At 36.3% G+C, this 72,089-nt stretch overlaps 1 protein-coding gene and 1 long non-coding RNA gene across 2 annotated transcripts; one reads left to right on the forward strand and one right to left on the reverse strand.

Annotated features, from left to right (window-relative positions):
- The first annotated feature begins 23,411 nt into the window (after nt 1-23,411).
- LOC108486590 (non-classical arabinogalactan protein 31) lies at nt 23,412-25,318 on the forward strand. Its single transcript, XM_017790720.2, has 2 exons — nt 23,412-24,338; nt 24,868-25,318. Exons 1-2 carry the CDS (start codon nt 23,666-23,668, stop codon nt 25,161-25,163), a joined length of 969 nt encoding a protein of 322 aa, XP_017646209.2. The 5' UTR covers nt 23,412-23,665; the 3' UTR covers nt 25,164-25,318.
- LOC128294031 (uncharacterized) lies at nt 23,625-24,953 on the reverse strand. Its single transcript, XR_008284206.1, has 2 exons — nt 24,836-24,953; nt 23,625-24,742 (listed from the first exon to the last, which is right to left on the reverse strand). It is a non-coding gene; the product is annotated as an uncharacterized LOC128294031 (long non-coding RNA).
- Nucleotides 25,319-72,089: the final 46,771 nt, after the last annotated feature.

Genomic DNA, 72,089 nt, shown 5'->3' on the forward strand with positions numbered 1-72,089 from the left:
TAACTGACTAAGTGGAGTTATTTTGGCTAAAGGAAAGTTCTTGGGTAATCGTGGTTCTTGGTTTAATGGCATTAACGAAGGGTCTTCTTGGAGGTAGGTCAAGCTAATACTATTAACGATTGTTAAGACCTGTGAATTAAACTACTAATTGGTTTTGAATGACCTTTAATAGGTACTAATCAGTTTTGAATGACCCTTGATAAGTATTCGGGCTTAGGGAGTTTTCGACATCGAATTCGTGACAGGTGTGTAAACACAACCCTGTAAATTGAAAAGGTGGGAATCGTCAATGCCACACGGGCGTGCGACTGCCCGTGTGGTAGGTTATGTGACGAATATAGGCGTATGATCGATGAGGCTAGTCATGTACGATTCATGGGCCAGGCCAAATTCTGCATCTGGGCCTCACACGGATGAACCACACGGGCGTGTGAGATTATTAGGCCAGGCCGTGTGATCTACATGGCTAAGAACATTTTAGGCTTTGTAGGTCATACGAGCGTGTGGGCCTATATGGGATAGTTACATGGGTTTAAGGGCCCATTTTCACTATTTGGCTACTAAGGTTGCATGAGTTGCCTGAGTCCACTGTGGACCTACTATGGGGTTGGTGAGCTTTACCTAGATCCTTAACTGACTGTGTGCTATTAGAATATGTATGACTGTATACTAAGCATAATATTTATATTGTTCTGATTATATGCATGTTTTCATGAGATGGCATGTCATGTCATGATTGTATGATGTACTGCATGGGGTTGGGATAATATGGTTGGAGGAAGTGTACTGTACTGGCAACTTTGCTACAAATCAATGATGGCTCTAAGCCTAATATACTGGAAATTCTGCTGCAAATACTATTTAGTGCCGCAACCGATGCTAATTTGTAAGTGTAAGGATGGGTGGGCGATTTATTCTCCACAAGAATGCAATGTTGGACAGGAGATGGTGTATAGCGGATGGTTGGGTAGGACTTGCATATTGTACACCGTATTACTGTTACTGCATACTGATTCTGTGATGGGCTGTAGCCCAACTAATTACTGAGATGTGATGGGCTAAGGCCAAAAATGATGTTGTTACTATGAAGGGCTTAGGCTCAGTCTGTTACTGTTTTCATTTCGACTGTATAACTACATGGGGATTACGCACTGAGTTTTAGTAAACTCACCCCTTATGTTTTACTGTGCAGGTAATCCTCGGTCATAGGTGGACCGGTACAGCGAGGGACTCGGAGGTGGCCGCACAACCGCATAAATTTTTGTATTTGATTATGGTTTTAAGTATTATTATTTGGGGTGTTTTTATTGTAATAAGACCTTTATGGATTTTTATTTATTGTTGCTTATGATTTGTAATCACTAGTGGTAGGAAAACATAGGTTTTCAAAAGTTACAAATGTTTTCTTTCAAAACACTCACCAATATGTAAACCGTTTTAAAAACTTCCGCAAATTACAAAGACTTGTAAATAAATGGAAAATGTTTTAGAACCAAATAACTTGATAATATAAGATAACAAAAATTGTTTAGAAAGAGAAATGGTTTATCTAATGACTTAGTTTTCAAAAGCTTTTTCCTGTGACATCACCAGATCCAGCCATAACGTTTAGGCCGGGTCTGGGGTGTTACAATTCGCCATTTGAAAACATATTCCCAAAAGTATCCTTTTGTATGCATAATATCGCACTATGATTAACCACCTTGGCACATTCTTGAGTTGGTCCCTTCTGGTAAACTGGTTCAACTCAAAAACCTGCATTACAAATAAACACTCATAAGTTTAATGGAACTTAATGAGTCTCAACCAATTTTACCTTTTAACACCACTGAAGAAATCATCGACTTTAAGATATTGGACTTTCTTTCAAACCTTGGCCGAAACTTTTCTGATTTCTGGTTGGCAGATAACTATACGCCAATCTCTACACTTGAACACTTTATAGACAATTTAATTGACTGGCGGATCACAGACTTCACACCATAGTTCGAATCCTATTACACAATCTTTTTGAAGATAGTTGTTGGATATACACTCCTCATAATGATATTTATATGGATACTACTCTTAACTGAATCTCCTATTAACTTTGGCAACTGTAAAAACGCTGTTCACAGCAAATCTTCAAATTAATCCAAACAAATGTACTTACTCGGATGAATGTATTATTTTAGATCATCCCATAGAATTCCAAATAACTTTGATACATAACATGAAAATGTCCAGGTTCAGCAAACTTTTACCCCACTGTACCTCCGGATACACCAAATTCTCTGTCCTGGTGGATTACTAAAGGAGATTCCTCGATTAGATACACTACTAAGAATTTATTCAGAAAATTATTCAAATGCATACCCAGATTTCACTGCAAAGGTGGTCTAACCAATTATTCAAATGCATACCCAGATTTCACTGCAAAGGTGGTCTAACCACTCGCCACTTAGGTGTTACAAAATCCGTTATACAGGCTTTCCATACAATACACCACAAAGACTTTTTAGATAATTCGCCACAAAGGCTTTTTAGATAACTCACCACAAAGGCTTTTTAGATAACTTACCACAAAGGCTTTTCAGATAATTCACTATAAAGGCTTTACAGATAACTCACCACAAAGGCTTTTCAGATAATTCGCCACAAAGGTTTGGTTTCGTTTGCCACCAAAGCACCACATAAACTTTTGTGTTTGACGATATAGATTTTCCTAAACTTAACATCACCTGAAGTTTGCCCATCATCACCCCCGAGATACGCAGAAACCTTAGTAGACAAATGTGGCTTATCTGTCATTCCCAAAATGTGTCATGGCCATAGTCTTTTCACATATCTGCTATATTGAAATTTTATCATTTTTACTGTCCTAACGGGCCTTGTGTTTACGGCCCCGATAGACTACATTTCTTTATACTGACCTTTATGTTTAATGTCCTGGCAGACATCATCAAAGCACCACTGTGAGGTTTATTATCCTATCATATACTTTTCTGACACTCCACCAAAGCCCATTATTACCAACCATACTTGGTCATGCATCACTCAAATAACATAATGAACACGTTTACACAAATTTTGCTCATATTCTTAACATATTCATATTTTATAACGCATAATTTCTCATGCATGCTTACCACATATTGTCATATTCATGCACTATACACTTCAGTACATACATACAAGTGTTTCACAGAAAATACACAAAATACATGCATACTGCAACTTAAAGAAGGTATGCTTATCTATATAGACGTCAATCATGTAAAGAATCATTGTAATATAACGTGTAGGTGACGAGCCTAGAGACTCACCTTTACCTCAGTCTAAAACTTCTATTTCGATTGTTTGTCCCGATCCAATAGCAACAATTACTTTAAAAATCATGGAATTTATATTAGAATCTTCATTTACAAATAGTTTACTAATGTGTCCACTACATGCGACCCCAAACAATGCCTTTCACTCACATCCTACTGTTCTTACATCCTTATTCTGTAACATTCGTAACATTCAGAACTATAAGACTTATCAGAAGGTCGAATCATCCATTGATTAAATGAAATCTTAGCTCTACCTTAACGAAGAAGAAGAAGAAAACATTTAGGTTTGAAGGAAGAACTAGAATGTAGGGCAAAAAGAAAAGCCATATAGTACTGCATCCTTAATTACCTTACAAAATAGGGATACAATGACCCTTTTAAATAGGTTAAGCTTAGAGTTCTAATCATACTAAAATAGCCCTAGAGTATTCAAAGTTTGACTCGAAAAAGACAGCAGAGTTTAAATAGGAGAAGAAACTCAGTGTTTATAAGAAACACGTCGCAAAGTCCTCATTTCCGTCATTACGATGTTGTCTGTCATCATAACGTTAGGAAGCATTTCCTTGTAACACCGTCTGTTGACTTTGATAAGTGCCTGCAAACTATCCAATAAATGCGAGGCACACCTTACAAATCTTTACATTGACTCGTATTTACCACACCTTATTATTCAGGCCCTGTCAAGGGCCAAACTCAATCTTTGCAGAATGTCAACCAAGCCCAAATCGTTCTCAAACTTGGAAACCAAAAAACTCATAATCTTCAAATGAAGGCTGTATAATGCAATAAGGGTCAGTGATACATAAACTGACATCTACTTTACAATAAGAGAGAAAACATTGAGTAAATCAACTTCCTTCACTTGAATGTCACCCTTTGCGGCCGGCCTTGCTTTAAACACTCTGTTTTATCCAAATCTGCTACAATCTAAAATCAGTGATTCCATTGAACTTTTCAATATCGAAATTCATTGTTGCCATCTCTGAATGGGTCAATTGTAGAAACGTAGCTTTGTTTCGATACCAATTTATTAGGGATCAACCTGTATAAACAATGAACATAAAAAGTGAAAAAGATTAAACACACAAATTTTAAGTAAAAAACTCCTCCGAAGAGGATAAAAACCACAGGCAAATGAAGCTTCGGCTTTTCATGAATTGAGTAAACCACGTAGAAACCCAAACACCGAAAATCAAGCGTTAACTCCCATAGAGTTCTCTCAAAAGGGGTATAAAAATTCGCTGCATAATTACCATGAAAACTCTCACCAAAAGTCATCTGCAATTACATCTTGTTGCCCCCAAAAGAAAAACCCTGTAATACTACATCATTAATTGCCTTCTTAATTTCCCTCGCTTCTGAGCTCTCTTACGCGGCGCATGTAGCTACATCTTAATTGGTACATCAAATTAGGGTTACATTGGCCCTTTAAATAGGCTCAAAACTAAAGGAAAAATGTCTTAAATAACCTTGAAGTAATTAAAGTTTGATTGGAAGAAGAAGTCCTATTTGGAGTAAAAAAACATGGCTACTTACGTGGAGAATACGTTGCATCGCCGTGACGTCCCATACATGCTTGTCACGCTGTTGTCATTGACTTAAGTTAGAAGTTTGTCGCATCGTCATGATGTCCACACTTCCCTCGTCATGACGTCGCTCCTCTTCATGAAGTCGATGTTCTCCTCGTCGTGACGTTGTGCTTGCTTTGGCTCTTCCTAGGTCAATAATCGACTGTCTTCTTAAGTACCTGCAAAGTGTCTAGTAATACGAGACACACTCCACAATTTTTGATTGTCAATGTTTGATTCTACACTTTGTTCTAGTTCTTAATTTGTGCTATAATAGTTTAGTTCTACACTTTGTGATTGCTCTAACGTATAATTATACATAATTTGATTGATTTTGTAATCTTTAAAAAAATCTTCTCATTTACTTCCATTTCCATGTGTAGATTCCTTTCATGCATAGTTGGCGCTTTATTTATAGCTAACATTTTTACAAATAAAGTTATAAAAATATAGATTCAACTTCTCAAAATTAAAATAAGAGAATTAAAATTTTAAAAAGTATAAAGACCTCTAATATCTTTTGGTTCAATCAAAACTTATTTTACATTATAATTTGGAATAAATTTCAAAATTATACATGAATTCGATTCAATGTGCAATTTGATAATGAACTTTGATTTGGCTATGATTCAAATGTATACATGAAACTGTAAATTTTATTCAATCATACACATTTAAAGAAATAAATACATCAATTTATTTATATATTGGATATAGAAACATAAAAGGCTAAATTATTGATATATGCTGAAAAAGAAAAAAAATTAAGTAGATGTGCTTTAAAAAAAATTACTGATCTATGTTGTTTTTGGAGAGAGAGAAACGCATTTTCACTCATATCATTGAAAATGCATCTTAAAGGGTGCGCTTTCAGCCACGTCAGCTGAAAACATGTCCTACAAGATATGTTTCCACTGAAAACTAATAACTTAGCTTTTTTGATTAGATGGTTAAATGTTAATGCTTTTGTCCTTAAGTCTTAGGTTCGATTCATCTCCAACTCACATTTGTATTTTTTATTTCATATTGTTTTAAGCTTTTTTTTAATTAATATTTTTGACACATTAGCTTCTTTGGTTAGATGGTTAGATAGTTGTGATTTCATCCTTGAGTTCTACGTTCAATTTCTCTTATAAGCATTTTAATATGTATTTTTATTTCATGTTGTTTCAAGCTTTTATTATTATTATTATTTAATGTTTATAATTAATAAATATATTGTTTTCAATTTTTTAATTTTTAATTAATATCTTTTTATCTATAAAATTAAATAATAAATATGTAATTATTTTTTAAAAATAGTAACTAATTATTTAGATATATATTTTTATATATAATATTTATATGTCAAATATTTATTTTCTCCATGTATATTATGGGGTATGGTGATTTCTAGTATTATAAAATCAAATAATTATTTCAAATATCATTGTTTTTCATCTATATTGTGGGTATGATATTTAAAATATTTTTATAAGTGAAAAATTTCAAATAATTATTTCAAATACACATATAAAAATATATAATATGTCAATTTACTACACTCGGGATATGGATTAAAAGATAAATATTACAAATATAAAATATATATTTACTAAAAGTAATGGTATTTACAATAATTATTTGATTTTATAAACAAAAGAGTTATTAATTAAAAGATGAATTAAAATAAAAACCTTAAAAATATATATTTATTAATTATAAACATTAATTACAAATAATAAAAAGTTGAAACAACATGAAATAAAAAATACATATTAAAATGCTTATAAGAGGAATTGAACTTTAGATTCAAAGACTAATTCACAATTATCTAACCATCTAACCAAAATAGCTAATGTGTAAAAATATTAATTAAAAAAAAACTTAAAACAACATGAAGTAAAAAATACAAATGTGAGTAGGAGAAAAATTAAACTCATAACTTAATGACAAAAGCACTAACATTTAACCATCTGACCAAAAGAACCGAGTTGTCAACTTTCAGTGAAAACGCATTCAAGTTGCGTTTTCAGTTGACGTGGTTGATAGCGTGTCTTGTAGGATGCATTTTACTTTTTCTCTCCAAAAACAATATAGATCAGTAAATTAAAAAAAACACATTTACTTAATTTTTTTTTGTTTTTCAACATATATTGATAATTCAATCAACATAAATGATGCTATATCAATAATTATGCTAATAATTAGTGAGAATTGAATCAAACCAAAATTTTATTTATAAAATTGCACATTAGACTAAAGTCCATGTATAGTTTTGAGATTTATAACTTATAATTTAAGGAAAGGGTAAACTACACCACATGTCACCTAATTATGGGTCATTTTCTTTTTTGGTCACCTAACTATAATTTTTTTTAATTGGTGTAACACCTTAAACCCAGTCTAGAAGTTATAATCGAATCTGGAGAAATTACATTGACTCACTTGGAAAACTGATTTCAGTAAGTGTTAAGCAAATATGACTTTCACAAATAGTCATTAGAAAACTATTTATTCGCTTTCAAAAACCACTTAAGAAATTACTTAATTTGCAGCGAAAAACCCTTTTTGGAGTTTTAGTTTTGAAAATCAAAATCTGTTTTATCGACTTAAGTGATTTTGCAGTCTCGCATTAGAAAATATCAATTACTGACGAATCAAGCAAAATCCAAAACGAGTTCAGAAAAAATTACAAACCCAAAAGATCAAAACAAATAATTACTAAATTCACCATATTTACATTAAATACAAAAATAATCCGAGCTCCCACACGCCGTCTAGTCCTAAGTCATAGGTTTACCTGAACAGACAAAGATAAAACAAAGGAGTGAGCTATGAAGCTTAGTGTATAACTAAACTTAAACAATGATCAAATAAAACATCATACACAAATCAGAGTAACGTAGATAATTTCATAACGATCATATAACTAGAGCAGAACAAATCAGATGTCACAAAGATTTTCATAACGATAGTATAATGGAACAAAGAATGTATGATTATGTCAATGCGGTGTTTTTCAGAAAATCGGAATGCAGATTTATCAGAAAATATTCTACCTAACTCCGCTACACACAAAAATAGAATTTCTCCAGAACTTATCCAACCAAATCACACCAATAGATAATTGGAGACAGTGCCACCAGAATTGTAGTTAAAACTGCCAAATCAGATATATGTGGTCAAGCCACTATGTTGCAGCCAAGTTGCTAGAATAGATGTATGTGGTCAAGCCACTATAGTTGAAGACAAGCTGCCAAATAGAATTGTGGATAAACCACCAAATAATGCAGATTATTGAACTACAAGAAACTTCTTCCTTTCACATCATCCTGGACCCATGGAATGTGTCATGACATGAATACAAAATTAGAATGATAAGCATGTTGGACATGGTGTTGTATAATAACAGAAATAGAAGGCATAGAAATCCATGCTTTGCAGAATAGATTGATCAAATCTTAATGAATCATAACATAATTCCCATGAAGTCACATGCATGGTACATATCAAAATCAATATCAAACACAAAAAGTTATTCAGATATCACACATTCACAACCAGCAAGGTAAGATAGAAACGAACCATCAAAATTAACAGAGTACAAATCATACTAGAATAAATAACATACCTTAAACACATCCCAAACTAAAACACATTATACGTTAACAGATCATGTATACTTAGCTTATATCATATCAGACATATGTACAGATAATGAATTATTCATCAACAAATCCTCAAAAATTAAGTTTTATAGCTTGTTTCAAATCATACGGACCCCATGGAAGGCTTACGTTTGAGTCGAACGACGTTTATGGCTATAGGGAAAAAAATTGATTTTTGGCCCTGTAACACCCCGTACCCGAGACCGTTACCGGAGTTGAACACGAGGTGCTAACCGACTAATTCATTTACTCTCGCAGTCCAATTAAAAATTTTTCCAGACGACTGGCTAACTGCGTCACTGTCACCTTAAAAATCATAACTTGAGTTCCACAACTCGAAAATCAGATTCGTAATTTTTCCCTGAAACTAGACTCATATGTCCATCTACATATTTTTTTCTAGAATTTTTGGTCAAGCCAATTAGTACAGTTTATTAGTTAAAGTCTCCCTTGTTGCAGGGATCGACTACACTGACCTTTGTACGTTACGAATTGGATATCTCCCTGTACAGGGCTTCAATACTGATGCCGATTGTTTCTAATGAAACTAAACTCAGAGAGGAATCTATACATGTATGGCATGACTCCTAATTATCTCTGGTTAATTTACAATGAATTTCCAAAGTCGGAACAGGGGATCCAGAAACTGTTCTGGCCCTATTTCACGAGAACTTTAATATCTCTTAACATACAACTCATATGACCGTTTCGTTTCTTCCATATGAAAGTAGATTCATCAAGGTTCATTTACATAATTTATTCACTATTTAATTCCATTCCTACAAATTTTAATGATTTTTCAAATCTACACCACTGCTGCTGCCAGCATCTGTTTTCAAGTTAAACTTTACCTATCTCTTAGTTTCCATGGACCAACTAGAGTTTTGTCATACATAGGTCCACATATAATCATATTTAGCCATTCCAATGGCTAATCATTTGCCCAACACTTCCATTCAGTCCGTAGTCACATCATGAAACCATACATAAACACATAAACACAAATGGTCTAATGCCATACTCCACTTTTACGAGCCATTTTCGCATGGTCGTACATACATACATCACAAAACGTACTTGAAAAACAGCAAAGGGTAGTCCTATACATTAACCATGATATCCTCTCACTACTAGTCTAATCTATACATGCCATAAGATATTCCAAAACGTAGCAGTACCAAACAAAGGATAGCGATAGTGTGACTAGTTCTTGACGATCCCCGAGCCTGTAGCCAAGCAATGAGACCTATAAGGCGAGAGAAACAGAGTAAGCGGAGTAAGCATTACAATGCTGAGTAAGTTTTAAGCAGTGTCAACAGATAACAATCAAATTATAACATAGTTGTTCGTATTTTATTTCACTCTTCCTTCGGGCATACCATCCCTTTTTCCGAATATGCACATCTCATCATAATCATGGGAGTAGCCTCATAGATTTCTCTCGTATACATCACATAACTACCTTATGGTTTAGTTTAAATCAAGCTCACATGTAAACTTGGAGTACATACTGTTTAACCTTTCGCATTGCGTATATTTATAAGCAATTCTTATTACGAAGTCTTACCGGACATAATCTCCACACGTAGTCATCGGGTCTCACCGGAACATATTTCAAGTTTCATGTACACTTAATCACATGTTACAACATTCACATTAGCCATTCGGCTTTACCACATATATATATACACTTTCACATTCATCACATTGGCCATTAGGCCTTATCACATATACATACACTTTCACATTCACCACATCGGCCATTAGGCCTTATCACATATACATATACTTTCACATTCACCACATCGGCCATTAGGCCTTATCACATATACATATACTTTCACATTCATCCCATCGGCCATTAGGCCTCATCACATATACATACATTTTCGCATTCATCGCATCGGCCATTAGGCCTCATCACATATATATACATTTTCACATTCATCACATCGGTCATTAGGCCTTATCACATATACATACATTTTCACATTCATCACATCGGCCATTAGGCCTCATCACATATATATACATTTTCACGAATCTTGATATCAGAGATCCATCTAACACTCATGTATCATTTTACAATATCACACTTTAGAATTCAATATGGGATCAATCAATAGCTTATGAGCAACTAAAACAAAATCACAACAAAATCACATATTCGCTACGAGCTGTTTTCCTGAGCAATGGTCACTAAATTATTTATACCTGGAGCTACAAGACTCCAAATCACTTGCCGTTAATTTTCTCAGAATATAGACTCACATATCTTCCATCCATGAAATTTTCAGAATTTTTGGTTTGGCCAATCAATACAAGATTTTTCTTAAAGTTTCCCCTGTTTCACTGTTTGACGAACCTGACCAGTCTTCACTATAAATCAAAATTCTCATCGTACAGAATTCAAAGTATGTTATACTTGATTTCATTTGAAACTAGACTCATTAAGGAGTCTAAGCATATAAATCTTATCTCATAACCATTTTTGTACAAATTATAATGATTTTCCAAATACAGAACAGGGGATTTCGGAGTCATTCTGACACTGTCCCGCACAACTTTAGATATCTCTTCATAGGAATTTTCTTTGCTTCCACGGTCTCTTTTATAAGAAACTAGACCAACTAAGCTTTGATTACATGTTTTATTCAGCCTATAATTCCACACCAACAATTTATAGTGATTTCCTAAAATCACATTACTGCTGCTGTCCAAGCAATTTATTACAATTTGCTCTTAACTTTCCAAGTCCAAACACTTATGAACTTACCATTTGGGCTTAAGACATATCATAGCCACATCATATCTTATCAAATCAACTCATTATGTCCTATTATGATTGAATTTACTCAACGATTAATCGCTTAAAACTTACCTCGGATGTGGTCGACGATTAGATGTCCACGGCTATTCGTTTACTTTCTCTTTTTCCCCATCCGACTTCGATCCTCTTTGCTCTTAAGCTTAAGTAAAACAATAGATTTTCTTAAGTACTTAACTAATATTATTCACTTAACAATCACATTTGGCACTCACATATCATTTAATCTTTGATTGACCAGTTTAACACATACCAAAATCCAATCATACATCTAACCTTTATCTCAATACCAAACTGAGTTATAAGATCATACATTATACTAAGCATATCATTAAACATACCTATTCAATTTAGCTAATTTCATAGCCGATTAATCACCTTGAAACTTACCTTAATACACATTTTATCCCATTTCCGAATACATATATATATATTCAACCCAAATCCCTTTCTTAACTCGTGATTCACTAACTTGGGAGTTATTTTCTAACAAATTTTAACTTACTCTAATACCGAATGCTACTCAAGCTTTAAGCTCATGTCCTTTCATTATTAAAAAAATGTTATAACATAACTAACATCCCTTTTTCAATTTGAGCATCAACACATAAAGAAATTAAACACAAAGATTCATAGTCGAAACTTATACATAACATCATTCAAGGTTAAATCCCCCAAATTCATGCACAAAGCCGGACCTATTGAGAGATGTATATACAACAATATCTAGTTAGTACATTCAAGCACCTATGGCATTCCCTTCAATTTAATACTAAGACAAACCAAAAGATTTATTCATGTAAATTCAAAAATTTCAAGTTCATCTCTTTCTCATATAAATACCAAAAATTAAGTATTTACTAGCTTAAACTCTATTAAACCTTAAAACATCAATCCACCATCACATGCATCATTACAAAGCTTCATTTTTAGCATGTAAATGACATCAACACCAAGCAAGAATGATGCATCCATGGCCGAGTGTCATTTCCATCACCTAGCAAGATTTAGACCATGGGCTAGGTAGAACTCAAGCTACCAACTAAAACATGCATGCATCTCATGGACAACATCACACATACCTTTGTCTAGCAAATCACCATAGCCTATTTTCTCAAGCTCCTCCCCTTCCTTTCTTTCCTCTATTTGGCCAAGGATGTTCAAGGATGAACAAAACATTTTTTCTTTGTTTTCTTTCTTCCATTCACGGCAAAAGGGGGCATGGATGAGACCATTTTTTTTCATCACTCCTCCCTTTCATTATTTAATTCTTCCTTACATACATCACTAACCCAACATGTTTGTGACATGTTTCCACCCATAGCATGGCCGCCACTATGCTTCAATTTGGCTAATTTGACATGCAAGGACAAACACTTTCCCACATGTATTGATAGGCCATTTTACATTTGCCTAGCACATTTCTATATTTTCTCACATAAGTCCTATGTACTCCATTCACATGCAATTAACTAAATCGAAGCTTAAAAATTTTTTTTTGCACATTCATATTCACATATTTTAGACCATAAATATCACATCCAAATAATTTGGTGACTCGGTTTAGCGGTCCCGAAACCGCTTCCGACTAGGGTCACTTTAGGGCTGTCACAACTCTCCCCCACTTAAGAAATTTTCGTCCCCGAAAATTTCTACCGATGCATAGTTTAGAATAACGTCCTCTTATTGAATTATATTCATATAAACATTAGCTCATCGATAGCAATTGTAATTCATTATTGATTTCACATCGATCTATAAAATCATTTTCTTATCTCAAAACAAATACATAAACATTTCTACAAGTATGCACATATATCTCATTCTCTTGATTTCATAAGCAATAATCACTTAATTTAATTCACAAATGCATTTCAAACACATATCAAGCACATACTAACATGTATAATTCACATCATCAACCCACATATTTGTAACCCATATTTTCATCCATGTATAAGTCAGAACTTGGCGAAATTACACATATACTCAAACATCCCAATAAATATCCTTTATAACTCCATCGTATCTCAATATTCAATTCCACACACCAACATTTAATTCATTCAAAGACATACTGAACATACCTCATTGCTGGAATTTTTCAAGCGTATTAACTAAAATTTTTACAGCAAGATTGCTCATCTCCGAATCACGTACCTTGGATTTAACGGATATAGCGACTCGCTCGATTGTCTTGGGACATAGTCCGGTTATAGCGATTCGCACAATTGCCTTCGGGAATTAGCCCGGATTTAGTCACTTAGCACAAAAGCCTTCGGGACTTAGCCCGGATACCATTCAAATAACCAAGCACATATATCAACAAATCAATACACATTCTTATTACATTCTCATTACCAAAGCTCAAACACAAGACATTTATCATATTTACAATTTCGGCTGAATAGCCACACACCAAGAGCATGATTTCGATTTGCTTAAAACATGATCTAATCAAATCATAATTTAAGCTCTATTTACTCAAAACTTACTTCACATTACCAACCCTTATGTTCATACACAAAGATCAACTTAGCCAAGGGCCTAGAGCTCGTTTATCAACTGAAATGACTACTTACTTGTAAGGGCTCAACTAATTCAAGCACATACAGCTCTTACAATGCCATATCCTAGATATGGTCTTACATATTCTCATATATCGAGCCGATGCCATGTCCTGCATGGTCTTACACATTATCTCAAATCAATGCCTTCGTCCCAGCACGAGGTCTTACATGAATTCCACTTCACACACTTAGTGCCCACTGACCGATCTCGCACTCATAGTGCTCGGTTAAAGGGATTTACACACACACAGTGCCTCTAATCATTCACACACATAGTGCTCTTATTCATTCGTTATTACACATTGAAATGACTTACCCAAGTCTATAAACATCACGTATGTACACTTTTAAACATATCGTCTCATATAAATTTGAATTCGTATAGTAATGAACACATAAACTTTGCTCAATTTACCGACACGAAGCCTACTAGGCACGGCGTCCGAATACACGTCACCAGCATGATTGCTCTTCGGGACCTAGCCCGGATGCATCACTAGCACGAATGCTCTTCGGAACTTAGTCCGGATACATCACTAGCACGAATGCTCCTCGGAACTTAGTCCGGATACATCACTAGCACGAATGCTCTTCGGAACTTAGTCCGGATACATCACTAGCACGAATGCTCTTCGGAACTTAGCCGGATATAACCACAAGCACAATTGCCTTCGGGTCTTAACCCGGGTATAACAACTCACACAAATGCCTTGGTCTTAGCAGGATATATTCACTAGCATAAATGCCTTGGGACTTAGCCCGGTATCATTCAAATGCTCATGTACACATATATCAATAATCACGTCACATCCATATTTCATTCTCAATTCTCATGTACATATACACATATAGCAATACACATTAGTATATCATTTACATTACTTGAATACAAACACAACATGCTTATCGACCATTCAACTTCCACTCCATAGCCACATACAAAATCACATATACCCTTAATTCAATCCGAATCGAAATTCAAATACGAGTACATGATACGTGCACTGATCAACTTAATAGTTTAGGCATATCTAAGTGAAGTTATATCGCTAATTCTCATAGTCGAAGCTTGCTACACTCGATCGGGATCAAGATTCATTACAATACAACAACCACCTTTTACTAGTCAAAATCATCACACTATCATTTTATCACTTTATGGCATGTATAAATAGACTCACGCGTGCTACGTTAGTCCTAGAATCGACTAAACCGTAGCTCTGATACCAATAAAGTTGTAACACCCCGTACCCGAGACCGTTACCGGAGTCGAACACGAGGTGCTAACCGACTAATTCGTTTACTCTCGCAGTCCAATTAAAAATTTTTCCAGACGACTGGCTAACTGATCACTGTCACCTTAAAAATCATAACTTGAGTTCCACAACTCGAAAATCAGATTTGTAATTTTTCCCTAAAACTATACTCATATTTCCATCTACAAATTTTTTTCTAGAATTTTTGGTCGAGCCAATTAGTACAGTTTATTAGTTAAAGTCTCCCCTGTTGCAGGGATCAACTACACTGACCTTCGTACGTTACGAATTGGATATCTCCCTGTACAGGGCTTCAATACTGATGCCGTTTGTTTCTATAGAAACTAGACTCATAGAGGAATCTATACATGTATGGTATGACTCCTAATTATCTCTGGTTAATCTACAATGAATTTCCAAAGTCGGAACAGGGGATCCAGAAACCGTTCTGGCCCTGTTTCACGAGAACTTTAATATCTCTTAACATACAACTCATATGACCGTTTCGTTTCTTCCATATGAAAGTAGATTCATCAAGGTTCATTTACATAATTTATTCACTATTAATTCCATTCCTACAAATTTTAATGATTTTTCAAATCCACACCACTGCTGCTGCTAGCATCTGTTTTCAAGGTAAACTTTACCTATCTCTTAGTTTCCATGGACCATCTAGAGTTTTGTCATACATAGGTCCACATATAATCATATTTAGCCATTCCAATGGCTAATCATTTGCCCAACACTTCCATTCAGTCCGTAGTCACATCATGAAACCATACATATATACATAAACACAAATGGTCTAATGCCATACTCCACTTTTACGAGCCATTTTCGCATGGTCGTACATACATACATCACAAAACGTACTTGAAAAACAGCAAAGGGTAGTCCTATACATTAACCATGATATCCTCTCACTACTAGTCTAATCTATACATGCCATAAGATATTCCAAAATGTAGCAGATACCAAACAAAGGATAGCGATAGTGTGACTAGTTCTTGACGATTCCCGAGCCTCAGTAGCTTCAAGAATGAGACCTATAAGCGCGAGGAAACAGAGTAAACGGAGTAAGCATTACAATGCTTAGTAAGTTTTAAGCAGTGTCAACAGATAACAATCAAATTATAACATAGTTGTTCGTATTTTTATTTCACTCTTCCTTCGGGCATACCATCCCTTTTTCCGAATATGCACATCTCATCATAATCATGGGAGTAGCCTCATAGATTTCTCTCGTATACATCACATAACTACCTTATGGTTTAGTTTAAATCAAGCTCACATGTAAACTTGGAGTACATACCTGTTTAACCTTTCGCATTGCGTATATTTATAAGCAATTCTTATTACGAAGTCTTACCCGGACATAATCTCCACACGTAGTCATCGGGTCTCACCCTAACATATTTCCAAGTTTCATGTACACTTAATCACATGTTACAACATTCACATTAGCCATTCGGCTTTACCACATATATATATACACTTTCACATTCATCACATCGGCCATTAGGCCTATCACATATACATACACTTTCACATTCACCACATCGGCCATTAGGCCTTATCACATATACATATACTTTCACATTCACCACATCAGCCATTAGGCCTTATCACATATACATATACTTTCACATTCATCCCATCGGCCATTAGGCCTCATCACATATACATACATTTTCGCATTCATCGCATCGGCCATTAGGCCTCATCACATATATATACATTTTCACATTCATCACATCGGCCATTAGGCCTTATCACATATACATACATTTTCACATTCATCACATCGGCCATTAGGCCTCATCACATATATATACATTTTCACGAATCTTGATATCAGAGATCCATCTAACACTCATGTATCATTTTACAATATCACACTTTAGAGTTCAATATGGGATCAATCAATAGCTTATGAGCAACTAAAACAAAATCACAACAAAATCACATATTCGCTACGAGCTGTTTTCCTGAGCAATAGTCACTAAATTATTTATACCTGGAGCTACAAGACTCCAAATCACTTGCCGTTAATTTTCTCAGAATATAGACTCACATATATTCCATCCATGAAATTTTCAGAATTTTTGGTTTGGCCAATCAATACAAGAGTTTTCTTAAAGTTTCCCCTATTTCACTGTTTGACGAACCTGACCAGTCTTCACTACAAATCAAAATTCTCATTGTACAGAATTCAAAGTATGTTCTACTTGATTTCATTTGAAACTAGACTCATTAAGGAGTCTAAGCATATAAATCTTATCTCATAACCATTTTTGTACAAATTATAATGATTTTCCAAAAACTGAACAGGGGATTTCGGAGTCATTCCGACACTGTCCCGCACAACTTTAGATATCTCTTCATAGGAATTTTCTTTGCTTCCACGGTCTCTTTTATAAGAAACTAGACCAACTAAGCTTTGATTACATGTTTTATTTAGCCTATAATTCCACACCAACAATTTATAGTGATTTCCTAAAATCACATTACTGCTGCTGTCCAAGCAATTTATTACAATTTGCTCTTAACTTTCCAAGTCCAAACACTTATGAACTTACCATTTGGGCTTAAGACATATCATAGCCACATCATATCTTATCAAATCAACTCATTATGTCCTATTATGATTGAATTTACTCAACGATTAATCGCTTAAAACTTACCTCGGATGTGGTCGACGATTAGATGTCCACGGCTATTCGCTTACTTTCTCTTTTCCCCATCCGACTTGATCCTCTTTGCTCTTAAGCTTAAGTAAAACAGAGATTTGCTTAAGTACTTAACTAATATTATTCACTTAACAATCACATTTGGCACTCACATATCATTTAATCTTTGATTGACCAGTTTAACACATACCAAAATCCAATCATACATCTAACCTTTATCTCAATACCAAACCGAGTTATAAGATCATACATTATACTAAGCATATCATTAAACATACCTATTCAATTTAGCTAATTTCATAGCCGATTAATCACCTTGAAACTTACCTTAATACACATTTTATCCCATTGCCGAATACATATATATATATTCAACCCAAATCCCTTTCTTAACTCGTGATTCACTAACTTGGGAGTTATTTTCTAACAAATTTTAACTTACTCTAATACCGAATGCTACTCAAGCTTTAAGCTCATGTCCTTTCATTATTAAACAAATGTTATAACATAACTAACATCCCTTTTTCAATTTGATCATCAACACATAAAGAAATTAAACACAAAGATTCATAGTCGAAACTTATACATAACATCATTCAAGGTTTAATCCCCCAAATTCATGCACAAAGCCGAACCTATTGAGAGATGTATATACAACAATATCTAGTTAGTACATTCAAGCACCTATGGCATTCACTTCAATTTAATACTAAGACAAACCAAAAGATTTAGTCATGTAAATTCAAAAATTTCAAGTTCATCTCTTTCTCATATAAATACCAAAAATTAAGTATTTACTAGCTTAAACTCTATTAAACCTTAAAACATCAATCCACCATCACATGCATCATTACAAAGCTTCATTTTTAGCATGTAAATGACATCAACACCAAGCAAGAATGATGCATCCATGGCCAAGTGTCATTTCCATCACCTAGCAAGATTTAGACCATGGGCTAGGTAGAACTCAAGCTACCAACTAAAACATGCATGCATCTCATGGGCAACATCACACATACCTTTGTCTAGCAAATCACCATAGCCGATTTTCTCAAGCTCCTCCCCTTCCTTTCTTTCCTCTATTTGGCCAAGGATGTTCAAGGATGAACAAAACATTTTTTCTTTGTTTTCTTTCTTCCATTCACGGCAAAAGGGGGCATGGATGAGACCATTTTTTTCATCACTCCTCCATTTCATTATTTAATTCTTCCTTACATACATCACTAACCCAACATGTTTGTGACATGTTTCCACCCATAGCATGGCCGCCACTATGCTTCAATTTGGCTAATTTGACATGCAAGGACAAACACTTTCCCACATGTATTGATAGGCCATTTTACATTTGCCTAGCACATTTCTAAATTTTTTCACATAAGTCCTATGTACTCCATTCACATGCACTTAACTAAATCGAAGCTTAAAATTTTTTTTTTGCACATTCATATTCACATATTTTAGACCATAAATATCACATCCAAATAATTTGGTGACTCGGTTTAGCGGTCCCGAAACCGCTTTCCGACTAGGGTCACTTTAGGGCTGTCACAGGCCCACACAGCTGTGTGGATCCACACAACCTACATGGCTGGCCCACACGGCTTAACACATGCCCGTGTGGCCCACACGGCTTAGCACATGCTTGTGTGGAACAAGTCAGAGAGTCAGAAGGTCTAGACACACGCTCGTATCATTTGCCCGTATGACTCAAAATCAAAATAGTCCTTTACACGGTCTGGACACACATTCGTGTGACCCAAGTTATAAAGTTACATGGCCTACCACATGGCCTGGCACACGGTTATGTGGCGTTGGCAATCGCGAATTTTAGCTTTCATCGTTTGTAAAATTCTCAGCTTTCAGTACATACCTGGTTTGATTTTGACGTAGAAGCAACAAAGATGAATTTTGAACCCTAAAAACAATAATCAAACCTTGATCAAACGATTTTCATAACTAATTCAATAACTAACATATTTACTACAAAAGTTTTGTCGAAAAATTTCAACCCAAAAACCCCAAATCGAACTTCAGCGCTTACCCTCGCTCGTATCCTGTAACACAAATACTTAAATCGATGGAGGATCTTGATATGCAACCCATTCACTTAAGAAAGAGAACCAATTGAATCCTCAAAAACCGAAATTGGACAAAACGAGCAAAAAAATTTAGTTTCGACAAATAACAAATGAGAAAAACATTAATAGAGCTTTGACAACAAAACTTACGCAATTAACCTTTCAATAAAAAATGGTGAAATATGCAATTCCCTCGATAGAACAACAACAAAATTAGCGGAAGGAAATAAAAAGGAAAAAAAGAACAGAAAGGAAGAAGAAAGTAACAGTAGAATGTTGGAAGAACAAAACGTGAAAAGAAATATTTTAGAAAGAAGACTCTTGGTTAGTTAAAAAAAAAAAAACTAACTCTCAAAGGCAACGTGATTTTTGTTTTTTCTTCTTATTGCTTTCACATAGACTTGAACATAAAACTAAAAGATGTACAAGAACTTAATCACTAAACCACTAGGCTCATCTTGACATTAGTTGCACACAAATAACTTATAAACCAAATGTTCAAAAATAAGGGTTTAGGCAAAGTAACAAAAATTCAAGAAATATGATTCAAACCTAGAACCTAGCACATACAAACACAACACTTAGCCACTAAACCAAATTAATTCACTTATCATAATTTCACAACCTTAACTCAAACTCGGGACGTAACCACTCTTCGTTCCACTAACTCAATATCTTCTAACCCGATTTTTGGGATGTTACAATTGGTCCTAACTAATCGAGATTGTTTTTTTTTGTCTATTCCTGTCAATGGCACTAACGAGAGAGTGGCGTGGTAATTGAAAAATTAGTATAAATTTAACCCTCAAATGTTACATATCATATCGATTTAGTCACAAATTTAAGAAATTAACCCTTAAAATTTACAAATGGTCTCAATTTATTCTAATTGTAAAAAATTCAAAGAAATATATAAAATGTGTAACAATTTTTAAAAATAAATAATAAAATTTAAAAATATATAAAAATAAATAATTATTTTCAAAAAAATATAGTAAAACTAAAATTTATACGCGTAAAAACAAGTCAAACTAAGAGCCTCTTGGCTCTTCATTGAATTCTTCGTCCTAGGTTTGCGGGGAAGCTTTTGCTTATGTTAGACAACTTGAGTTCTTTGTTAGAGAGGCACCAGATCGAATGAAATCCATGAGCACAGGGCTTTTCCTTACCACCATTTCAATGGGGTTCTTTGTGGGCAGTTTATTTGTGTATATCGTGGATCATGCGACTAAAAAGAGCTGGCTAAGGACCAATCTGAATAAATGAAAGTTAAATAACATTTACTGGTTATTTGCAGTGTTGGGATTTATAAATTTATTGGTCTTTCTTATCCTTGCATCAAGACATCAGTACAGAACGCATCTGCCTATTAAACCTGAGTCAAGAGAGGAGCTTAAAAGCTTGAACAATGAAATGATAGAAGACGTGGAGAAGAAGACAAGCATCCAATCATTGGAAAATATAGAGCCATAGAATTGGTGGAGGGAGGGTTCTTTTAAATTTAATATTAATATTAATATTAATATAAAATATAAAATTATTATTATATTTTAAAATATTTATATATATTTAAATTTAATATTATATAAATTTAAAATATATATGTATTTTAAAAAAATTAGAATTAGAATGAATTAAAATCATTTGTAAAGTTTGAGTATTAATTTTTAAAACTAAAACTAAATTATATAATACCTAAAAGTTGGAAAATTAAATTTATTATTATATTAGTTTTTCAGTAGTCACATCATTCTCCTGTTAATACAATTAATAAAAATTGATAAAAATAATCTCGATGAAATACTTAATTGGATGATAAATTGATAAAAAAATACCCATAATTAAAAAACGTGTGATGTAGAACAAAATGGTTGTTTAATTAATAGAACCTCTAATCTATTTAAATCTTGTCCTTATAAAAAGTGAGAAGAAAGAACCGTTGGGCCCAATATTTTGTTTGCATTCCCATGTCTATTTTTATCGTCACAAGAGTTTCCTTATTAGAGATAGCAACGTGGCGAAGGTGCAGTGGTTTTTTTTTTCTTCTTTTCCCCACACTGACTCCGCTCCCTTAATTTAATATATGAAACAATATTATAATAACCTATCCATTTGTCGAATGAGCCAAGAATTCTTAATTTAATTGGTTCGATTGTTATTCTAATAATAATAAAATAAATAATTAAAAATTTATAAAATAAAAATAAATTATTTAAAAATATAAAAATCAATTAAATTAGTAAAAAATTTTATTTTAACTTTTAATTTTTACTAGTTTCAAGTAATTCACTTAAAGATCGGTTCAATTCTTATTTTTGGGTTAATATACAAATAAGTTTCAGCCTATTTCAAATAACACTGAATATGAAAATATTAATTTCAATTGTAATAAAATTATAAAATAAATTGTTATATAAAATATAAATTTTAATATTTTAAGTAATTAATATAAATTGTTTATAAAATTTAATATTAATATATAAAACATATTTTAAATACTAAAAATATAACAATTACGCTTTCAAATGTATAATTGAAATTAATTTAAAAATAAATAAATGTATACCCAAAATAAATCTTAAAAAAAAACTATACCAAGGTTAAAAATGTGACTTGGAAAATCTTTACAAAAGCAAAAGTGAGCACACTTTCAATTGATCTGTTTTGTTTTATATAATATTTTTGATACAACTTTGAAACTTTTAAATCAGAGGAAACTCTCTTTTTTTTTTTATAATTACAACAATAGCAGTTGATTTAAGGTTGAACAAGCTTGTTGCAGGAAGAATTATAAAATTTTTTAGGAGCTAAAATTAAATTGTAACTTATGTAATAGTAAAAATATAAATTTTAAAAATTAAATTAAAATTTTATTATTTTTAAAGAGTTAAAATATAATTTTATTAATTTAAAATTTTAAAAACTTGAATAAAATTTTTTCATGAAATTCGGTACTGCCAGCCCAGCACCTGGCTTGCTGTATATAATATTATAAATATAGTTTAAAATAATAAACATTTATTTCTAGAAAATGAAAATGATATTGAACCATTATTGTGTTAGAAAAAGTTAAAAAAAAAAAAACCTTGAAAAGGACAATATTCTCATCCAAGGCAGCTCGGATTCCTATCATTTTACCCTAAAGACATCAACTTTATCTTCCTTTTATGTTCAACGTTCAAGCCTACTCTATGATTGCCCTAACCAAAGGAACAAGCTTCATAATTTTAGAGGCCTAATCTTTTATTTAATGGAATAAATCTAATTTTATAAAAGGGTCCACTACACGAAGTCCTTGGAAACTTCTACATTTTCTTGCACCGTATGTATGTATGGGTAGAATTTCCATTTTTCTTCTGCATGCATGTGCCATGCCCAAGTACTTGGCTACAAAATTAAAGCTAAATTGAATCAATCACTCAATATAATAATGTCCTGCTGAAAAACCATTCTAAATTGGTTTATGCATTTAAGGTCATGAACCCTATTTTCATAAGTGTAAATTTTATGGATTCTGATTAACCCGTACATTGAATAGATTTTTAATTACTATTAGGGCCCTAACCCCACTCCCTCACTCTATTGTAAAACAAGATTTTCATGATTAAAAACCGCAGAGAATCACGGCTTAACCCCTATAAATGCAGTTCTTAGAAGGACTTAACTTCACCACCTCTCTTCAAGTCTCTTACAGCTAAGCTTTAAGCAAAATATGGGGTTTGCAGTAGCAACTAAAGCTGCCTTGCTCCTGCATCTTTCCCTTTTCGTACTGAGTAGCTTCACGGTGTCTTCTCAGATCTTGCCTGAGGCTTTGCCTCCTCATTACCATGGAATTTCGCCTGTAGTGCCACCTGCTCACCCACCAAGCCACCACCACCACCATCACCATCCCCATCCGCATCCGCATCCGCATCCCCACCAGCCAACCCCTTCCCCTACTAAGCCCCCAACTCACCCACCTGTTTACCCCCCACCCAAAGCACCCAAGATTGCTCCAGTTTATCCACCACCCAAGTCACCAAGCAAGCCGCCAACTTACGCTCCTCCTCCCAAGTCACCCAGCAAGCCGCCAACTTACGCTCCTCCACCCAAGTCACCCAGCAAGCCGCCAACTTACGCTCCTCCGCCCAAGCCACCGACCAAGCCACCAACTTACGCCCCTCCACCCAAGCCACCAGTTTATCCTCCAACTAAGCCGCCAACTGCGCCCCCGACTAAGCCACCAGTGCATCCGCCGACATATCCTCCACCATCGCCTTCTCCAGCTAAGCCGCCTACTTATCCTAAACCACAAAGGAGCCTAGTGGCTGTTCAGGGCGTTGTTTTTTGCAAGTCATGCAAATACGCTGGATCCAACACCCTGTTGGGAGCAAAACCTATTTTGGGTCAGTTTGAAACCTATCATTATACTTAAAAAAAGAGAATAAAATTAACATCTTTTTCACTAAACAAAACCTTTAAGTGCAATGCTTGGTTATATTCATTTGCATCGAGAATCATTAGCCCTAGTACGTCTTTCTTTTTAATGGTATAATCATTTTGATTTAGGCATGCATGTGACTTTCATGTTTGTTTGAATGGGAAACTTGCATTTTAAATTTGAGTTCAGAGAGAGAGAGAGAGAGAGAGAAATGGTTTCTTGGATTTTAACTTACTCTGTGAGGTAACATCAATAGCTTGGCGTTTTATGAGTTAAAGCAGCAAACTTTACCTTTTTTCAACGTTAGAGCTCATACTTCTAGGTTTCTACAACATCAATGACTGGCATGCATTGCATTGTCATGGAACCCTATGTTGAAACAAAAGGAAAAAACCCATTAGCTTCTTTTTCTTTTCCCGTTGCAGAGTTAATTAATTTAAAACTAACTCGAGTAGTACTGACTAGACTGAGCACATTGGTTTCGATTTTTACAGGTGCCACTGTAAAGCTGACATGCAAGAACACCAAATACAAGCAAGAGGCCACTGCGAAAACTGACAAGAATGGCTATTTCTTCCTGCAAGCACCAAAGACCGTCACCAGCTTTGGAGCCCACAAATGCACAGTGTCTCTAGTATCATCGCCAATGGCTAAATGCAGCAAACCATCTAATCTCCATGGTGGATTGAAGGGAGCTACCTTGAGGCCCGAGAAGCCATTTACTGCGAATAAGCTTCCGTTTATTCTATACACCGTTGGGCCATTTGCTTTCGAACCCAAATGCTACTAGAAACTTAGATTCCACTCTTTTCCTTTGTTGTTGCTCTTAATGTGTTACCAGTACTTACGAGTTCCCTAGCTTATTGTAATCGCATTTTGTTCAGTGTATTGCTTTGTGTGAAAATAGATTACAGACGAATAATCAATCGATTTCTACTTTGACTACATTATTTCTAGGAATCGTAATGATATCCATTAATTACGACGACCAGAACAAAGAAAAATAAGTGACCATGGGAAGGAGTGTGTTGTCTACCTAGTGGCAGACATATATGACTTTTTAAGATTTATAAATTGATTATTTATTGAAAAATGGAAGTACTCGTCAGCAGAACTAGGTTTGGCCTTTTGCTATATCCTTTCGGCCTATTGAGATTGATTGCTAATGTTACGAGAGTCATGTAAGTGTCCGTTTGTCAAGAAATCTTATGCAATGATGGGCTTTGGATATGGTGTGTCCCCATATTTTTGCTTTCGATTCGATGACGCCAAGTGAAAATTGCAGTATAATAATGCCCGTCTTAACAGGGTCAAATGTATTTAGGCAAAATTGTCTATTAGTTTCTTTTCACTGATGAAAGGCAACTCTGATCATGTTTGAAAAGGTTTTAGAGTATCAAAAGTAACATTATAATCCCATGACACATCTTAGAAAGGATTGTGGGAAACTAAAGATTCAGCTCTAGTTCATCCAAAAAGAAAAAAAGAGATTGTTCCAATTCCTGGGTTCTACAAAGACCAGCAGCAAAAGCTCCTGCCCCAGTCTCTCAATGTTTTAAAGAGAAATGCTATGTTGTGTTATTATTATTATTATTACTACTACCATGTCATCTGTGTTGAACTTGTTGGTTATAGAAAACTCAGGACAGTCATGGGCTCATCGTGATATGGTTTATTGCAGTAAAATCGCATTAAATATGGATGGGAAATATGCTATTCACATAAAAACTTGTACTAAGAGCTAACCTTACAGGTTTACACCCATGTGACCCTTCAACCTCCTATGATTGTTAAACATTAAATCATTAATTTCTTTTATACAATTCATGCACTAGTAACGATAACAAATCACTTTCAACACATACACTAAGAATAGAAACTCAAACCCATGTTGTAAGTAAGTTAGTTGTAAGATGAACGCTCATGGCTAATACACCATCAAATACAATAAGTTCATTAAATATTAATGGAAGATAGAAGTTTATCATTAATTGAAGATGGAAATTTATAGATTTCACTAAGATAAGTTATATAAATAGTAACTAAATTATCTTTGAAAATTTCTCACTTAACTATAAATGTTATATTTTAATCATTAATGTTATTAGTTATAACATTTTAGTTACATATTTATTAACAATTATTACACCCTTAATAGAAAGGTGAGGTGGCATGTAATAGCCTATTTTCACTAAAATCGGAACAATGGTTTCGGGACTATAAGTCCGAGCAAGAAAGAAAATTTATTCTAATATTATTGCATGATCCGTATTATGATAGGAATCTTATAAGAAAATTCTGATAAGAAAGTTTTACCGATTATGTGTTTAATTATGGAAAGGACCAAATTGCATAGAATGCAAAAGTTGAATTCTAATAGCTAAAAGGATCAAATAGTTATGGAATTCAAAATAAGAGGTCCTTATATGGTAATTAGACCATTAAAGAAAAGTTAATAGATATTTTTGATGAATCATCCATGGAAAAATTAGGAAAGTGTAAGGACCAAATTAGAAACTAAAATAATTAAAAGATAATAATAGAAAATATCATCTTATTTTCATCATCTTCCCCAAATTAAAACATGGAAACCTTAGGAAAGAGAAAAGTGTTCAAGCAAGCTTTCTTGTCTTAATTGGATCCAAGAAAGACCAAATACGAAATTGGATCAAGGAAAACAAAAAGTGTCGGATTAGTAGATTTTCTTATATAAATGAATATCAAGGTAAGTTCGTGTAACCAAATTGTGTTTATTTTCATGCTTGAATTGAATGTGATATGTGATTGTATGAATTATATAAATGTTATAAATAAATGAAATAATCACATATTCAATCAAGTCCGAAAAATGTTAAGTTCCGTTTGAATAATGAAATTCGATGGATATATGATTTCCTATATTGAATGTGGTCCTACATATGTTGCGGACAGAATATAGCTCGGATGAGCATCCTGATAAAAGCCCTCTCGAGCATCTTGTTATATAGTTCCTACGAGCATCTTGATCGGTAGTGATCCTGCATGTGTTGCGCACTACCGCAGCTCTTTGTGAGCGTCCTGTTACATGATTCGATCGGTTGTGATCAAGCATATATTGCGGACACAAACGCAGCTCTACGTGAGTGTCCTGATATAGGCTCTATTGAGCTTCCTGACATGGCTTGCTTGAAGTCCTTGTTACCTTATCCGGTGCTCCCTGATAATAACTCTTCGGAGTTACCTGTTAAGCTCTATGAGCTCCCTGATTAAAACTTTTATGAGTTTCCTGTTTAGCCCGGATAAACGTCCTGTTATATGGTTCATCTGAGCATCCTGATATGTGGCTCGAGAGTGTGCTCCCTGATTAAGTGCCCTAATGGGTACCCCTGATTATGAGTTGATGGATTACAGTTTTGTACACCTTGTGTGTACTATCTGAGTTGTAACAGTCTAATTTTCAGTGAAATTGGAATAGTGGTTTCGGGACCACAAATCTGATCCGAAAATAAAATTTATTTTATTTTATTACATGGTCCGTAATATGTTAGAAATATCTTCTGAAAATTTTGATAAGAAAATTTTATTGATTATGTGCTTAATTACAAGAAGGACTAAATTGCATAAAATGAAAAAGTTGAATTCTAGTAGCTAGAATGATTAAATAGCTATGGAATTCAAAACTTGAGGTCCTTATATGGTAATTAGACCATTAAAGAAAAGTATGTAGATATTTTGGTGACTCATCCATAGAAATTTAGAAAAAAGGGTAAGGACTAAATTGGAATTTAAAATAGTTTAATTAATTAAAAGATGAAAAAAAGAAAATATCATCTTATTGACTCATCTTCTACCCCAAAAATACATGGAAACCCTAAGAGAGAGAGAAGAAACTTTCATGGCTTAATTGGGTAAGTTTCCTTGTCCCGTTTTTAGTAATTTTGATATTTTTGAAACCAGGATAGCTTAATCTATCTATTTGAAGGATCAATTTGAAAAGTTATCAAGGTATGAAAATTAGGTCATGGATGAATATGATGAAAATTTAAAATTTATGGTAGAAAATGGAAGGCTGTTGATAGATAAACAACTTTTACAAAGTGTTTTTTGATGAAAACACAATTTAGAGACTAAAATGTAAAGTTGTGAAAATTGATAAAAAATTTTGAAATTTATAGAAAATATGTGCTGTAAATTCTATATTGAAATTTCAGTTAGGCTTGGATTAGGGAGTAAATTGCATAAATTTCATTTTTTGAGCCTAGGGATAAAATTGGAATTTATGGAAAAGTTAGGGGAAAATGGTAATTTTGCTTAAGACGTAAATTGAGTCTAAATAAATATGAAATGTGTGAAATTAATGATTAAATTTATTTATATAGATCCAGACAACACAAATTCGAGGTTAGATCGAGGAAAAGAAAAGGTGTAACAGCCCATTTTTCGTTAAATCGAAACTGTGGTTTCAGAACCACAAATTCGAGGTTGAAAAATTATTTTAATATTATTTTATGTGTTTTCAGCATGATAGCATATATGTGTGAAAATTTCGTGAGCTAATTTTATCGTTTAATTGCTCAATTTGAGAAAAAGGACTTAATCGCGTAAAATGCAAAAGTTGCATTCTACTTGTTAAAAGTGTCTAATTACTATGATTTATTAAATGAAAGGTCCTTATGATGTTATTATACCATTTATAGTTGAATTTGACATAGATGGCCTTATATTAAGTGATTTTAAATGTTTATTAATAAGGTTAATAATGCAATTAGTTAATAAATGATATAATAAATAAAACCAAAACCAAAATTATGTTTTATCATCATCTTTTAGCTGAATTTTGAAGAGAAAAAGAAAGCTTCCATGACCATCTAGGATTCAACACATTCTTGGTTTGATTAAGGTACGGTTTTTACTCGATTTTTGATGATTCTATATTTTTGTAATCGTTGCTTCGTATTCTAGCTAGCCCGTGCCTTAATTTTTGAATTCATTAATGATTGTGTAAAGTGCCATTGATTAATACTTGAGCTTTTGAATGTTTGATAATGGAAAATGATTATTTGTTGATAGATTTAATAGTTTTGTAAAGTGATTTTTGACAAAAATGTCAAAAATGGATTAAATTATGAAATGTGTAAATTGAGGGGTTGAAATGTGAAATAAATGAAAGTTTAGGGCTTCTAAGGACCCTATAGAAATTCGAAACTCATGAATTTAGAAGGAAATTGTGTAATTTTTGTTTTTATGTGTTAAGGACTAAATTGTAAAAATGTGGAACTTTAAGGGTTAATGTGTAAAAATGCCCAAATGTAAATTTTCGGACTAAATTGAATGAGTAGATGCATAAATAAGTTAATTTTTAATTCATATAGATCAAGAAAGAAAGAATTCGGATTTAGATCGGGGGAAAAACAAGGTTGTCGAATAGTTAATTTGATAGTCAATTCCGGAAACGAGGTAAGCTCGTATAATTGAACTTAAAAGTATATATATTTATTGAATAGATGAAATTGAGATAGTATTTATTCTATTGGACAAATTTTGAGATATTATATAAAATGTACGAGTTGAGTAAGGCAAGTTACCGAATAAGATCATGGTTGGGCTATGGCAAATCGAATAAAAAGACCATAACCGGGTTATGGCATGTGAACAAAAAACCACGGTAAGGCCTTGGAAATGTATGTGTAAGACCATAGTAGGACTATGGCATCGGAATATCGATAAATTTGTATCGTGAGCACTTATAAACCGGATAAGTTTGATAAGAGTATTGATAAGAAATAGAAAAGTATCAGTACAGGTATGTACGGAAAACTTTTCAAGTATCGAGTTAGATGAAGTGGAGAACTCATGAATGATGATATGAATTAAGTTGATGTTAGCTCATGAATTGATGCTTTAAATGTTAATGATATTATTTATTTTGAATTGCAAATGAATGTTGTAATTATTTTATATTCACGTACGAACTTACTAAGCTTTATAGCTGACTCTGTTTAATTTTCAATGTTCTATAGATTTACGAAGCTAGCTCGAATCCTGGAATTTTCAGAGACTTCATTGCACTATTGATCATCTATTTGGTACTTTTGAAGTTATGTATATATGGTATATGGCATGTATAGGCTTGAGTCACTTTGGTATGTTTGAGGTATATGTACTTTGGCCATTTGAGTTGGCATAATATGATGAACTTGATGATGCTTATGAATGTGCAAATGGATATACTTATAATATTTGGTAATAGATCTATAATGAATGAATGAGATTAAATTGGTATGAATGTTTGGATTAGTTTTGTCTAATGAATTATACATGTGAATTATGCTTAGAAAAGCAAGTTAAATAGCTTGATATTTGAATAGGTAAATAATATGGATTTGAGTATTGAAATGGTTGATATGGATTTGGTATGTTTGTGTATTGGTTGATGAACTTTGGCTGCATATTTGTGACTTAAAATGATACCATAGGAGCTTGTGTAGGTTTGTGTAAAATGGGTGGCAAATTGGCTTTGCAAATAGCCTATTTTTGTCCACACGGGCAGAGACACGGGTGTGTGTCTCAGCCGTGTGCAACGCACGGTCATGCTACACAGTCATGTGTGTCCTCTGGTGTTGAAATTAAATTGAAGTCTGCATGCTCCACATGGTCTCACACATGGGCATGTGGCTGGCCGTGTGGTATAAGTTAGTATACCCCCTAAATGGTACACGACCTATCACATGGGGGTGTGTGGCCATTTCATAGGGCACATGGGCTGGACACACGGGCGTGTGGTTGGCCGTGTGACCTGAGTCAGTATACCCTCTAGCTTTCAAACGGCCTGGTACACGGGCATGTCATCGGCCATGTGATACAAGTCAGTATGTATGCCCTGTTTCCACACGGCCTAAGACACGGGCATGTCTACTAGCTGTGTAAGGCACACGGCCAATTCACACGGGCGTGTGACCCTTATATGATTGAAAAATTTCTAAGTTTTCAATGTGACCTGAGTCAGTATACCCTCTAGCTTTCAAACGGCCTGGTACACGGGCATGTCGTCGGCCATGTGATACAAGTCAGTATGTATGCCCTGTTTCCACATGGCCTAAGACACGAGCATGTCTACTAGCTGTGTAAGGCACACGGCCAATTCACACGGGCGTGTGACCCTTATATGATTGAAAAATTTCTAAGTTTTCCAAAATTTTCGTAGGTTATTGGTTTAATCCAGAACCATTTCTAAAGCATGTTTAAGGCCTCGTTGGCCTTCATAAGAGACAATGTGATTGTATTGAATGATGTATGAGAATGATTACTTGAGTTTGATAAATGTAAGCTATGTGTTATGTTTTGATCGGTAACACTTCGAAAACCCTATTTCGGCGATGGATACGTGTTAGGGTGTTACAAAAGGTTTAAGATTAGTAGATTTTATACGTGAACCAGCGTCGAGGTAAGTTTGTGTAACTTAATCGAGGATGTAAATATGTTAAATTGAATGTTGTGTTTGTATGGAATGTGACTTATATTGATGTGAATTGTTTGATTTCTATGATGAAAAATTGAGTACATGTTTGAAACGGTGAAAAAGGGTTAAGCTCCGTTTGAATATTGAATTTTAATGAATATATGTGTGACAGCCTTAAAACGACCCTAGTCGAAATGTGGTTTCGGGACCACAAAACCAAGGCATAAAAATAATTTAATATTTATTTTATTGCCTATAATGTGTGTTAACTCATGTGTGATATTTTTTATGCTTTGATTTAGAATTATAGATGTGAATTTCACTAGAAAGGACCTAGTAATAAACTTTGAAAGCATGAGGGGAAAATGTGTGATGACTAATTAAAGGATGCATGCAAAACAATGGACTTGCATGTCAAATTTCCCCATAGCTAGTGGCCGCCATGACAAGGATTTATGGGCAAAAATCATGTCATGAAACATGTTTGGTAAATGGGTTATGATGGAAAGAATAAAATAAGGGGTATGGAATAAACAATTAATGTTAGTAGATGAGAAACAAAAAAAAAAAGTGTCCATCTTCTTCCTCCATAGCTTGGCCGAATGTCCTAAAGGAAGAAAGAAAAAAATTTGTTCATCTCTTTTCACTCTCTTGTTGGCCGAAAATACTAAGGATAAGGAAGGAGTTTTGCTTCATACTTGGTTTGGAAGAGGATTAGGAAGAGGTTGGCTAAACTTGCATCAAGATTAAGGTATGTTTGAGGTTCATGCATGTTTTTAGTTGTTAGCTTAATGTTCTTGTTAGCCCATGGTTCAAATCCTTGTTATGTCATGGGAATGAAATTCGGCCAAAGTGAATGTGGTGTTAATGCCATTGCATGTTAAATAACAAGCTTGAAAGTGATACATGTGATGGAGGATTGAAGATTCTTAGATTTTCTTTTAGCATTCTTTTTTTTGAATGAGATACTAAGTTCTTTGTTTCACCATGACCAAATTGAAATGGTGTGGTGTTGTGGTATTCGGCCATGATATATCCAAAGTATAATTCATGCATGTTGCATGGTGAGTAAGATTTAAGCTTTGGAAATGTGTATATATTTGGATATAAGCCACTTGAGAATTCGGCCCTTGCACTTACATGAATATATGTTTGCACATGATGGATTGGTATGACATATATACTAATTCAAAGTGTATATTTGCTTGTGATGATGTGTTGATTATGAAGTAAATAAGAGATGTGCAATGAATTATGATATGTAATGTGTTAGTAGTAAAATGTATGCTGTTTTTTTTGTGATATTAAGTGTATATTCGGCCACATGAGGGGTAATTAGTGTACATGCATTCGGTTTGAGGCAAGCATATTGATGCCTATTCTTGGCTTAGAAAATTCGGCTAAGAGGAATATTAACTAATGTGTTGAGTTCGATTTATGATTTCGTACATATGCAACTTTGATGCCTAATGTATATAAGGGCCAAGTACTTTGAACTTCACGTTGATGTTTGAATGTATTGAATTGCTTGTTGTGATGTAAAATGTGCATGACCATTGTGTATTTGAGCTAAAGGATGGCCATATGACCATTTACACTCCTTGTCATATTCGCCATAAGCTATCATGATGAGATTTTAATAAGTTAAATTTGTGTGAATTAGCTCAAGAGCAAAGGGAGCTAAATCCGATAAAGGGAAGGAAAAAGTAGTTGAATAGCCGTCGAGATCGCTCGACAACATCCGAGGTAAGTCTTGAGTGATGACCCTACTTGAATTATATCAAAATTATGCTCCTTGTTTGTGTGGCCATTGAGCCAAATAGTAAAGGTTGATAGATATTTTGTGTTAGAGCTTTAGTAACGAAAATGAACTATGGACATGTCTTGAATATTGATATATATATGTAAGTGAACATTGGAAATATATCCGGCTAAGACCAAGGCATTCGTGCGAGTTGATATATCCGGCTAAGACCAAGGCATTCGTGCGAGTTGATATATCCGGGCTAAGACCAAAGGCATTCGTATGCGAGTTGATATATCCGGCTAAGACCGAAGGCATTCGTGCGAGTTGATATATCCGGGCTAAGACCAAGGCATTCGTGCGAGTTGATATATCCGGCTAAGACCAAGGCCTTTGTGCAAGTCACCAAATCCGGATTATGACCAAGGAAATCGTATGAAGTCGCTATATCCGGTTAAATCCGAAGGTATGTGATTCGAAGTGAGCAATCTTGCTGTGAAAATTTCAGCTTATACACTTGTGAAAATTCCAGCAATGAGGTATGTTTGTATGTGCTTGTACTAATTGAATTCTTACAAGTAAGTATCGCCAAGTTGATAAGCGAGCTACCGCCTTGGGCCAAGTTGTTCCTTTGTGTATGAACATAAGGGTCGGTGATGTGAAATAAGTATGAGTATGGGAATGTGAATTAGTAAAGTGGTTTAATTAGCCATGTGAATAAAATACCTTAGTCAAAGCTGATTTCATTGCTTGAGACTTACTAAGCATTAAAATGCTTACCCGTTGCTTTGGCTCTCTGTTTTATAGGTTTCGCTCGTTAGCTGTCGGATTCGGGATCAAAGAAGTCAAGTCATCCACACTATCGAAGCCCCATTTTGGTACAAATTTTGGTTGAACTTTGAAATGGCATGTATAGGACCATCCTTTGTTGAAGGTCATGTACCTTCCGGTTGGTGTAAACTTGGATAGCCATGCGAAAATGGCTTATATCGCTTTTAGCATAGAACTATAATCGTTTGTATGTTGACCCTTATGAGGTATGGAATTATTTTGAAACGATTAGCCATTGGAATGGTTAATCATGATCACGCTTTGTGCTATGTATGTAAAAAGGGCCAATTGAATCATGGAAAGTATGAAATAGGTAAAGCCTACTAAAGGCAGATGCTGACAGCAGCAGTGACGTGGATGTGAAAAATCACTAAAAATAGTAGGAATGGAATTAAATAGCAAATAAATTATGTAAGTGTACCTTGATGAATCTACTTTCATATGGAAGAAACGAAATGGTCATATGAGTTATAAGTTAACAGATTTTAAAGTTCTTGTGGAATAGGGCCAGAACGGTTTCTGGATCCCCTGTTCCAACTTTGGAAAATCATTGTAAATTAACCAGAGATAATTAGGAGTCATTCCATATATGTGTAGATTCCTCTCTGAGTCTAGTTTCTACAGAAACAAACGGCATTAGTATTGAAGCCCTGTACAGGGAGATATCCAATTCGTAACGCACAAAGGTCAGTGTAGTCGATCCCTACAACAGGCGAGACTTTAACTAATAAACTGTACTAATTGGCTCGACCAAAATTCTAGAAAAAATATGTAGATGGACATATGAGTCTAGTTTCAGGAAAAATTTACGGAACTGATTTTCGAGTTGTAAAACTCAAGTTATGAATTTTGGAGCGACTAGTACTCAGATTGGCAGCTTGTCTGAAAATTGTCAATAAGTGGGTCAAGCACATTAACACCTCGCGTTCGACTCGTGACGGTCTCGGGTTCGGGTGTTACAATTTTATTGGTATCAGAGCTACGGTTTAGTCGATTCTAGGACTACCGTAATGCGTTTGGGGTCTAGCTATACATGCCATTTTATGTGATTATATGATAGTGTGGTGATTTCGACGTTTGAACTTGTGTTTATTTATAGTAATGGATCCCGATCCCAACCGAAGCGATAGCTGATGATGTGGAGAGTGTGGCGCTGCTCCCGACAAGGGACAGCGCCGGACTCTCAACCTGTTGCTAGTAATCCGAATGACGAGGCTAGACAAGCCTTTTATAGCGTGATGAATGATTGGTTCAACCAATACATTCGAACTAATACTACTGTTCCACAACCTCCATTCCCAACAAACACACCCCAAGACCTACAATGCCTCCGTAATTGACCAAATAAGGTCGAATAAGCCCCAGTTGATAGAATCCGAAAACATGGGGCTACTGAATTTAAAGCTACGGATAGTGATGATGCCGAGCAAGCGAATTTTGGTTGGACAACACGATCCGCACTCGATGAGCTATCTTGTACACCGATGAATGCCTAAAGTGTACCATCTCCTTGCTACGTGATTACGCCTACTATTGGTGGAGTACTCGACTTGTTGTGCCCGCTAACAAGTAACTTGGGAGTTCTTTCAAACCGAGTTTGGAAAAAGTATATCACCGAGATTTATGGACCAAAAGCGAAAGGAATTTCTCGAACTTAAACAAGGTTCCATGTCGGTTCATCGACTATGAACGAAAATTCGTGAGGCTTAGCCAGACGCTGAGAATGCATTTCTTCGTAAGTGTGATGTAAACGCTCAAGATGGATGAATGATGAGATAAAGTCGTATGTTGGCATTTTGGAAATCAGAGTTTGTGACTCTCGTCGAGCGAGCGATGCAAAGCCGAGGAGCTTAGTATGGAAAAAGGGAAAGCGGAAGCGGAGCAAGGGAGTTTCAGAAGAGGTATTCGGGAAGCCCTTCCAACACATCAAAGAAACTTAGAGATGGCTTAGGCCGATCTAGAGACACTTCGGCTTTTCTAGACGAGATCGCGATCGACCCCTGTGACCACGAATCACTTGATCGCCAGAGGTGGGAATGATCGACGAGAGAGGACGAGTGCCGATGTGTGGCAAATGGCATTTTGGAAGTCTGAGATTCCGTGACCGCTCTGTTACAAGTGTGGATCAGTTGACCACTTCATTAAAGATTGCCCGAGGTTGTCCGAATGTAATGTAGATCGGAGTGGGAAACCGGTGCTACCACCGCCGAGGTAGACCATCCGGAAATACGGGCAAGGCTAGTGGTGGTCGAGAGGATCTAGAGATCTTTGCGACCAGATCCGAGGCTCGCGCTCCAGCTAGGACTTATGCTATACGTGCGTGAGGATGCCTCCTCGCCGGATGTTATTACGGTACTTTCACTCTCTTTGATACTAATGTGATTGCTTTGATTGACCTGGTTCTACTCATTCTTATATATGCGAAACCTTAGCATCCAAGAAGACTTTGCCTATTGAGTCTCTCGAGTTCGTAATTCGGTGTCAAATCCTTTGGGTCGTTATGTGCTGGTCGACAAAGTGTGTAAGAAATGCCCCTAGTAATTGAGGTACTGCTTTCCGTGGGACTTGATGCTTTTGCCGTTCGATGAATTTGATGTTATTCTTGGGTTGGATTGGTTGACCGTGCATGATGCGGTTGTGAATTGCAAAAGCAAGACTATTGATTTGAGATGCTAAACAACGAGATGATCTGAGTTGAGTCTACGAACTTGAAGGGTTGCCACCGTAATATCATCAATGTTGGCCCGAAATATGTAAGAAAAGGGTGTGAAGCATACCTTGCGTATGTACTTGATGATAAGGAGTTAGAATAGAACCCAAATCTGCTTGGTGGTTTGTGAATACCGGACGTTTTCCCAAGAATTGCGGGTTTGCCACTGTTCGGAGATAGAGTTTGGCATTGAGCTTGTACCTGGGACCACACCGATTTCGATAGCTCCATATCGTATGGCACCAACGGAATTAAAGGAGTTGAAAGCTCAGTTGCAAGAGTTGATGGATAGAGGTTTTGCTCGCCCGAGTTTTTCACCTTGGGGTGCACCAGTGTTGTTTGTGAAAAAGAAGGACGGAACCATGAGGTTGTGCATCGACTATCGTCAGCTTAATAAAGTGACAATAAAGAACAAGTATCCGTTACCACGTATCGATGATTTGTTCGATCAACTGAAGGGAGCCTCAGTGTTCTCAAAAATAGATTTGAGATCGGGCTATTATCAGTTGCGAATCCGAGATTCGGACATACCCAAAACCGCCTTCAGAACGAGATATGGTCACTACGAGTTCTTAGTGATGCCGTTTGGGCTCACTAATGCCCTCGCATATTTATGGATTTGATGAATCGGATCTTGGATCATATTTGGATCGGTTCGTAGTTGTGTTCATCGACGACATCTTGGTCTATTCAAGAGATGAGACCGAACATGCGGAGCACCTGAGATTAGTGTTGCAAATTTTACGGGATAAGCAGTTATATGCTAAGTTTAGCAAGTGTGAGTTCTGGTTAAGAGAGGTTAGCTTCTTGGGTCACGTGGTATCTGCATCGGGTATTCGAGTCGACCCAAGCAAAATTTCAGCCATACTTAATCGAAACCTCCAAGAAATATTACCGAGGTTCGAGCTTTTGGGACTTGCTTACACTACCGACGGTTTGTAAAAGGATTCTCGATGATAGCCACACCCATGACGAAACCGCTTGAAAGATGTCAAGTTTGAATGGACGGAAAAGTGTCGGAAAAGTTTTGACCAATTGAAAACTCATTTGACTAAGCTCCAAAGATTAGTACAAATCTGACCGAATCGGCAAAGAGTTTGTCATCTATAGTGACGCCTCCCTACTTGGGTTAGGTTGCGTATTGATGCAAGAAGGTCGAGTTGTGGCCTATCGTCGAGACAATTAAAGCCACATGAGAAAAATTATCCGACCCATGATCTCGAATTGGTCGCCATCGTATTCGCCTTAAAGATATGGCGACATTACTTATTTGGTGAGAAGTGCCATGTGTATTCGGATCACAAAAGTCTCAAATATTTGATGACTCAAAGAGACTTAAATCTGCGACAAAGACGTTGGCTCGAGTGTTAAAGGATTATGAGTGGTCATTGACTATCACCCGGAAAGGCTAATGTGGTTGCGGATGCCTTAAGCCGAAATCACTTTTGCTTTACTGACGATGAATGTACACTTGTCTATCCTACCCGACAATGTGTTAGTAGCGAATTAAAGGCCAAACCATTGTTGACTCATCAAATTCGTGAAGCTCGGAAAATTGATGAGGAGTTGCGTGCAAAACGGGCCGAGTGTGTTCGAACAAGGAATCGGAGTTTCAAATTGATGATGACGATTGTTTGAGGTTCGAAGTCGTTTGTGTGTTCCAAAGAATTGAACTTATTTCGATAATTCGAACGAAGCTCATTGTAGCCGAATGGCAATCCACCCGGAGTACGAAGATGTACAATGAGTTGAAACGTCGGTTTTGGTGGCATGGTATGAAACGAGACATCTCCGACTTTGTTGCAAGATGTTTAATATGTCAACAAGTGAAAGCGGAGCATCAAGTGCCTTCGAGGTTACTTCACCGATCACGATACCCGAGTGGAAATGGGATCGAGTCACAATGGACTTTGTGTCCGGACCGCCGTTGTCGACAAGTAAGAAGGATGCAATTTGGGTTATTATTGATAGACCGACTAAGTCGGCTCACTTTATCCTCGTATGTATGGATTTTTCATTGGATAAACTAGCTGAATTGTACGTTTCTCGATTGTGAGATTACACGGGTACCGATTTACATTGTGTCGATAGAGATCCGAGGTTCACCTCGCGATTTTGGAAGAAATTACAAGAAGCATTGGGCACCAAGTTGCATTTCAGACCGCTTTTCACCCCAAACCGATGGTCAATCCGAGCGTATAATTCAGATACTTGAGGATATGTTGAGATGTTGCATCCTCGAGTTCGGTGGTTCGTGGGAACGGTACCTACCTTTGATTGAATTCGCTACAACAATAGTTTTCAATCAAGTATTAAGATGGCGCCTTACGAGGCTTTGTACGGGCGTAAATGCCGTACACCATTGTTTTGGACCGAGCTCGGTGAGAACAAAATTTTTGGAGTGGATTTGATTAAAGATGCGAACGTAAAGTAAAAGTAATCCGTGAAAATCAAGATAGCCTCCGATCGTCGAAAATCGTATGCGGATCTGAAACGAAAGGACATTGAGTATCGTGGGAGATAAAGTGTTTCTTAAAGTTTCGCCGTGGAAAAGATACTCAGATTCTACCGTAAGGGCAAGTTGAGCCGAGATTCATTGGGCCGCACGAAATCTCCGAACGAGTTGGCCCGATTCATGTATCGTTTGATCTTGCCCCTCGAACTTGAAAAGATTCACAACGTCTTCCATGTTTCAATGCTTCGACGCTATAGATCCGATCCGTCGCACGTAATTAGTCCATCGAGGTTGAAATTCAAGCCGATATGAGATATGAAGAAGAACCGATTCGTATCCTAGCTCGTGAAATGAAAGAGTTGCGAAACAAAAGGGTTCCGCTAGTGAAAGTGTTATGGCTCAAACACGGATAGAAGAAGCTACTTGGGAACCCGAGAACTCTATGAAAGAGCAATATCCAAACCTATTTACCGGTAAGATTTTCTGGGACGAAAATTTCTAAAGTGGGGAGAGTTGTGACAGCCTTTAAAACGACCCTAGTCGAAATGTGGTTTCGGACCACAAAACCAAGGCATAAAAATAATTTAATATTTATTTTATTGCCTATAATGTGTGTTAACTCATGTGTGATATTTTTATGCTTTGATTTAGAATTATAGATGTGAATTTCACTAGAAAGGACCTAGTAATAAACTTTGAAAGCATGAGGGAAAATGTGTGATGACTAATTAAAGGATGCATGCAAAACAATGGACTTGCATGTCAAATTTCCCCATAGCTAGTGGCCGCCATGACAAGGATTTATGGGCAAAAATCATGTCATGAAACATGTTTGGTAAATGGGTTATGATGGAAAGAATAAAATAAGGGTATGGAATAAACAATTAATGTTAGTAGATGAGAAACAAAAAAAAAGTGTCCATCTTCTTCCTCCATAGCTTGGCCGAATGTCCTAAAGGAAGAAAGAAAAAATTTGTTCATCTCTTTTCACTCTCTTGTTGGTAGAAAATACTAAGGATAAGGAAGGAGTTTTGCTTCATACTTGGTTTGGAAGAGGATTAGGAAGAGGTTGGCTAAACTTGCATCAAGATTAAGGTATGTTTGAGGTTCATGCATGTTTTAGTTGTTAGCTTAATGTTCTTGTTAGCCCATGGTTCAAATCCTTGTTATGTCATGGGAATGAAATTCGCCAAAGTGAATGTGGTGTTAATGCCATTGCATGTTAAATAACAAGCTTGAAAGTGATACATGTGATGGAGGATTGAAGATTCTTAGATTTTCTTTTAGCATTCTTTTTTGAATGAGATACTAAGTTCTTTGTTTCACCATGACCAAATTGAAATGGTGTGGTGTTGTGGTATTCGCCATGATATATCCAAAGTATAATTCATGCATGTTGCATGGTGAGTAAGATTTAAGCTTTGGAAATGTGTATATATTTGGATATAAGCCACTTGAGAATTGGCCCTTGCACTTACATGAATATATGTTTGCACATGATGGATTGGTATGACATATATACTAATTCAAAGTGTATATTTGCTTGTGATGATGTGTTGATTATGAAGTAAATAAGAGATGTGCAATGAATTATGATATGTAATGTGTTAGTAGTAAAATGTATGCTGTTTTTTGTGATATTAAGTGTATATTCGCCACATGAGGGGTAATTAGTGTACATGCATTCGGTTTGAGGCAAGCATATTGATGCCTATTCTTGGCTTAGAAAATTCGCTAAGAGGAATATTAACTAATGTGTTGAGTTCGATTTATGATTTCGTACATATGCAACTTTGATGCCTAATGTATATAAGGGCCAAGTACTTTGAACTTCACGTTGATGTTTGAATGTATTGAATTGCTTGTTGTGATGTAAAAATGTGCATGACCATTGTGTATTTGAGCTAAAGGATGGCCATATGACCATTTACACTCCTTGTCATATTCGGCCATAAGCTATCATGATGAGATTTTAATAAGTTAAATTTGTGTGAATTAGCTCAAGAGCAAAGGGGAGCTAAATCCGATAAAGGGAAGGAAAAAGTAGTTGAATAGCCGTCGAGATCGCTCGACAACATCCGAGGTAAGTCTTCGAGTGATGACCCTACTTGAATTATATCAAAATTATGCTCCTTGTTTGTGTGGCCATTGAGCCGAAATAGTAAAGGTTGATAGATATTTTGTGTTAGAGCTTTAGTAACGAAAATGAACTATGGACATGTCTTGAATATTGATATATATATGTAAGTGAACATTGGAAATATATCCGGGCTAAGACCCGAAGGCATTCGTGCGAGTTGATATATCCGGGCTAAGACCCGAAGGCATTCGTGCGAGTTGATATATCCGGGCTAAGACCAAGGCATTCGTATGCGAGTTGATATATCCGGGCTAAGACCCGAAGGCATTCGTGCGAGTTGATATATCCGGGCTAAGACCCGAAGGCATTCGTGCGAGTTGATATATCCGGGCTAAGACCCGAAGGCATTCGTGCGAGTTGATATATCCGGGCTAAGACCCGAAGGCCTTTGTGCAAGTCACCAAATCCGGATTATGACCCGAAGGAAATCGTGCGAGTCGCTATATCCGGTTAAATCCAAGGTATGTGATTCGAAGTGAGCAATCTTGCTGTGAAAATTTCAGCTTATACACTTGTGAAAATTCCAGCAATGAGGTATGTTTGTATGTGCTTGTACTAATTGAATTCTTACAAGTAAGTATCGCCAAGTTGATAAGCGAGCTACCGGCCTTGGGCCAAGTTGTTCCTTTGTGTATGAACATAAGGGTCGGTGATGTGAAATAAGTATGAGTATGGGAATGTGAATTAGTAAAGTGGTTTAATTAGCCATGTGAATAAAATACCTTAGTCAAAGCTGATTTCATTGCTTGAGACTTACTAAGCATTAAAATGCTTACCCCGTTGCTTTGGCTCTCTGTTTTATAGGTTTCGCTCGTTAGCTGTCGGATTCGGGATCAAAGAAGTCGAAGTCATCCACACTATCGAAGCCCCATTTTGGTACAAATTTTGGTTGAACTTTGAAATGGCATGTATAGGACCATCCTTTGTTGAAGGTCATGTACCTTCCGGTTGGTGTAAACTTGGATAGCCATGCGAAAATGGCTTATATACGTTTTTAGCATAGAACTATAATCGTTTGTATGTTGACCCTTATGAGGTATGGAATTATTTTGAAACGATTAGCCATTGGAATGGTTAATCATGATCACGCTTTGTGCTATGTATGTAAAAAGGGCCAATTGAATCATGGAAAGTATGAAATAGGTAAAGCCTACTAAAGGCAGATGCTGACAGCAGCAGTGACGTGGATGTGAAAATCACTAAAAATAGTAGGAATGGAATTAAATAGCAAATAAATTATGTAAGTGTACCTTGATGAATCTACTTTCATATGGAAGAAACGAAATGGTCATATGAGTTATAAGTTAACAGATTTTAAAGTTCTTGTGGAATAGGGCCAGAACGGTTTCTGGATCCCTGTTCCAACTTTGGAAAATCATTGTAAATTAACCAGAGATAATTAGGAGTCATTCCATATATGTGTAGATTCCTCTCTGAGTCTAGTTTCTACAGAAACAAACGGCATTAGTATTGAAGCCCTGTACAGGGAGATATCCAATTCGTAACGCACAAAGGTCAGTGTAGTCGATCCCTACAACAGGCGAGACTTTAACTAATAAACTGTACTAATTGGCTCGACCAAAAATTCTAGAAAAAAATATGTAGATGGACATATGAGTCTAGTTTCAGGAAAAATTTACGGAACTGATTTTCGAGTTGTAAAACTCAAGTTATGAATTTTGGAGCGACTAGTACTCAGATTGGCAGCTTGTCTGAAAATTGTCAATAAGTGGGCTGAAGCCTGTTAACACCTCGCGTTCGACTCCGGCGACGGTCTCGGGTTCGGGGTGTTACAATATGTGCTTTCCTAAAATGAATGGGGTCTTGCATTTGTTGTTGACGGGATTTAGCTCGGATGAGTAATCCTATTGACCTCGTCATGAATAGGATTTAGCTCGGACGGGTAATACTGATATAATCCTCTCGAGCATATGATACAATTAGGGTTTAGCTTAGACTGGTAATCCTAATTGAGCTCTTCCGAGCATACGTTACATAAAGGATTTAGCTTGGACTGGTAATCCTGTAATAAGATATGTGGCTCGAGAGCTTTGATTAAATGCCCAAAATTGGTACTCTTGAATAAGAATTGAAGGGTTATTGAATCATACACCTCGAGTGTACTACTTGAGTATCCATCAGAATTTCAATGATTCAACGGACAAAACTCTTGGCATGATGAGAGAATTATGAGATGAAATGATAATGTCTTGAAAGAATATTGCATGATGAGCTCATCTATGTTTACTTGATTGATGTGACGATTTTGTGACTAACATGTTTGATTGAATGCATGTGTTTAGGAAATTTTTCCAAATGGATGGAAAACATGATATTGTATGCTTAGATTTAATAAACGGGATGTAACACCCCTTACCCATATTTAGCATTGGAATAGGGTACGAGGCATTACCAGACTTACAACACAAGCAAACGTACAATTTCGAGTCATAAATTTTCATCCAAATTAAAACTATTTGCATTCAAACATAAAGTCTCTAATACAAGCCTACGTGGCCCAAAACATGCTTTGGAAATGGTTCGGGACTAAACCAAAAACTTGAGAAATTTTTACAAAACTTAGAAAATTTTTTCTAGAAACAAGGGTCACACGCCCGTGTCGTATGTGACATGCTCGTGTGGGCAGGCCGTGTGGTCACACATGCCCATGTCCCTAACCCCTATAACTCTCTGACTTGAAAGTCATGAACAAATTGATTTCACACGGCCAAGTCACATGCTCGTGTGCTAGGCCATGTGGTTAATTTAATTTTCATAAAATAGGTGCAGACTTCACACAGTCAGGACACACGCCTGTGCCTGACGCCATGTCCCTCACACAGTTGAGACATACGCCCATGCCTTTTCCCGTGTGCTCAATTTTGGGCATTCTATTTCTCAAAATTAAGGTGAATGAGACACACGGCTAGAATCGTATGGGGTAGTACACGGCCTAGACACATGCCCGTCCCAGAAAACGGCGAACCTCATAAACATTTATCGGAGTCTTCCAATCTATAATCACAGATATCTTACTCGGATCAACCTGGATACCATCAGCTGAAACAATATGTCCCAGAAAACTAACCTATCGTAGCCAAAACTCACAGTTGCTAAATTTTGCATAGAATTACTTATCTCTCAAAGTTTGTAGTACAATTTTCAAATATTCTTCATGTTCAGATTCATCACGAGAGTAAATTAAGATATCATCAATAAATACAACGACAAATTGATCTAGGTACGGTCTGAAAATCTGGTTCATTAGGTCTATAAAGACAGCAGGTGCATTCGTTAACCCGAAAGGCATAACAAAAAATTCATAGCGACCAAACCTCGTTCTAAATGTAGTATTTGGCACATCAGAGTCTTTCAATTGATCAAACAAATCGTTAATCTGCGGTAGAGGGTATTTGTTTTTGATTGTCACTTTGTTGAGCTGTCGATAGTTTATAAACATTCTCATCGCGCCATCTTTCTTTTTCACAAACAATACAGGAGCACTCCAAGGCAAAAAACTCGGTCTAGCAAAACATCTATCCGTCAACTCTTGTAACTGAGCTTTTAATTCTTTTAACTCTGTCAGGGCCATTCTGTACGGAGCTATCGATTTCGATGTAGTTCCTGGGACTAGCTCAATGCCAAACTCAACCTCTCGGATTGGTGGTAAACAGGGTAACTCTTTAGGAAACACATCTGGATACTCACACACAACTAGCACTGATTCAACCTTCTTTTTAGTCACTTTTATATCAAACATAAAAGAAAAATAAGTTTTGTAACCCTTTCTCACATATTTCTGAGCCAACATCGATGAAATCACTGACCATACAAATCATCTAACTCAATCCGGATAATCTCATTATTCTGACATCTCAGATCAATCATTTTTTGTTTACAATTTACTATAGCATAATGTAGCGTTAGCCAATCCATACCCAGAATTATATCAAATTTATCAAATGGCAACAACATCAGATTAACCGAAAAATAGAAATCTCGATGCATAACGGACACTTCTTGCAGACTTTGTTAACCAAAACACATTTGCTTAAGGGGTTCGACACTTTAATCACAAATTCAGTAGAATCTATAGGAAAAGTCTTACTGGATACTAAATTCATGCATATATAAGAATGAGTTGATCCTGGATCTATCAATGCAATAACTTTAGTATCATATAGAGTGAAAGTACCGGTGATCACATCTAGAGAAGACGCTTCTTCGTGAGCGCGAATAGCATAAGTTCGTGCAGGTGCTCTGGCCTCTGACCTCACAGCAGAATCTTTAGCCGCTCTCTGACTACCACTGACATTTCCTGTGTTTCTGGGTGGTCTACCTCTAACTACAGTGTTACTTGGCCTCGTGTTCTGTATTGTATCTTGCTCAGCCAACTCAGGACAGTTACGAATGAAATGATCTAAAGATCTACATTTTAAACAGGCCCGATCATTCAATCTACAATCACTGAAATGCTATTTTCCACACTGTCTACATTCAGGTCGATTTGGTTTCACACTCCCGACACTAGCTATAGAGATAGCCGGAGCTTTAAAGCTCAAAAGTTGTATTTCATGATCTCTGTTTGAATGTCCTGCAGATGCATTAGAAAGATTGAACGAGTCTCGAAATTTCTTTTATACAGACTGATAAGATTTACTAGTTGATCTATTTCTTAAATCTCTTGCTTCAAAATAAGCTTTTCTCTTTTCTTTACTAAGATCTAAAGCTTTATAGGCTCGTTCAACGAGTACCGCAAATTCTTTCAACTCTAGAACTTCGACTAATAATTTTATATCCTTGTTCAGTCCATCAACGTACCGTTTACACATGATTTCTTCAGTGGAAACATATTCTCATGCATACTTGCTTAAACGTACGAATTCTCTTTCGTACTCAGTAACAGTCATCCGACCTTGTCTCAATTCTAGAAACTCTTTATGCTTTTGATTGAGAAATCGCTAACTTATGTACTTCTTTCGGAATTCAGATTGAATGAACTCCAGGTAACCCGTTCTCTTGGAACCACAGATATTTACGTTTCCCACCAATGGTATGCATTATCTCTCAGTAAGGATACAACACACTTAATACACTCATCAGGAATACAAGACAATTCATCGAATACTCAAATCGTGTTCTCTAGGCAGAACTCAACTCTCTCAGTATCATCATCAACGGTAGCCCAGAACTCCTCAGCCCCATATTTTCGAACCTTATCTACTGGCAGCTTGTTCAACCGTGTCAAATCTATAACTTGAGAAATAGAAGGTTTTGTTGAAGTACAAGTAGGGGTGGAGCTTGTTGAGTAGCCAGATTCGTTCGAACGAACTCTGTGAACCACTCACTCATCATATGGAAAAAGGCTTGCTTAGTCTCTCCTTTATGACTACTCAAAATCGGCCTAGAATCAGTCGGCGCTACCCCTTGAGCGGGAGCGAGCGCATTACTTTCCACTTTGTTAGCTAGAGCTCGATCGGGATCCATTTACTATATGAAAACACACTTTAAGGTGTCAGGAATCATCACACTATCACAATTTATATATGGCCTGTATGGCTAGACTTTTACACGCTACGTCAGTCCTAGAATCGACTAAACTGTAGCTCTGATACCAATAAATGTAACACCCTAACGCGTATTCGTCGCTGGAATAGGGTTACGAGGCATTACCGATCAAATACAACATACGACATACATTTCTCATACATGAATCCATTATCACATAAACATTAATATAAAATAATCATATTGTCCCTTATAAGGCTCTACGAGACCTAAAACATGCTTGTACGAAGTTTGGGACTAAACCGATAACATTTGAAATTTTTGACAAACTTAGAAATTTTCAAACATATAGGGGTCACACGCCCGTGTGAACAGACCGTGTGCCTCACACAGCCACTTGACATGCCCGATTCTCAAGCCGTGTGAAAATAGGACATAAATACTGACTTGCACCACACGGCCGAAGACACGTCCGTGTGCCATGGACGTGGGAAATTTGGAGGGGTTACTGACTTGGTCACACGGCTGGCCACACGCTCATATGCCAGCCCGTGTGTCACACATGGCCAATAGACACGCCCGTGTGTCTAGGCAGTGCCAAACCTATAGGGTATACAAACTTAAATCGAAGGGTTACTCTAGGGGACACACGACCGTGTACCAAGGCCTTGTGTCACACATGGTCGAGACACACGCCCGTGTGCTCTGCTGTGTGGAGTGGAAATAGGCTTTGTTGAAGCCACATTTCTCACCCTCCTTGATCACACCTAAATTACATCAAATTTTACCATTTTCATACTTATATAAGCAACCAAAACATGCTATTTCATACCCATTTTATGCCATTTAGAGACCATTCTCTTAACTACTTAATTCCATAGCCAAAACATACCAAATCAATATGCCAAAATCATCAAACTTAGATAACCTCTAAATACATTTTCTCATCATCTTATCATATATATCATGCCTCAAAACATACCATTTCATCATCTCAAAATCAAGCCATAACATATCATCTTTCAAACACATAATTCAAGCCAACTTAAATGACCAAATTCACACCATCAATTACATCATTTGCAAGCCAAATATCATGGTTAAAATCATAACTCAAAACCTATCAACTTAACACTGGCCTATACATGCCATATACCAAATATACAAAGCTTCAAAAGTACCAACAAGATGACTGATAGTGTGATGACATTTTCCCGACGATCCCCGAGTCTGAGCTAGCTTCAATAATCTATAAAACAGGGAAAGAACACACAGAGTAAGCTTTAAAAGCTTAGTAAACCTTATACAAATAAAATTACCAAATGATTCAATACCATTTTCACAAACCTTCCCAAATGTATACATATTCAATTTCACAAGTGAATTCATCAAATACTTCCCTTTTCAATACTTGTATGAATCTCATACGTACTTGAGTCACGTAACTTTTTCACACATTCTTTCTCTACTTGACTTTGCCCGTTGAACCATTCAAAATTGTTAAGGATACTCGAAAATCACACATAGCTCGTACATTGCCATATCCTAGATATGGTCTTACATGTTATCACATATCGATGCTAATGTCTCAAACATGATTTTACACGAAATCATACAACGATGCCAATGTCCCAAACATTGTCTTACACGTAATCACAATACAATGCCAATGTCCCAGACATGGTCTTACATGTAATCACATCTCGACAATCCTAATGTCATGACATTTGTATCCTATACTATTCCTAAGGTTTGTACGGGACTTTCGGATATCGTAACTTCGTTGATTCTTGCTCGTATTTGCTCTTTCAACATTCATAGCAATTCAATGAAAAATAAACATTTATAAATCAATTTAAAGGTATTTATTTGCATATAAACTTACCTCGTATATACGATGAACGGATCCGATCGACTACTCGACAACTTTCGATTTTCCCCGATCTAAATCTGATTTGTTTCTTTCTTGAATTTGTTTCTTTCTTGATCTATATGAATTCAAATTTAGCTCATTTAATCACCTATTCAATCAATTTAATCCAAAAATACCTATTTGGGCATTTTTACACATTAGTCGCTAAAGTTTTACATTTATTCAATTTAGTCCCTATTTCACAAATACAAAAAATTCATGCAATTTAATACCTTCCCAAGCTAGCCGAATTTTCCTAGTGCAGATATCAGCTCATATTTATCATTTATTCATACATTTAACCACACATTTTTACATTTTCACAAATAAATCCCTATTTGACATTTTTGTCAAGAACCACTTTACAAAACTTGTATAACTATCAACAAATATTCATTTTCCATCATCCACATTCAAAAACATTGAGCTATCATCAATGGCATTTTATGAAATCATTAGCAATTTCAAAAATTAGGATGTGGGCTAGCTAGAACACGAAGCAATGGTCACAAAAAACATAGAAATCATCAAAAACCGAGCAAAGAACATACCTTAATCAAACATTCAAATGACCGAACACTAGCCATCTTGTTTCTCAAGAAAATCGGTTGAAGATGATGAAATGAGACCAATTTTAATTTTGTTTTACTTAATAATAAACATATTTACTAATTTCCAATTTTAACCTTTAATGAAACCATATAAAATCACCTAATATATGTCCATTTATGTCCATTCCCACTATCAATGGTCTAATAACATCATCAGGTGTAACAGGCCGGTTTAGACCCTAGTCAAAATAGTGATTTTAGGACCACAAATTTGAGTCAGAAAAATATTTTAATATTATTTTTCATGCTTATAATACGTGAATTGATATCTGTGAAAATTTCGTGTGAAAATATTATTGTTTGTGTGCCAGATTTGATAACAGGACTTAATCGCGTAAAATGTAAAAGTGGCTAGCTATTTGCTAAAAGTACTTAAGTGCTATGTCTTATTAAAAGAGAGGTCCTTATAATGAAATTAGACCATTGATGAGGTTAATGGACATTAATGGCCATCCAAAAGTGTTTTTATATGTTTAAAATAGAGGTTAAAATTGGTATTTGATAATTAATGTTTTATTAAATAAAACAAACATAAAATTTAGTCCATTATCATCCTTTGTTGCCAAAAATTGAAATAAAAAGAAGAGAAATAGAATTCCTAGGGTTCGGCTAAGGAAATTGATGATTAAGGTATGGTTTTTGATCCGTTTTTGATAATTTTTACGTTTTTGTGATCGTTGCTTAGTAATCTTTCAAGCCCATTCCTCAATTTCTGAATTTGATTATGATTTTAAGATGTTCCATTATTGATAATGTGAGTTTTATGAAGTTTGATGATAGAAAATGAAAGACGTGTTAGATTACTATATTTTGTATTGGGATTTTTGATGAATTTGAGTATTTTGGACTAAATTGTGAAAATGAGAAATGGAGGGGATAAAATATGAAATAAATTAAATATGCAGGCTTATATGAGATAAAGGAAAATTTGGTTAGGCATGTGTGAAAATAAATTATGTGTATTTTGTGATTTTATGAATTAGGGACTAAAGTGTTAAAATGTGAAAATGCGAGGGCTATTTTGTAAAATGCCCTAAATATGTGTATATGGATTGATTTGAATGAATTTGAGATTGAATAAGTTAAATTTTAATTTATATAGATCAAGAACAAAATAAAATGGAATTAGATCAGGGAAAGTCGAAAGTCGTTGAATAGTCGTTCGTTTCCGTTCATTTCCGTACGAGGTAAGTCTATATACAAATAAATGTGTTTGAATTGATTTATTTATGTTTATATGATATTGAATTGTGATGAATGGTTGTAATAGTTGAATATGTGAAATTTAGAAAGTTTCGATAATGTGACGACGTCTGAAATCCCCGTACGAACCATAGGAATAGTTAGGATACATATGTCCTGACATACGATTCAAATATGTGATTTCGTGTAAGACTAGGTCTGGGACGTTGGCATCGATTTGAGATTTACATGTAAGACCATATCTGGGACATTGGCATCGTATTTGATTTCGTGTAAGACCCTGTCTAGAAAATGGCATCGATATTTGATTACATGTATGACCACGTCTGGGACATTGGTATTGTACGAGCTTTCCGAGTTATCCGCGTATCCTATTTGGTTCCGTACGGTTCAACGGGCGTTCTTAGAAATGAATGACTATGTGAATGAGTACTCAATTCAGGTATGTTTGAAATGTATATCACGTTTGAGAATGAAAGGTAAGTATATGTACATTTGTGAACATATGATATATATAAGTGAATTATGAACAAAAGAGCTATATGAGACATATGGATATGTGATTGTATTAAGACATAAGCTACATGAATAAATTGGTCTTGAATTGTGTTATGTGATAAGTTTATTTTTATATGGCTTACTAAGCTTTGGAAAGCTTACTTTGTGTGTGTTTTCAATTGTTTTTTTTTAGATATCAAAGTTACCGGAAGCTCAGGGATCATTGAGGATCATCACTACACTATCAAACTTATCTTTGGTACCTTTTGAAAGTGTAAATATTAAAGTATGGCATGTATAGTCTAGATAAATTAAGATATGTTTTTGAGTTAAAAATATTTAGCCATGTGATATGGCTTGGTTTTGGTTGTGTTTATGAATGACTTTTGAGTATAAACTATGTGATGCAATATTGCCAATATGATGTGTTTATAGATGGCCAAAGAGAATTGGTCAATTTAGGAAGATTTTGATTTGTGCTTATTGGAGGAATTGGTAAGATTATGGCATGAGATTGAATGAAGTAAATTGAGGTTATGAAACATATGTTTTAGTATGACTTTAGCTTATGATTTGGCATGATTTGGTATGTGTTCATAGGTTGATAATAATATGACATGAATGATGTATGTTTTGGAATTGAAATTGGTTGAAATTATGGTGCAATTGATACTTGTAAGGAGGACCCAAAATGGGTGGCATATTGGCCTTGTAAATGGCCTATTTTTGCCCACACGGGTAGGGACATGGGCGTGTGTCTCTACCGTGTTGATCGAGGGCCATATCAAAATGAGCCTGCGTAGACCACACGGTCTCACACACGGGTGTATGCCAAGCCGTGTGGCCAAGTCAGTTTCGAGCACGGGCTAGACACACGGTGTAACACCCCTTACCCATACCCGAGGTCGGGATAAGGTACGAGGCGTTACCAGACAAACATACAAACATTAAACTAAAATATGGGCCATAAAATTTCATTCATATTTCAAAACGTTTATTCACTTACACATAGTCCCTTATTTGAGTCTACGGAGCCCAAAACATACTTTAGAAAAGGTTCGGGACTAAACCGAGAACTTACAAAAATCTTAGAAATTTAATGCTTTAAGGTTCCACATGCCCGTGTCCCAAAGTAATGTTCCATACACGGCTGAGACACATGGTCGTGTCTCTGCCTGTGTGGAATATACCTAGGCTATTTTCCAAGCTTTGGTCAATCTTAATCTCTTACACACTTATACATTTATACCAAGATTATCATCTTACCAAATATCTTCAGCTTAATCATCAAGCATTCATATTTAAAGCTAGATCATATCTTTATAAAATACCACAATTCAGATGTGCAGAATAACATGTTTTCCTGAAACATTTCAATTCAAGTCCATACCCAACAAACATTACATTGAGATTAGTCATATATATATATGTCATGATACATATCATTCTCTTTCTGTTTTCTTATAAACACATATCATTTATTTCATTATATCAATATTTCATATAACATAGTTTCCATGTATTCCAAATATATTTATTTTCCTTATCCTCCTCTCCATTCCACATCCTTAATGTATATAGCATTCTTGTAAGTACGATTTCACAATTTACTAATAAATGCTCACATCAAACTGTCCACACGAGTCATAGTCACTTACTTATTTATAATTCAAGATACAGAGCTCCAAATTAAGATCCGCAAATTTCCCCTGAAACTAGACTCACATATATTTCCATCATAAAATTTTCATAATTTTTGGTTTATCCAATTAGTACATTTTATTCATTAAATTTTCCCATGTTTCACTTTCTGACAGTTTTGACCTCTCTTCACTAAAAATTAATTATCTCACAGTACAGATCTCAGATAATGTTCTTGTTGATTTATCTTGAAAATAGACTCATTAGGGATTTTAAAAATATAAGTTTGAGCCTCTAATTAATTTTTTCAAATTTTTGTGATTTTCCAAAGTTAGAACAGGGGATCACGTAATCATTCTGAACCAGTCTAACAAAAACATAAATATCTCAAAATATAGAACCCCTTTTCTTGCTCTGTTTCTTTTATATGAAAGTATACTCATTAAGCTTTAATTTGATATCTCATTCAGTCTTTGATTCAATTTATACTATTTTTGGGTATTTTTCAAAATCACATCACTGCTACTGTCCAAAACAGTTTTATTGCTAATTCACTCTTTCACACTTTCTTTGTATTAACCTCATTTTAACATACATATCACAAATCATTTTCACCACATTTCATACATCACAAGTATAGGCCCATGATCACAAGGTCACCATAAAATCATCCTCATGTATAACTTACTTGTTTATAACCTCACCACATCCTGGTCACTTAATGAACACATCATTCACATAATCAAGTTCCTGCACTTATTCATCACAAAACTCACAAAGCAATACATAGAGAGTCTCCCGTTGAACACTTCAAATCAATCCTCGATACTTGGTGGTTTCAGCACATAGCTCCACCCATCATATAGTTCGGCTCTGTTGTACACATGGTAAACACTTAGTACCACCCATGTGACCTAGCCAGTTTATCTCGTAGCTCTCTTGTCTACATGGTGTCCTTCACCTAGAACCACGCATGCGACCTAGCTACATATATCCCGTAGCTCTCTTGTCTACATGGTGTACACATAGTATCACCCATGTGACCTAGCTACATCATAATGTCTTGTAGCTCTCTTGTACACATGATGTGAACTTAGCACCATACATGTGACCTAGCTACATACCATCTGTATCATCCAATCTTTCCGAAGGTTCAACCGGGATTTCTCTCTCTTTTCCAACAATTTCACCAATCAAATAATTATCAACAAACATATTTCCAACATTATTATAAAATATCATAATACAAGTAAAATTGAAGTGTTACTTATTTATAAACTTACATCTCATTTAATATCAAGGTAATAACATTAAATTACACATTGCCTTATTAAAATCATATGAACTTACAATTTCTCATAATATCCATAATCATAGAAATCACATTTATGTATGATAATTCAATGCACTTCATGTATCATAGACATATTTTCAAATCAATTCATAAACTGGGCACCATAAACATTTAATTTAACATAATTCAATTAATTCACTAAATTTAACTTTCAAATATAAATTACAACATTATTGCTGTATTATTATCACACCAACTTACATACTTTCAACACCTCGGCAATCATAGTAAATATATCAATTTTACATTGAAACATGCATAAATTAATGCTTATTAAACATATGAACTTACCTCGATACTAAAACGGCCATTTTACCAACTTTCCCAATTTTTGATTTTTCTCTCATTCTAGGTTCAAATCTCGTTTTCTGATATCTAAAACATCATATTTTACTTATTTAATTAATGTAATATTCAAAACATTCCTTAACTCAAACTTTGGAAAAATTATAATTTTACCCCTAAACTTTTGCATATTTTTAGTTTTGCCCCTAGGCTCGGGAATTAAACTTCATCCCTTATTCTTATGTTTTATGACATGCTGATCACTTTTCCCTCCTATGGCAACATCAAATTCTCACTCTAACATATACTTATGACTATTAGGTATTTTTACCGATTAAGCACTTTTACTCGTTTTCACTCAAAACCGAATAGCACAAGTTGTCTAACATAATTTAAAACCTCATATTATATCATAAAACATCAAAATAAACACATTTCACCTATGGGTATTTTTCCAAATATGAACCCTAGCTTAAATTATTGCTAGATTAAGCTTAATCAAATTACCGGGATTCCAAAAACGTAAAGAACTTGAAAAACTGGGTTAGAACGGACTTACTATTGAGCTTGGAAAGCTTGAAAACCCTAGCCATGGCTTCCCCCATGCTAATTTCTGCCTCCATGAAAAAGATGAGTCAATTTTGGCTTTATTTTGCCTTTTTATTTCTTTTAATTACCAAATGACCAAAATGCCCTTCCTTACTAAACTTTCAAAAATTCCATCCATGTCCAATTTTTGTCCATAACTTAGAAATTGGTCAAATTGCTATTTAAGACCTCCTAATTAATATTTCAAAGCAATTTCATACTAGAAACTTCTAGAATACAAGTTTTGCAACTTATTCAATTTAGTCCCTAACTTCAAATTGAGCACTTTATGCATAGAATTTCTTCACGAAATTTTCAAAAAATCATGCAATCATATCACAGACCTCAAAATAATCATAAAATAATTATTTCTATCTCGAATTTTGTGGTCCCGAAACCTCTGTTCCAACTAGACCTAATTTTGGGCTATTACACACGCGCGTGTGACTGGCCGTGTAACCTGAGTCAGTAGCCTCACTAATTTTCACACGGCCTGGCACACGGGCGTGTCTTGTGGCCGTGTGGACAAGTTAGTATGTATGCCCTGTTTCGCCATGGCCTAGACATACGGGCGTGTCTAATTCCGTGTGAGGCACACGGTCTATTTACACGGGTGTGTGACCTTTGCAACTTAGAAAAAAATTGTTTAGCCTTGAAAAATTTTGTATGTGTTTAGTTAGTTATGATCTCTTCCTAATGCATGTTTAAGGTCTCGTTGATCTAAGAAAGTGACTTTATGCTGATATTTGACTATGATATGACGATGTATGACTTTTGATTGTGGAATGATTAGGAAATGTTCCGATATGTGCAATAATGTCTCATAACCCTAGTCTGGCGACGGATACGGGTTAGAGGTGTTACATAAGGACCTTTGGTCTAATAAACCATAACGAATAGACACTCTTAACTTATAGCATGAAACTTTTACATTTTTTGCTATTTAGTCATTTTCTCAAATTAAGCATCCAAACGATAAAATTATTTCACAAAACTTTCACACACATATAATCACATGCTATAAACACCAAAAATAATTTTCAAAACAATTTTTTGACCTCAGATTTGTGGTTCTGAAACTAGTGTTTCGATTTAGGTAAAATCGGGTTGTTACAACTCTCCCCTCTAAGGGATTTTCATCCCCAAAAATCTTACCAGTGAATGGGTTAGGGTATTGATTTCTCATAGCATCCTCGGGTTCCCATGTAACTTCTTCTACCTCGTACCGATGCCAAAAGACTTTCACTAATGCTATTCTTTTATTTCTCAGCTCTTTGATCTCACGAGCTAAAATTGGATCAGTTTTTCACTGTACGATAAATCTGACTGAATCTCAACTGCATTCAGGGAAATAACATGCCAGGGGTCGGATCTGTATCTTTGTAGCATTAACACATGAAGTACATTATGTATTTTCTCTAACCCAGATGGTAAAGATAGTAGATAAGCAACTAGTCCAACTCGCTCGACAATCTCATACGGTCCGATGAATCGTGGGCTCAACTTTCCTTTTCTACCAAATTTGAGTATTTTCTTCCACGGTGAAACTTTCAGAAACACTTTATCCTTGATCTAAAACTCAATATCTTTCTGTTTCAAGTCTACGTAAGATTTTTGTTGATCTAATGCTGCTTTCAAACTATCGCGAATCATTTTCACTTTTTCTTTAGTCTCTTTAATCAGATCAACTCTGTGAATCTTATTCTTGCTTAGCTTAGTCCAGCATAACGGTGTTCAGCATTTACGATCGTATAGAGCTTTGTACGGTGCCATTTTAATACTCGATTGAAAACTATTATTATAAGCAAATTCAATCAATGGAAAATATTTTTCCCACGTACCTTCGAACTTAAGAATGTAACAACGTAACATATCCTTGAGTGTCTGAATAACTCGCTCAGATTGACCATCTATTTGCAAGTGAAATGCGGTACTGAAATGTAGCTTTGTACCCAGTGCATCTTGCAGTTTCTTCCAAAATCGCGATTTGAAGCTCGGATCTCGATTCGAAACAACTGAAATATGTACCCATGCAATATCACAACCTCAAAGATATCTAACTTAGCTAACTTATCAAGCGAGAAATCTGTATGCACATGGATAAAATGAGCTGATTTCGTCAATTTGTATACAACGACCCAAATCACATATTTCTTTTTAAGAGTTAAGGGCAAAACCAATATAAAATCCATAGTCACTCTATCTCATTTCCACTCGGGAATCATGATTGGCTGTAATAAACCTAACGACACTTGATGCTTAGCTTTGACTTGCAGGCAAATCAAACATTTCGAAACAAATTCTGAGATATGCCGTTTCATGACATGCCACCAATAATGCTGTTTCAAATCATTATACATTTTCATGCTTCCCGGGTGCACTGATAAACAACTATTATGTGCTTCGTTCAAAATCATCTAAATCAACTCTGAATTTCTCAGAATACATATTCGATCATTGAATCTCAAACAATCATCGAAATCAACTTGAAACTTTGAATCAGGGTTCAAATCACATTGAGCTCGTTTTGCTAACATTTCATTATTGACTTTCTGAGCTTCGCAAATCTATTCCATGAACAACGGTCTCGTTTTCAATTTGGCTACTAACGAACCATCATCAAACAAAACTATATGTGTATTCAAAGCAAGTAAAGCAAATAAGGACTTTCGATTCAACGTATCAGCAACAACATTAGCCTTCCCTGGATAATAATCGATCCCTAACTCGTAATCTTTTAGTAATTCAAGCCACCTCCGTTGTCGCAAATTCAAATATTTCTGAGTCATCAAAAATTTCAAACTCTTGTGATCGGTATAAATATGACATTTCTCACCAAACAAACAGTGACGCAAAATTTTCAACACAAATACCATTGCGACCAATTCAAGATCGTGTGTCGTATAATATTTTTTGTACGGTTTCAACTGTCTCGAGGCATACGCTATAACTTTGCCTTCCTTCATCAAAACACAACCCAAGCCATTTAACGATGTATCACTGAAAAGTATAAATTCTTTACCTGACTCAGGTTGAACTAACACTGGAGCTTCAGTCACTAAAGCTTTTAATTGCTCGAAACTTTTCTGGCATTTATCTGACCACTCGAACTTAATATCTTTTTGAACCAATTGTGTTATCGGAGTCGCAATCATCGAAATGCCTTTCACAAATCATCTATAATATCCCACTAGTCCTAGAAAACTGTGGACCTCATAAACATTTCTCAGAGGTTCCAATCTATAATCGCATATATCTTACTCGCATCAACCTAGATACCGTCAACTAAAACAATGTCCCAGAAAACTAACCTTTAGTAGCCAAAACTCACTTTTGCTAATTTTTTCATACAATTGCTTATCTCTCAAAGTTTGTAGTACGATTTTCAAATGTTCTTCATGTTTAGATTCATCACGAGAGTAAATTAAGATATCATCAATAAATACAATGATAAATCGATCTCGGTATGGTCTGAAAATTCAGTTCATTAGGCCCGTAAAGATAGCAGGTGCATTCGTTAACTTGAAAGGGATAACAAAAATTTCATAGTGACCATACCTCGTTCTAAATGCAGTCTTTTGCACATCAAAGTCTTTAACTCTCAACTGCTAATAACCTGATCTCAAATCTATCTTCGAAAACATTGTAGCCCCTTTCAATTGATCAAGCAAATCATCAATCCGCGGTAGAGGGTATTTGTTTTTGATTGCCACTTTGTTGAGCTGTCGATAGTTTATAAACATTCTCATTGTGCCATCTTTCTTTTTCACAAACAATACAGGAGCACTCGAAGGTGAAAAATTCGGTCTAGCAAAACCTCTATCTGTCAACTCTTGTAACTAAGCTTTTAATTCTTTTAACTCTGTCAGGCCATTCTGTACGGAGTTATCGATTTTGATGTAGTTCCCAGGACTAACTCAATGCCAAACTCAACCTCTCAGATCGGTGGTAAACCCAGTAACTCTTCAAGAAACACATTTGGATACTCACACACAACCGGCACTGATGCAATTTTTTTTCAGTCACTTTTGTCTTAAGCACATAACTAAAATAAGCTTTGTAACCTTTTCTCACATATTTTTGAGTTAACATTGATGAAATCACTACTGGTAAACCATACAAATCATCTGACTCAATTTGGATAATCTCATTATTCTAACATCTCAGATCAATTGTTTTCCGTTTACAATTTACTATAGCATCATATAGCGTTAGCCAATCCATACCCAAGACTTATATCAAATTCATCAAATGGCAACAATATCAGATTAGCCAGAAAATAGAAATCTCGATGCATAATAGAAACTTCTTGCAGACTTTGTCAACTAAAACACATTTGCCTAAGGGGTTCGATACTCTAATCACAAATTCAGTAGAATCTATAGGCAAAGTCTTACTGGATACTAAATTCATGCATATATAAGAATGAGTTGATCCTGGATCTATAAATGTAATAACTTTAGTATCATATAGAGTGAAAGTACCGATGATAACATCTGGAGATGAAACTTCTTTGTAAGCGCGAATAGCGTAGGCTCGTCCAGGTGCTCTGGCCTCTAACCTCACAACAGAATCTTTAGTCGCTGTCTAACTACCACTCACATTTCTTGTGTTTCTGGGTGGTCTACCTCTAACTGCAGTGTTACTTGGCCTTGTGTTTTGTACTGTATCTTTTTCAGCCAACTCAGGACAGTTACGAATGAAATGATCTAATGATTAAAATTTAAAATAGGCCCGATCATTCAATCTACAATCACCGAAATGCTATTTTCGACACTGTCTACATTCAAGTCGATTTGGTTTCACATTCCCGACACTAGCTATGGAGATAGCCAGAGCTTTAAATATCGAATGTTTTCTTTTATGATCTCTATTTGAATGTACCATAGATGCATTAAACGATTAAACGAGTCTCAAAATTTCTTCGATGCAGACTGATAAGATTTACTAGTTGATCTCTTTCTCAAATCTCTTGCTTTAAAATCAGCTTTTCTCTTTTCTTTACTAAGATTTTTAGCTTTAGAGGCTCGTTCAATGAGTACTACAAATTCTTTCAACTCTAGAATTTCTACTAATAATTTTATATCCCCCTTGAGTCCATCAATGAACCGTTTACACATGATTTCTTTAGTGGAAACATATTCCCAAGTATACTTGCTTAAACATACAAATTCTCTTTCGTACTCAGTAACAGTCATCCGACCTTGTCTCAATTTTAGAAACTCTTTATGCTTTTGATTGAGAAATCTTTGACTTATGTACTTCTTTCGGAATTCAGATTGAATGAACTCCCAGGTAACCCGTTCTTTTGGAACCATAGATATAAACATTTTCCACTAGTGATACGCATTATCTCTCAGTAAGGTTACAACACACTTGATATACTTATCAAGAGTACAAAACAATTCATCGAATACTCAGATCGTGTTATCTAGCCAGAACTCAACTCTCTCAGCATCATCATCAACGGTAGCCCGGAACTCTTCAGCCCCATATTTTCGAATCTTATCTACTGGAGGCTTGTTCAACTATGTCAAATTTATAACTTGAGAAATAGCAAGGTTTTGTTGAAGAACAAGTGGGGGTGGAGCTTGTTGAGTAGCCGGATTCGTTCGAACAAACTCTATGAACCACTCACTCATCATATGGAAAAATTCTTGCTTAGCCTCTCTTTCATGACTACTTGAAATCAGCCTAGAATCAGCCGGCGCTGCCTCTTGAGCGGGAGCGAGGGCATTACTTTCACATTGTTAGCTAAAGCTCGATCGGGATCCAGTTACTATATGAAAACACACTTTAAGCTGTTAGGAATCATCATACTATTACAGTTTATATATATGGCATGTATAGCTAGACTTTTACATGCTACGTTAGTCCTAGAATCAACAAATTGTAGCTCTGATACCAATAAATCTAACACCCCTAACCCGTATTCGTCGCTGGAATAGGGCTACGAGGCATTACTGATCAAATACAGCATACGACATACATTTCTCATACATGAATCCATTATCACATAAACATTAATCTAACATAATCATATTGTCCCTTATAAGGCTTTACGAGACCTAAAATATGCTTATACTAGGTTTGGGACTAAACTGATAACATTTGAAAACTTTTGAAAACTTAGAAAATTTTTAAACATTTAGGGGTCACACGTCGGTGTGAATAGACCATGTGCCTCACACGGCTACCTGACACGCCCGCGTCTTAGGCCTTATAAAAATAGGGCATACATATTGACTTGCACCACACGTTCGGAGACACGCTCGTGTGCCATGGCTGTGGGAAATCTGGAGGGGTTACTGACTTAGGTCACACACCGGCCACACACCTATGTGCCAGCCTGTGTATCACACACGACCAGTAGACACGCCCGTGTGTCTAAGCCGAGCCAAACTTGTAGGGTATACTGACTTAAATCAAAGGCTAACCTAGGGGACACATGGCCGTGTAGCAAGGCCATGTGCTACACACGGTCAAGCCACACGCCCGTGTGCTCCGTTGTGTAGAGTGAAAATAGGCTTGGTTGAAGCCACATTTTTCACCCTCCTTGATCACACCAAAACCACATCAAATTTTACCATTTTCATACATATATAAGCAACCAAAACATGCTATTTCATATACATTTTATGCCATTTAGAGACCATTCTCTTAACTACTCAATTCCATAGCCAAAACATACCAAATCAATATGCAAAAATCATCAAACTTACATAACTTATAAATGCATTTTCTCAACATCTTATCATCTATTTCATGCCTCAAAACATGCCATTTTATCATCTCAAAATCAAGCCATAACATACCATCTTCCAAGAAATAATATACCAATTAACATCTAGCTAGTAGAGCAATCATAAAGCCATACCAAACATGCCCAAAACATAAGACAACTTATACATCACATTATAATTATCAAACACATAATTCAAGCCAACTTAAATGACCAAATTCACACCATCATTTACATCATTTACAAGCCAAATATCATGGCTAAAATCATAACTCAAAACTTATCATCTTAAAACTAGCCTATACATGCCATATACCAAATATACAAAACTTCAAAAGTACCAACAAGATGATCGATAGTGTGATGACGTTTTCCTGACGATCCTCAAGTCTGAGCTAGCTTTAATAATTTATAAAATAGGGAAAGAACACACAAAGTAAGCTTTAAAAGCTTAGTAAGCCATATACAAATAAAATTACCAAATGATTCAACACTATTTCCATCAAATAGGAAAACTATGAATAAGATCATATAAGTTCACAAACCTTCCCAAATGTATACATATTCAATTTCATAAGTGAATTCATCAAATACTTTCCTTTTCAATACTTGTTTGAATCTCATACGTACCTGAGTCACTTAACTTTTCCACACATTCTTTCTCGACTTTGCTTTGACCGTTGATCTGTTCAGAATCGTTAAGGATACTCAGAAATCACACATAGCTCGTATAATGCCATATCCCAGATATGGTCTTACATGTTATCACATATCGATGCCAATGTCCCAGATATGGTCTTACACGAAATCATATAACGATGCCAATGTAACACCCCAAACCCGAGACCATCGCCGGTGTCGGACCCGAGGGTTAACAAACCAAGTTCACATGTTTTTGCCCACCAATTTGACATTTCCAGTCAGGCTGGAAAACTGCGTCACTGTCGCCTTAAAAATCATATCTCGAGTTTCAAAACTCGGAAACTGGTTTCGTAAATTTTCCCTGAATTTAGACTCATATATCCATCCATGGATTTATTTCTAGGATTTTTGGTCGGGCCAATTGGTACAGTTTATTAGTTAAAGTTACCCCTGTTACAGGGATCGACTGCTCTGACCTTCGCGCGGTATAACTTGAATATCTCTCTGCACAGGGATTTAATGCTGGTGTCGTTTGTTTCTAATGAAACTAGACTCAAAATGGAATCTGTACATATAAGGTATATCTCCTAATTCTTTTTGGATAATTTATAGCGAATTTTTAAAGTTGCGACAGGGAACCCAGAAACCATTCTGGCCCTGTCTCACAATAGCTTTAATATCTCTTAACCTGTAACTCCTATGACCGTTTCGTTTCTTCCATATGAAAATAGACTCATCAAGGTTCATTTACATAGCTTATTCACTATCTAATTCCATTCCTATGAATTTTGGTGATTTTTCACATTCATGCCACTGCAGCTGGCAGCATCTGTTTTAAGATAGGACTTACCTATTTGGTGGTCTCCATGATTCAACTAGCCTTACCATACATAGGTTCATATATGATCATTTTAACCATGCCAATGGCTGATCATATGACCAACATTCCCATTTCAAGCCATAGCCACATCATGACACAAAATATATACATACAACCCACAATTAGTCTAAGTTCATGCTTCCTTTTCGAGCCATTTTCGCACGGCCGTACATACTTACATTACAACATATTTAACAAACAAGGGTAGTCCTATACATGCCATCTCAAGTTCAACCAAAATTTATACCAAAATGGAGGCTTGATAGTGTGGATGACTTCGACTTCAACGATCCCAAATCCGATTGCCTTGAGCGAAATCTAGAAAACTAAGAGCCAAAGCAACGGGGTAAGCATTTTTATGCTTAGTAAGTCTCAAGGAATATAATGAACTATAATTTACAGCAATACATTCACATAGCCAAATGCATCATTTCATTAATACACCTTCTTACTTCATACTTCATCGTTATATAAGTTCGCAAAGCATCAATCAATTCAATAACTGAAATTTATTAGTCGATTGAGCGAATGTTGCTCAAACACGTCGACTTTACAATGCACATATAACGTACCTTATCCTTTGGGCTTTCCGAGTGTACTAATTAAATTCATTTCAGCAACCAACACTCACCTCCAGCCCAAGATTCTTGAATATAACCGGATATAATCACGTGCACAAATGCCTTGGTCTTAGCCCGGATAGAATAACTTCATACGAATGCCTTCGGCCTTAGCCCTGATATAGCCACTAGCACAATTGCCTTGGTCTTAACCCGGATATAATTTCAACATAGTTGTCTTGGGCTTAGCCGATATCATTCAATTTCTCATGCACACATACATCAATAATCATTGGACATACATATTTCATTTTCAGTTACTAAGGCTCAAACACAATTATAATCATTAGCATATTCGCCGGGACTTAGCCCGGTGGAATTCAAATACTCATACACACATAATCAATAATCATACACAACCATATTTCATCTCACATAATTCAAGTAAGGTCACTTCTTGAGGACTTACCTCGGATGTTGTCGAACGGCTTTTTCGGCTATTCGATCACCTTTTCCTTCCCTTGTCCAATTGTGGCCCTCTTAGCTCTTGAGCTAATTCAAACAAATTCAATTTATTAAAACCTCATTGTGCTTGCTTATGGCGAATATGACAAGGATTTTAAATGGTCATATGGCCACTCTTTAGCTTGAATACACAATGGTCATGCACATTTTATACTACATCAAGCAATTCAATACAATTTATTTGAGCATCAAGGAAATGCTAAGGCCTTCAATAGGCTACCCAAGGCGAATATTCATGCACATGTTGAGGTCAATTTTGCACTTAATACCTCACAAAACAGCATGCAATCTACTAATTGATGCTTTGCACATTGTATTTAAAACTTATAATATAGCATCAAGCACTTATATGTGTGCTAGGCGAATTGTGCTTGCAATTTCACAAGCATTCTTCCACATTTTCTTCTCTAAATCAATATATTCATCACTTAGCTCATAACCAAACATAATGTGCAATCATATACATGCATATATGAGCATGGCGAATTTTCAAGGTGTCCATAGCCATCCAAAACACAAATTTTAACTAACATGCAAGAAGCATGAATCATGCTCAAGAATGCATCATGGCCAAATATGACAATCATGCTCCTTTTCAACTTTAATCATGATAAAACAAAGAGAAACTCAAAATCTTACTCATGAGTAGAAAATCCATCATTGCATGCATCATCATCAAGCTTCACACTTAGCATGCAATGGCTTTATCACCATAACAACTTTGCCCAAATACCATTTCCATGGCATAACAAAGATTTGAGCCATGGCTAACATGCACATCAAGTTAGTGACCAAGTCATGCATGAAACTCCAAACACAACCTCATACATACCTTAATCTTGGTACAAGTATGGCCAAATCTCCTTCTAGTTCTCTTCTAAACCAAAAATGGAGCAAAATCCCTTTCTTCCTCCTTATGATTTTCGGCCAAAAAGATGAGAAAGGATGAACAAATTTTTTTGTTTTCTCTTCTTGGTTGCACGGCAATGGGGGGAATGCTACTCTCTCACACATTTTTTTTTCATTCTTTTCTTACCCATGCTTATTTGTTTATGATTTCTCCCTAATGCCCAACAAAACATGTTTCATGACATGTTTAGCCCATATCTCTTTGTCATGGCGGCCATCACTTGTAAAAAGGGAATTTGACATGCAAGTCCATTATTTTGCATGCATGCTTTAATTAGTCATCACATATTTCCCTATCGTACTTTCAAAGTTCACTACTAAGTCCTTTCTTATAAATTAGCACCTAATTAATAAAAATCGAGACACGAAATATTTACGCATACCAATTCCACATACAATAAGCACGGAATATAACACTTAATTATTCTTGTGACTCGGTTTCGTGGTCCCAAACCACTCTCCGACTAGGGTCACATTCGGGTGTCACAACTCTCCCCACTCAAGAGATTTTCGTCCCGAAAAGCTTACCGTAAATAGGTTCGGATATCGCTCTCTCATAGAGTTCTCGGTCTCCCAAGTAGCTTCTTCTATCCGTGCTTGAGCCATAACACTTTCACTAGCGGAACCCGCTTGTTTCGCAACTCTTTCACTTCTCGTGATAGGATACGAATTGGTTCTTCCTCATAACTCATATTAGCTTGAATTTCAATTTCGATGGACTAATCACGTGCGATGGATCGGATCTATAACGTCGAAGCATCGAAGCGTGGAAGACATCGTGAACCTTTTGAGTTCGGGGCAAAATCAAGCGATATGCCACTTTGGACCGACTCGCTCGATATCTCATATGGCCCAATGAACCTCGGGCTCAACTTGCCCTTACGGTAGAACACGAGTATCTTTTTCCAAGCGATACCTTGAGAAACACTTTATCACCCACGATACTCGATATCCTTACGCTTCATATCCGCGTCGACTTCGACGATCGAAGGCTATCTTCAAACTTTCACGGATTACTTTCACTTTACATTCAGCATCCCTAATCAAATCCACCGAAAATCTTGCTTTCACCAAGCTCGGTCCAAAACAATGGTGTACGGCATTTACGCCGTACAAAGCCTCGTAGGGTGCCATCTTAATACTCGATTGAAAGTTTGTTGTTGTGGCGAATTCAATCAACGGCAAATACCGTTCCCATGAACCACTAAACTCGAGGACGCAACATCTTAACATATCCTCAAGTATCCGAATTACCCGCTCGGATTGACCATCGGTTTAGGGGTGAAAGGCGGTCTTTGAAATGCAACTTGGTACCCAAAGCTTCTTGCAACTTTTTCCAAAACCGCGAGGTAAATCTCGGATCTCTATCCGACAAGATAGAAATAGGCACCCGTGTAATTTCACAATCGAGAAACGTACAATTCCGCTAATTTGTCCATTGAAAATCCGTGCGTCACGGGGACAAAGTGGGCCGACTTAGTCAATCGATCTACCACGACCCAAACCGCATCCTTCTTACTTGCGACAATGGCGGTCCGGATACAAAGTCCATTGTGACTCGATCCCATTTCCACTCGGGTATCGTGATTGGTGAAGTAATCTCAAGGCACCGATGTTCCGCTTTCACTTGTTGACATATTAAACATCTTGAAACAAAGTCGGAGATGTCTCGCTTCATACCATGCCACCAAAATCGGCGTTTCAAATCATTGTACATCTTCGTACTCCCGGGTGGATTGCCATTTGGCTACAATGGGCTTCATTCGAATTATCGAAATGAGTTCAATTCCTTGGGACACACAGACGACTTTTGAACCTCAAACAATCGTCATCGTCGATTTGAAACTCCGAGTCCTTGTTCGAACACACGCAGCCGTTTTGCAACCAACTCGTCGTCGACTTTACGAGCTTCTCGAATTTGGTGTGTCAATAGTGGTTTGGCTTTCAATTCACCACTAACACACTGTCGGATCGGACGGACAAGTGCACATTCATCGCTCGTAAAGTGAATAATGATTTACGACTCAAGGCATCCGCAACCACATTCGCCTTTCCCGTGATAATCAATGATCGATTCATAATCCTTTAACACTCAAGCCAACGTCTTTGTCGCAGATTTAAGTCTCTTTGGGTCATCAAATATTTGAGACTTTTGTGATCCGAGTATACATGGCACCTTTCACCAAATAAGTAATGTCGCCAAATCTTTAAAGCGAATCGATGGCGGCCAATTCGAGATCATGAGTCGGATAATTTTTCTCATGTGGCTTTAATTGCCTCGACGCATAGGCCACAACTCGACCTTCTTGCATTAATCGCAACCTAACCCAAGTAGAGAGGCGTCGCTATAGATAACAAACTCCTTGGGACTCGGGTTGCACTAGAATTGGGGCTTCATCAAATAAGTTTTCGATTGATCGAAGCTTTTTGGCATTTCTCCGTCCATTCGAACTTAACATCCTTTTGGAGTAACCGTCATCGGCGTGGCTATCGTTGAGAACCCTTTACAAAACGTCGGTAATAACCTAAGCAAGCCCCAAAAAGCTCGAACCTCGAGAATATTTCTGAGGCTTCCAATTTAGTATGGCTGAAATTTTATTCGAATTCGACTCGAATACCGTCTGATTACCACATGACCCAAGAAGCTAACCTCTCTTAACGAACTCACACTTGCTGAACTTAGCATATAATTGCTTGTCCCGTAAAATTTGCAGCACTAACCGCAGTGTTCAGATGTTCGGTCTCATTTCTTGAATAGACCAAGATGTCATCAATGAACACGACTACGAATCGATCCAAATATGGTCTAAAGATTCGATTCATTAAATCCATAAATACCGCGGGGCATTAGTGAGCCCAAACGGCATCACCGAGAACTCATAGTGACCATATCTCGCTTCAAGGCGGTCTTGGGCACGTCCAATCTCGGATTCGCAATTGATAGTAGCCCGATCTCAAATCTATTTTCGAGAACACCGAGGCTCCCTTCATTGATCGAACAAGTCATCAATACGTGGCAGCGGATATTTGTTCTTTATCGTCGCTTTGTTAAGTCGACGATAGTCGATCTACAATCGCATGGTTCCATCCTTCTTCTTCACGAATAGCACCGCGCACCCAAAGGCGAAAAACTCGGGCGAGCAAAACCTCTATCCACCAATTCTTGCAACCGAACTTTCAACTCCTTTAATTTCGTTGGTGCCATACGATACGGAGCTATCGAAATTGGAGTGGTACCGGTACCAATTCGATGCCAAATTCTAATTCCGAACAGTGGTAAACCCGGCAATTCTTTGGGGAAAACATCCGGTATTCACAAACCACGCACGCAGATTCGGGTTTCTTCTCGATTCCTTGTCATCGAGTACGTCGCAAGGTACGCTTCGCACCCTTTTCTTACATATTTCCGCCAACATCGGCGATATTACGGTGGCAACCCTTTAAGTCCGTGGACTCAACCCGAATTATTTCATTATTCGCGCACCTCAAATCGATAGTCTTGCTCTTGCAATTTACAACCGCATCGTGCATGGTCAACCAATCCAAACCAAGAATAACATCGAACTCGTCGAATGGCAAAAGCATTAAGTCCGCGGAAAACAAGAACCTCGAACACTAGGGGACTTTTCTTGCACACTTTGTTAACAAGCACGTAATGACCCAAGGGTTTGACACCGAATTACAAACTCGAGAGACTCAATGGGCAAAGTCTTCTTTGGATGCTAAGGTTTCACATATATATGAATGAGTAGAACCGGGGTCAATCAAAGCAATTACATTTGTATTGAAAAGAGTGAAAGTACCGGTAATAACATCCGGAGAGGCGGCATCCTCGCGTGCGCGTATGGCATAAGTCCTAGCAGAGCACGAGCCTCGGATCGATGGTAGCATCTCTAGATCCTCTCGACCGCCATCGACATTGCCCATATTTCTAGGTGGTCTACCTCGGCGATGGTAGCACCGGGTTTGCACTCGACTTGCATTACTGCTTCATGCATCCTCGGGCAATCCTTCATAAAGTGGTCGGCCGATCCACACTTATAGCGAGCGATCACGAAACCAACAGCTCCCGAATGCCATTTGCCACAATGTGGACACTCCGCCTCTCTCGGCGATCATTTCCGCCACCGGCGATCGAGGTGACTCGTGTGGTCACGGGGTCGATCGCGTCCTCGTCTAGAAAAGCCCGAAACGCCTCTAGACCGGCTCGCATCATCTCGAAATCTCTTGATGCTTGTTGAAGAGACTTTCCGAGGACCTCTTCGAATTCTCCAATCCCCACATCAGCTTTTTGTTTCTCCTTTCTAAGCTCTTGACTTTACAAGCTCGCTCAACAAGTACTACGAACTCTCGTATCTCGAGAATGCCAACAAACATCCTTATATCATCATTCAGCCCATCCTCGAAGCGTTTGCACATAATAGCTTGGACGAAATGCATTCTCGCAGCATCGGCTAAGCCTCACAAACTTTCGTTCGTAGTCGATAACGGACATAGAACCTTGCTTAAGATCAAGGAACTCCCTCCGCTTTTGGTCGATGAATCTCGATGATATACTTTTTGAACTCGGTTAGAAAGAATTCCCAAGTCACTTGCTCTCTAGGCACCACGTAGTCGAGTACTCCACCAATAGTAGGCGGACTCGCGTAGCAAGGAGATGGTACACTTTAAGCACTCATCGGTGTATGGGATAGCTCATCAAGCACCGGATAGTGTTATCTAACCATAATTCAGCTCGCTTCGGCATCATCATCATCCGTAGCCTTAAATTCAAGTGGCCCCATGTTTTGAATCCTATCGATGGGGGCTTACGACCTTATTTGGTCGATCACCGGAGGTATTGTAGGTCTGGGGTTGCATTAAATCGGGAATGGAGGTGGTGGAACAGTAGTGTTGGTTGAATGTATTGATTAAACCATTCGTTCATCACACTATAAAAGGCTTGTCTAGCCTCGTCATTAGGATTACTGGCCATAGGTTGAGAGTCCGCGGCGCTGTCCCTTGCGCGGAGCAGCGCCACACTCTCCACATCATCAGCTATCGCTTCGGTTGGGATCGGGATCCATTGCTATAAACAAACATGAAGTCAAATTATCGAATTCATCACACTATCGATTCATCATTTAATGGCATGTATAGCTAGACCCCAAACACATCACGGTAGTCCTAGAATCGACTAAACCGTGGCTCGATACCAATAAAATTGTAACACCCCAAACCCGAGACCATCGCCGGTGTCCGGACCCGAGGGTTAACAAACCAAGTTCACATGTTTTTGCCCACCAATTTGACATTTCCAGTCAGGCTGGAAAACTGCGTCACTGTCGCCTTAAAATCATATCTCGAGTTTCAAAACTCGGAAACTGGTTTCGTAAATTTTCCTGAATTTAGACTCATATATCCATCCATGGATTTATTTCTAGGATTTTTGGTCGGGCCAATTGGTACAGTTTATTAGTTAAAGTTACCCTGTTACAGGGATCGACTGCTCTGACCTTCGCGCGGTATAACTTGAATATCTCTCTGCACAGGGCTTTAATGCTGGTGTCGTTTGTTTCTAATGAAACTAGACTCAAAATGGAATCTGTACATATAAGGTATATCTCTTAATTATTTTTGGATAATTTATAGCGAATTTTTAAAGTTGCGACAGGGAACCCAGAAACCATTCTGGCCCTGTCTCACAATAGCTTTAATATCTCTTAACCTGTAACTCCTATGACCGTTTCGTTTCTTCCATATGAAAATAGACTCATCAAGGTTCATTTACATAGCTTATTCACTATCTAATTCCATTCCTATGAATTTTGGTGATTTTCACATTCATGCCACTGCAGCTGGCAGCATCTGTTTTAAGATAGGACTTACCTATTTGGTGGTCTCCATGATTCAACTAGCCTTACCATACATAGGTTCATATATGATCATTTTAACCATGCCAATGGCTGATCATATGACCAACATTCCCATTTCAAGCCATAGCCACATCATGACACAAAATATATACATACAACCCACAATTAGTCTAAGTTCATGCTTCCTTTTCGAGCCATTTTCGCACGGCCGTACATACTTACATTACAACATATTTAACAAACAAGGGTAGTCCTATACATGCCATCTCAAGTTCAACCAAAATTTATACCAAAATGGAGGCTTGATAGTGTGGATGACTTGACTTCAACGATCCCAAATCCGATTGCCTTGAGCGAAATCTAGAAAACTAAGAGCCAAAGCAGCGGGTAAGCATTTTTATGCTTAGTAAGTCTCAAGGAATATAATGAACTATAATTTACAGCAATACATTCACATAGCCAAATGCATCATTTCATTAATACACCTTCTTACTTCATACTTCATCGTTATATAAGTTCGCAAAGCATCAATCAATTCAATAACTGAAATTTATTAGTCGATTGAGCGAATGTTGCTCAAACACGTCGACTTTACAATGCACATATAACGTACCTTATCCTTTGGGCTTTCCGAGTGTACTAATTAAATTCATTTCAGCAACCAACACTCACCTCCAGCCCAAGA

This window comes from Gossypium arboreum, chromosome 6 (assembly GCF_025698485.1).
Source record: "Gossypium arboreum isolate Shixiya-1 chromosome 6, ASM2569848v2, whole genome shotgun sequence".
Taxonomy (NCBI): domain Eukaryota; kingdom Viridiplantae; phylum Streptophyta; class Magnoliopsida; order Malvales; family Malvaceae; genus Gossypium; species Gossypium arboreum.

Bases quoted from the DNA above. Each gene is read 5' to 3' on its own strand.
- LOC108486590 (XM_017790720.2), top strand. From the start codon at position 23,666: ATGGGGTTTGCAGTAGCAACTAAAGCTGCCTTGCTCCTGCATCTTTCC. The intron at 24,339-24,867 runs GTCAGTTTGAAA...CGATTTTTACAG, and splicing joins GGGAGCAAAACCTATTTTGG to GTGCCACTGTAAAGCTGACA.